The sequence below is a fragment of the Gymnogyps californianus genome, chromosome 9 (genome assembly GCF_018139145.2).
Source record: "Gymnogyps californianus isolate 813 chromosome 9, ASM1813914v2, whole genome shotgun sequence".
Classification (NCBI taxonomy): domain Eukaryota; kingdom Metazoa; phylum Chordata; class Aves; order Accipitriformes; family Cathartidae; genus Gymnogyps; species Gymnogyps californianus.
This window is the reverse complement of record NC_059479.1, coordinates 24,093,298-24,163,161: the sequence shown is the minus strand read 5'-3', so window position 1 is coordinate 24,163,161 and position 69,864 is coordinate 24,093,298. Positions and strand designations below refer to the sequence as shown.

The window sequence follows — 69,864 nt, the reverse complement described above, 5'->3', positions numbered from 1 at the left end:
GTCCGACTTCTTCGCCGACCTCAGGTACAAAACGCTGAGGCTGTCGGAGAGCTGGAAGCCTCTGTCCAGGGGAAGGGGCTGCCCATCCTTCTTCCAGGCGATGGTGTCCACCCTGCCCTCTGCCACGTCACAGAGCACCTTGCCGGTGGCCTGGGCCACAAGAGCACTGCTGTGGAGCCGAGGGCGAGACACGGGCTCTGGAAGGGGGACAGAAACACCAGCATTTCTCTCAGACATGCCCTGGAGCATCCGTGACGGGGATCTGGGCTGCTATTGTCACCGCAGCGTCCTTGAGTCTGCAACAGTGCAGTCGCAGGTCCCTTTCCCTTGGAAAGTCCTGTGCTGCACAGGCCTGCTGTGCTTTCTGGGTTTGGGCTTTATTTTTTTTTCCTAGCTGAGTCATTCCTTAATTGCATTTGGGTAGATACAGGGCGTTTTACAATATGTCAGGAAATGAGGAAAAAGAGGAAAAGGATGCAGATCCCATTCAGATTTATGTGTGGTAGAAATGAGAAATGGGTGGTGAAGGGCTGTGGTAGCATTACGGCAGTGACATTATTATAGCAGAGGAAGGATAACGCCAGAGCAAATTAAGGGAATTGCCAAGAGCGATATCGAGCAGGAACTTCTGTGTTATGTCAAGCGTGCTCTTATCTCTGTGACAGCAGCTGGCGCCTGCAAATTGCAAATAGACTATCAGTCAGTATGGTCTGAGGGGGAGATTTTTTTCGTGATGTCTCCATAAAGCACACCCTGCCAGGCTTAGCTCCATCGGCTCTGCCTGATCTCCCTTGTAAGAGTGCCCAACATAGTCTCCGCAGATGGCAGCGGATACACAGCATCCCACCAGTCCCTCCATCCCTGCACTGGGAGTAGAAAACAAGGGAGGAAATTGCCTTTCCAAGATGGAGCCCATCCCTCCGTCACAGCCGGGCACCCTAGAAGGTCTCCTTGGGCAGCACCACCAGATCTTCTCCCCTAGGACAGGTTGGGAACCTCTCCCCAAAGTCTCCCTGGTGATGTCTCCATGCATGGCAGGTTCAAACAGAGTCACGACTGGCCCATTAGACTTAGCTCAAATCCCTTCTCCAAACCCCTTTGTCTGGCCGATGGTCCGTACACAGTCAAACAGCAGCACTGTTCTGCTTGCATCCATCACCCCGCTCCGCCCTCCCATGCCCACCACCACTTACTGAGGACTTCCAGCAGGATTTGCAGGCTCTCCCTGTCTCCCACGTTGACAGTCACTTTGTAGATGCCACTGTCGCTTTCCTGGACGTCCTCCAGCAAGAGAGATCCATTGGATGGATGGAAGATGGCTCGTCCTGCGTAGGGCACGTGGATGGCTGGGTTGTCAGAGCCCCTGTAGTACTGCAGGATGGTGCGGGAGCTGGTGCCATTGAGGTACTCCCACTGCGCAGAGTAGATGTGCGTGGCATTATCCAGCCCAGGAAGCAGCACTGAGGATCCCACAGCGGCGGCTTTTCTCTCCAGGGGTCCCGCCGCTTCTGCAGCCTGTTGCAAAGGCACTAGCAGCCCTGGATAGCAGGGGTAGGGAAGATAAGTCGTGGAGACGGAGCAAGTCGGCATGGCTTGGGAGAGGCTTTTGTACCTGCTGCGCCAAGGACACGTCTGTGGTACCTAGACCGCTTGGTCACAGCCTCTCACAAAGCCATCGCCAGCCATGCTGCCAGGCCAGGAGACATCCCAGCCGGAGCTGATACAGGTGCCTAAACACAGCACAGGGTGCTCGGAGATATCTGGCTGCAGGGCTGTGAGCTTTTTGTACTTGAGTTTTGCGTGTATTTGGGTGGCATTTCCTCCCAGTCTGTGCCCAGAAGGGACTTTCTAATCCTGACTTAATCTCCATGGCTCATTCCCGATTCCTGGTCTTGTCTGGGGCTGAAAGTGTCCACACACTCCCAGCAGAGTGGGACGCAGCTTTCTCCCCAAAACACATGGCAATTTCTGGGCTTGTCGTGACTTTTGGGCTCTAACAGGCGCTTGAGGACTTCAAGAGGAGCCGCTGTGGGTAGGTCACAGCTCCCAGACCCGAAAACATAAAGAACTTTCTAGGAAAGCCAGGCAGAAATCACTACTACAGTCCTATCTTGTAAAGTGGATTCTTTTTAAAAAAGAAAAAAAAAAAAAAAAAAAAAAGACGAGGTTAAAGGTTTTAAAGGAAGGAGCCAGCCCTAGGCAGAGGAGACGAAAGAAAGGGTATTCCTCTACCCAGGCAGAGGTCCAGTTCATTGCCAGTGGCAATCCTAGTACTCCGAAGAGGCTGCTCTGAAGGAGGCGCCAGGATTTCTGCCAAAGGTCCTCTTCTCCTCGCCAAAGCCGTCAGCCTGGCCCTTGCACGGGAGCGTCAGGTCTGAGACTCGCCGAGACTGAGACCAGCGGCAGCGATCCCCAGCCTGTCCCCAGACACCCGCCACCGAGCAACCGCAGCCACGCTTCCCGACAAAAGAGACGTCAGGAAAACACGTTTCCAGCACCGGCGGCCCCAAACCCCCGTCTGCCTGCAGCGAGGCGGAGGGATGCTCGGCAGGCAGGATGCACGTGCCTTGGGCGGCCGGCTGCTCCCGGCGCAGACCCACCAGCCGCGCAGGCTGTGTTTGCTCTTCTCTCTCCACCGTGCCTCGGTTCCTGCCGCGATAAGCAGATGTTGGCGTGCATTTACACTGCCGCCTGCCGTCTCCGCAAACAGTCCTGAAAACTCTCCCTTATGCTCTGACCGGTGATTTCTCTTAGCAATTTTGCAGCGCAGGTGGGAGAGAAAATAGGTGTAACAATCCAAGGAAATCAAGCTCATCTGATGATTTCCATTTCTCACTCTCATAACCTTGAGAAACAGCTACCAGTTTTTATTTTTGTGCCCCAAACTGTAAAATGTGCAGGGAGGAGAAACAATATCTTATGACTAAAAACTCCCTTACTCTAGGAAAACACTATTTATACAGAACATGCGGTACCACTAGCAGAAGGTAGGAGAAAATACTTCATTGCAGGCATCTTTTTACAACTGCATTATCCAAAGCTCATTCTATAGACACTCAAACAGAGCTTACTAACACCACGGCATCTGAAAATCTAGGTATATTGTAACGGGTTTCTTTTCTGTTTTAGATGCTCGCCTTGAAAATCTTTGTACATTCGTGCTTCGAGGCAGCCAGTGCATATATAAGGACCACAGTGAGATTACTCACATGAGTATAACTGCAATAAATTTTGTGTTATTACATATATCAGCCCCAGTATAAATCTATCTGCAGTAGACTTTTACCCTTGGCACCGTGCCTAGCTCTGGAGCTGCTTCTACCTCCTCTGTCTTTGGACAGCAAAGCAGAGACACCCTTCCCTTTCAGGTTAAGCATTTTGCCCCATCTAAAAAGTCTAACCTGTAGGGACCAGAGATCCCCGTGCACCATTGCAAAGCTCCGCTGAAGCCTCAGGCTCTCCACGGGTTTGCAACAGGCGAGGATCTGGCCTGGAGCGTGCTGGATGGCGTCGGCACCTCGCCCAGCCTGGGGGCAACTTACCTGCAAGGAGCACCCAGCGGGTCCCCAGCAGCTCCGCGGGACGGCACATCAGCATCTGTCAAGGAAAAATGGCTCAAGAATTGCCGTGCTTTTAAAATAGCCCCTTAAAAGTCCACGCTGTAAGGAGAATAACAGGTCAGGCTGTACCGTGTGAGGGGTTTTCGCAGCCTTAAGGATTGGATTTCCGATGCTGGTGAGGGCAGTGCCGTGGGATACTTCCAGCCTGGGCTGGCTCCAGCCTCGCTGTTTTCCTGCCGATCGCTCCTCTCCTTCCTTGCTGCCTCCTCTCCTGCCCCTCTGCCGGGGGACCCTTCCCGGGAGGCTTCCCAGCGGCGGGCGGCAGCTGCCCGCTCTTGCCCCCACGCTCTCTGCTGCCAGATGCTCCCCGGCACGGCGAGCGGGCAGCACCGGAAGGCAGAGCTGCCTGATCGCTCCCTGCACCGCGGCTGGGAGCAGCGGCGGCTGCCGGCGCTCGGACCCCGGCTGGAATTTCTGCCGGGATCGGGGCAGAGGGGGATCCCGAGAAGGGGCCGTACTGCAGCCCCACAGGGGCAGATGGGCAGAGCTGCCGTGCACCCCAGAAGCGGCCCCAAGAAACGTTGAGCTGGATTGCCAGGCCAGAGCAGGGAGAATAACCCGCCCGACTCTGCTTCTAGGAGAGGTTTCCTATTTCAGCTCTTGCGGCAATATAAATTGCAGGACTTTTTACAAGGGCACGTGGGGATAGGACAAGGGGTAATGGCTTTAAACTGCAAGAGGGTAGATTTAGATTAGAAATAAGGAAGAAATTTTGCACTGTGAGGGCGATGAGGCACTGGCACAGGTTGCCCAGAGAGGCTGTGGATGCCCCATCCCTGGCAGTGTTCAAGGCCAGGTTGGACGGGGCTTTGAGCAACCTGGTCTAGTGGAAGATGTCCCTGCCCATGGCAGGGGGGTTGGAACTAGATGGCCTTTGAAGGTCCCTTCCAACCCAAACCATTCTATGATGCAGGGGATGTCCCAGATCACTTCTGTGCCCTGAGGCCAGAAGATCCATCCCCGTCCCTTTCTTACAGCTCAGTCACCTTCCATCCTGTCCCTGGGAGAGGAGCTCAGCTCCCTGAGCAGAACAGAGGTTGAATTCATCCTCCAGCCTGTTTCTAGCAGTGGCCAGGGGCTCAGGCAGGCTCTGAAACACTTGTCCCACTGCGAGTAGCTTTTTCTTCCACCAAGGCAGATGTGGACTGGGATCATCCATGTCCCACAAGCTTTCTGCAAAGGGAATTTCAGTTTAAGGGAGGGACACTCCTGGGATCAGAGGAGCGCCTGGGGACCAAGTTTCATGCTCTAGACTGAAGAGCAGAGGGATGAGAGACTTGGGAAGGTTTGAGCTCTGCCCCAGAGCGCTGGGGAAAGCTTTCCTGCCCTGCTGAGTGCGGCTGGCCCCGTCTGACTCCCATGGACCACAAAAACCAGAGCGAGATGGATGCTGGGACAGGACAGCTGTGTGTAAAGCATTAGGAAAAGGTGAGTGGATGCAGATGTCATCGGGTCCAGAGCACCAACACGGTGATACCCGTCGGGTCCATCAGCCCTATCTGTGTGCTCCCTGCCAGCCAGGGAAAGCACCCAGCCCGCACCTCCCGCCTGCCAAAGCACGTCCGACCCGTGTGCCGTGGTCAGCCCGATGCTGACCTTGCCATCCCTTTTCCCATTTCTTGACCCTTTCTTTCTCCACCTGTCTCCTTCCAAATAAATATGCTTGTAATCACTGTTCCCCATTTTGCTACATCCATCCCCAAATTTAGTATTCCTGACACCGTTAGCTAGACAATCTCAGCTTTAGCTGGTATTGCCAGTTCGATTTTACCTAGGCAATATTGGCCTTGCAAGTCTGCTCCCCAAGAGGTCCTCAGTGCTCCCCACGGTTATCTGAGAAGTTCAGTTGTTTCTCATTTCCCCCACCTCGGCGACCGTGAAACCCCGCGGCGCCTCGCACACCAGCTCTGCGTTTTGATGCTCCTCGCGCCGTAATCTGTCACATCCGCTGCTGTCAGTAGTTTCCTATACCCTGGCCAGGCTGCTTCGCCTTAGGCTGGAGCCTAGGCAGCGACTGCGTCGTTCACCTGCAGCCCCAGCGGGCAGGACAGACAGTTTTGGACAGGAAGGACAATGACCTTTAAGACAAGTGGAGCTTACAACTAGCTCAGTACAAACTGTACGCCAAGCAAAACTTTTTGTTTGGGGTTTTTTTTTTGGTTTGGTTTTTTTTTTTGGTGTTAAAGGGGAGGCTGCTCCCCCTCAGATTCTGCCTTTCACGTCGTTTTGTGGTCAGCTGTGCATTTTCATTTTTAATTTAACTTCTCTTTCTCCCGTGCCCAGCAGAGTGCAGATTCTCTGTTCCCAACCACTTGGTTCCTCAATGCAGGGCCGGGTATTTGCGGGGTCATTATCACATGTCCGTTGTCATCGCAGCGAAGGGCTGCTGCATTCTGCACGCAGTTTACGTGAGCTTGGGATGTCTGAGAAGCTAAAAGCAACTGAAAGCAGTGCAAAGGCATGGGCGCAAGACACGAGCAGGAAAATGCAATCTGTGAAAAGGAGCAACAGCTCCGTCCTTTCCCCAGGGACGTTCCCTCCCTGGAGCAGCACGTTGCTTGGGTAGCCCTCGGCAGCTGCAATGGATTCAGCAACGTGCAACAGCAACGTTTGAGGTGACCATTCACCCGAGGGTGTCTTCGGAAAGACACTGAAGGATGAAGCATTTGTTCTGCAGGCAGATATTTCAGGCGCTTGCAGGAAGGATGAGCTGCCGTAGGTGAGTGTTGCCCACCCGCCGCTCCCACCACGTCCCCATCATCCATATCCACCTCTTCATTTAGCTGCTCCAAAGAGTAATTTTCATCAGTCAGGCCACTCTGGCCACATTAATCCTTCCAGGTTGCTGGAAGGAAACTTCGAAAACGTATTCTCCACTTAATCTTAGATAAACTAAATGAAAAACCAAGGCAGGTTTCTGCTAGCGTTTAGCACCTTTCACAAGTATTTTGAAAGCTTTTCCGGCACTCGCGGTGCACCCTGCACCTTTTGAGGGGCTGGGAGAGATCAAACAGCAAATACAGTGGTGCAAACCTGTAAATATTGGCTGCGAGGAAGAGTTTGCACACCCACCGCTTTGGTCCAGCGCTGCTTATTGTGGTTGAAGAGATAAGAAGAGCAGGCAACAATCAGCAGAAATTAAACTCATGCCATAGACTGCCTGAAAGCACAACCCCAGGTCCTTCTCTCTTCCCACTCCTATGCTGCTGCAACCCCAAAGTCATGAAGAGAGAGATCATTGGTCTCTGCTAGAAATCAGCAGCATGTGGATGAAGAAGTAAATTGCCTTTTCTGGTCATTCTCAGCATCCCCGTTGCAGACAGCGGTCAGAGACCCCTCCAGCCCCAGCAGAACCAAGCCCAGGATGCAGCAAGCACATGCACCGAGCAGCTGATGGCTGCTCAGCCCCTTCTGCGGTCCCCAGGCTGGAGGAGACAAACTGCCACCCCACTACAGTCAAGGGCGACGAGGAAAGACTCATGAGTCCTGCCCAAAAACCTACTGAGCTGGACAGTAGCATGCTGGAGCAGTCCAGGCAAGGAGAGGGCTTTGCTGTGGCCACTGTGCTCCTGGCCATCACCAATATTCACGTGGGTGCTCAGCAGAGGTGTCTGCGCAGAGCTTTGCGTATCGGGGGGGGTGGGGTGGGGGGGTGGTGTTCCTGAAATTCTCCGCCTAGGATTAAACGAGAGAAAAAAAGCAATCAGTAAAAAGGAGTCCGATTCACCTCATCAGTCCCAGTGAAGAAGGTGTTTTCTGGAGACCCAGCTCTGGGAGACCAGGGGACAGTAAGCCAGTCACCTCGTTGCAGAAGGCTATCAGGTTGGCTAAGCAGGATTTCTCATTCATAAATCCATGCTGACTCCTCCTGGTCACCTCCTTGTCCTTCATATGCTGGGCAATGGTTCCCAGGACTAGCTGCTCCATCACCTGCCCAGGGACTGAGATGCGGCTGACTGCCCTGTGGTTCCCTGGGTCCTCCTCCTCGCCCCTTTCTGAGGACAGGAGCTCTCCTCCAGTCTTCAGAAACCTCTCCCAGTTGCCACAACCTTTCAAAGGTTATCAGGAGTGGTCTCACAATGCTGTCAGCCAGCTCCCTCAGGACTTGTGGGTGCATCCTCTCAGGGCCCACTGGCAGGTCCAGTTTGCTTAAGCGCTGCCTAACCTGATCCTCTCCCACCGAGGGAGTCCTCCTTGCTGGGGACTTTCTCCAGGCCCTTGGATTGCTGAAGGCCAGTCTTACCGGTAAAAACCGAGGTGAAGGTGGCATTGGGTGCCTTGGCCATGTCCTTTGTCACCAGGTCCCCCATCCATTCAGCAGCAGTCTCAGAGGATGATATTCAGCCCCATCAACCTGGGGTGGATTGAAACGCAGAAGAATAAATTATGATGAGCAGCAAGGCCGTTGAGAGGACCAGTGTGCCACGTGAAGTCTTTAAAATACAAGGCTACACGTATCCAGTGGGAGGAAGCTTGCTCTGAGATGCAGCCAGCGAGCACCTAAGGTCTGCAAGCACCAAGCCATTTGCAGCCACAAGGAAAGCCACACTGACCTTTAGCAGCTTCTAAGAGCAAACAAAGAAGGGCCTAGGGGGCAAAGCCCTGCGAAGAAGCTGCTCAGAGAAGGAAATGACGAGGCAGAGGCAGCTGGTAAGGCTGCGGAGCGGGTTAGAGACAGGGACAGGAGACACAGTGTAGGCGAAGACCAAATGTCTTCTGCGGTGGGAGCTCAGGGTGAGCAGAGAAGTGGAGAAGAGAAGGCAGAAACAGGGAAGCATGAAGAGCATCATGGAGCAAATGTAGCCAGCTTGTCTCCTTTTACTTTTAATGTTTTTCCCCATTAATTTCTGCAGTTTCCTCTCTGTTTTGCAGACAGCGTGCTCTACCTCCCACAGAGGTGAGACCCTGGCTGCAACCCTGCAGGCGCTCGGTCTCCGGGGCTGCAAGAAGAGCTGTGGGCTTGCGGCGAGGACTTTGCAGCCGCTCAGCCATGCGAGACAAGCGTAGGGTCTGCTTTCTCCTCCCCCAGCCTGACCTTGCAGCCTACCGAAGAAGCAAGGAGTTTCAACAGCACGACGCCACAAAATGCAGTTATCCTGTTAGCGTATCGGCCGGCATCGAGGGCAGGCCTAGGCAAGCCTCGTCAGCGCAAAACTGCGTGTAATTAGTGCTAATGCAGCATCTTGCCAGCCACCAGCAGACGCTTGCCTCTCTCCAGAGGTGCGTGCATGTACTGGTTCCCCAGCTCAGCTGGCTGCTGGGAAGAGCAGCCGCTGGTGGCAGGGATGCATGGGCTAAAACGAATATACCAAAGCCTGGGAGCCCCAGAGCAGGCAGGTAACAGAAGAGCCTGTTTTTTCTGGTTGACACATTTGGCAAATGACATGCACATTACACAGCTGACAAAAAAAACCCGAGTGCAAGCGGCACCTCACTTCCAGAATCAGGCGCTGAGGTTCCTGTTAAACCCATCACCCCAAATCCTGGACCTCCAGTCCAGCCAAAAGACAGCCTTCCCCCTAATCGTGCCTGAGGCAGGCTGAGCACGGCAGAAATCGAGTTTTAGCTCGAAACAAGAGGGAAAAAAGCAAGTGACTTTCCAGAATAGAAACTGGAGCTTAGTCTTCCTATGGGCATGTTAAAGCAAAAGTGAAAACTGCAGCTCTCCTGGGAAATGCCCAGGAAGCTGCTGCAATTGCCCTTTGGCTCTGGATGAGCTCACCGAGACCTCTCCGCTCCCTTCCTCTCCATGTCACCACCAGCTCAGCCGGCCGGAGAGGGGCAGCCCCGCTGCACGGCTCCCTCCTGCCAGGCCAGCGCTCCTCACCCTCCACACCAGTGACTCCAGCCCCAGAGAGGTGTCTTTCAAAAGCTGATGCTCGTTTGTTGATGGGGAATACACCTAAAGCGACAGCAGACTTCACCCCTGGGAAAAGGGTCATTCACAGAGGCGCCTCTTAATGAGGCTGAGCGGGATCAGTAAACCACGAGAATCACATTATGCCTTCATGCTACGACTGCTCAAACCCCACAGCAGCATCCTGCTCAGGGTTAAGCCTTGTACCACGAGCACTTCATACACACAAACAGGCCAGCCCGTCAAGTGAGTTTTGCTGGATAGCTCTGTTTCCCAAGTCCAAAATAAAATCCGTACTAAACTGACCTGCCGATCTGGCACAACAGGTCAGCGGCAGGGCAACCTCCCAGGCTGTGCTCCTTCATCTAGCCCATCACGTGCCTATATATTTTTGCACAGAGCCGCAGCAGCTGCTCTGTGTCAAACTCATACTCAGTTCCGCTTTCTCTCCACCTCCCAACCTTACCAAAAAGCAGAAGGATAAAGCAAAACTCTGGAAACTTGCAAAGCTTCACTTTCTGCTGTTTTCAGCCTATCATCTCAGGCATCATTAGGGAAAGACCTGTCTTTCTGCTGATCGCCGAAGTATAATTTCATTCCAAGAGGGAAGTTGCTATCACCTAGCTAGTTGCTTAACCCAAATCCCATTTTTGTACTCCCAGCAGCCTGTCAGCAGCACACGAAGCGTCAAAAGTTTCCCTTAGCCGAACTCAGACTCTTAGGGAAGACAGTCAGTCAAAGCTTACCTCGTTTCTGTAGCTCAAGGGAACACTTGAACTGAGATCGGCCCCCTTCGTAGGGGTACCACAGCTCCTGGTGTAACGCCAAGACCCGAGTCCCACAGGGAGGACTGAATCCCCCCACGAAGTGCAGGTCCACACTACAGATGTGCAAAACAAACCAGCAGCTCACGGCGTGTGCAGCTTCAAGGCAATGAGTTTTCCTCTCCCTCCGCAGGCGTTCGGCACCACACGGTACGGGGCAGCCGGAGGTACCGCTGTGCGAAGCAGAAGAGGACAAGGCAAGGGTAGAGGAGATACGGGAGGGTCTGTGCGTGCCCTGCAACAGCTAAAAAGCTTTACTGCAGACTCACAGATCTGCAGAGGGTCAGGGCTTGCTCCTGCCCCTTGGTATTATCTTCTGGGAAGCAGCAGCTCAGCCTGGGGTGGTTCTGTGGCACAGGCTGGGCTCCCCAGAGGTGTTTTCTCAAGGAGGGAGAGGCTGATCTGGGAGACGTGGGTGCTGGTAACAGGGCAGTCGTGTTGCTGGGTGATGAGTGGATACATGAATTCAGCTCTAGGTCTTCGTTTCGCTCCAATCCTGAGATTATTTTGTGGCTTACCAGGCACGGGGGGAGACCACGAGGTTATTCTGCTGACCCTTTCAACGGGCTCTGTGGCTGCTGGCAGGTGTTGAGGACCAGATCTGTGTCCCGAGCGGTCCTCCCCTGCCCTTCCATGCTCCCCAGGGATGGCGTTTCCAAAGTCCTTCGGTATTGGGGCACAGACTGACCCCCAGCTCTCCAAGAGGACTGTCTGTAAGGCAGTGACCATATGTGCTTTAGCCTGAAGAGTGAAAGCCATATTTCTTGTGTATTTATTTGCTGCTGCTTCACTTTTTCAGTACTTTCATCTCTCCTGCTACTTATGGCCTCACATTAACCACAGCAGTAGATCTGTCTTTACCTAATGCAAGTGTTCAGCTTTTGTGGCTTCACTGAACCACAAAACGCTTCTGTTTTCTGGAGCGAAGCTCTGCCATCACGAACACCAGCAGGGCTTTCTGAGCGCAGAGCAGCCAGCCCACGAGGCAGGTCTTCCACCCGGTGCCAGGAGAGGGGCTGGAGGGCACTCTCAGCTGGGGATGCAGGTGAGAAGAAAGCAAAAGCTGCGTGTGCCGCTGCATGTCTCTCTCCAGAAAAAGGTTTCTTCCCTTGCTAACAGCAGGCAGGAGCGTTGGAGGCAGCCTCCAGTGCTGCTGGAGGTGTTGGGTGCTCTTTCCTCCCTGCCTGGAGGGAAGAGGGCAGGAGGGAAGGCGCAGCACCGGTGGGAGCAGACTCCTTGTGCTTGGCGCTTTGAACATCATCTTCAGCATCGTCCCTCTTGAACATCATCCCAGCCGACAGAGGAGCACCCAAAAAGGGCGAGAGGCAGCAGCGGCGGTTTCCATGCTCTGTCCGAGGGAGTCCTGCCCCGCAGCCTGGCATCACTGCATGTGCCGACAGCGGCTGCGGTTGGGAGATGCCAAGGGCTCTCATCCTTTCCTAGCATCCATTTATTATGAGTGACGGGGCCCCATGTTTTGGTATGTACTACCTGGCTTTCTGTGAAAGCCAGAGGGAAACAAAATTGATTTATGCCCTCACTGCATTTTAAAGATGCCTGAAAATGCTAGTGCTGCTGGGGGAGACGCGGCCTTTTAATTTTAAACGAGAATCGCACAGCTCAGCTTTCTTCCACCCAGGCATACAATTTTGAGGGAATGGCATTACGCGCCAGGAAATCCATTATACAGAAAGCCCCGTCTCCTTGTGCTTCAAAGGGACGTTTCAAAACAACAGAGGGACCTGGTGCCCTGGGATCCCGAGGTCAAGCAGATTTCATTCTAGGAAGAGTCTGCTCAGCAAATACTTGGCATACTTATAAAAATAAGGACAACTTTTCAGGTCAAAGCACCTTCATATATTCTTTTAATATGACAAGACTATTTGTAGTGAACCTGGGACACACGATTAAAATCCATTTAATGCTCTTAAGGTGAGTCCACGGAAGCAAGCTTCGCACAGATGAACTGTTGATTTGCCTTAGGCATCTTTCTCTTACGCCGGGTGTCTTCGTACTCTCAAGAAGTCTCAAGAAGAAACTAAAACCAGCTCATCCCTCAAATTCAAGAGAGATTGCAGTTCGAGGCAAACTAATGCATTTCTGTACTCCATTGCTCCAAATCCTTTACAGCCCAGGCTCAGTGCGCGGAGCTGCTGGCGGGGGAGCACCGAGGGCGCAGCATCAGCAGAGACAGCATCAGTGACAAAAACATCCTCTTTGCTGTGCGGCATGGCTACCTTCTGCAAAGCTCCCGCTTGAGGCAGCTCCCACAGTCAAACCAGGAGATGGTAGGGTCCAGTCTCCGGTCCTCGTAGACCAGGAGAACTTACGGATGCGTACACGACCTCTGGTGTCGGTCTCGGCTGCGGCTGTTCAAAGCTGTCTCCGATTCTGGCATAAATGGTTGCTATGTCCCTCACCACAGTGCTTTCCATGTGGGACTCCTCCACACTTGAGACCTAGAGAAGTTAAAAAAACCAACCAAACAAACAAACAAACCCACCAAAGATGAGAGCCTTCTCCAGAGGCCGTGTTGGGATCAGGAGGGGTCCAGAGCTACCGACCGCCTGCACGCAACGAGGAGTTGGCAGAGGCAGGAGCTGCGTAAAGCCCAGACGGCTTTACCCACGATAGCGGTGGGGGAACGTTGGTCCCTGCTCCCCCACCCCATGGATAAAAAAACTGGCTCAGCCCATCGGGTGCACCGGAGGGTGACACCTACTCTGCCCCAGGACCTCTCAGACAAAACAGACGCAGCCTGGAGAGCAGATGGGAGAGTTCGATGGACACTGGAAACAGGGATGAAAACCTTTGCTGAAGTTTTGTCGTGGTTTCCAGACCAGAGAGCACAGGGTGGGGAGCCTACCCTCGACCTCGGCTATTTTCACTGGAAAAAAAAAATAATCACAAACCCCTCTTTGCCCTCTTTGTGTGGAAACAACTGTAGGCTGGCAGGATCTGCAAGACGTGCTCTCTGGAGTACTCCAGTGCTGCTGGGACACCCGCGACCCCCCCAGAGTCACCTTCCCCAGCACCACGTGGTGGGCAGAGAAATGACTTGAGCCATCCTGCACTCACGTCTCCTTCTTTGGTTTCTTTGCCTCTTTCTCTCTGCTTTGTTTATTTTTCATAGGTAAGACTCTGTGTGAGGTGAGCCCCTAGATCATCCGCACCGATCCCTGAAGCAGCGCTTTAGCATCAATTCGTCGGACTAGGAAGCAGGGAGGGATGATTATCTGCCCAGTGCTCTGCATTTAACTGTTCTGCATTTTCCTTGCTGCTGCTGGCCAAAGCTGCCCCAAGGCTTCTCAGCCGGGAAGGTAAGGTTCATGTTGGTTTGGGGTCTGACTGGGAGGGAGGTGGAGAAGGGTGCAGCTGCAGTGCACTTTGCAGCCTTCCCTTACAATAATGAATTAACTTCCTAATTTTATATCCACTACCCGATTCTTGCAGCTCAGTACATCTTATTCAAGCCAGCGGTCAGCAGTTACCCTGCTGCCTGTGCCCAAGAGCTTTCAGATTTTCCCCTGTACCTGCTGTTGTTGAATGATTCTCTTCTGCTGCTGCCGCCGAGCTGCACCTAGGAAAAAGAGAGTTTTATTATCTGGCAGACACACTGACGGTCTGCACCTTCCTCTCTCCCAGTGCTGGAGAACCAGGATTCCTCTATTGGCACCTTCACCGGGGCGGGGGGATGTGGATTTTGCCTTTAAGATGGAGAATTCTCTCACTACTGTCTCGAAGTGCAAGCGAAACCCCCCCTTGGGAAGAAATGAATTTGTTTCCTGACAAAGGCACCCTCAGGGATGAAGGTTTTGAAGACGTCGCTGATGGAAGCTGTGGAGATATGCACCTTGTTGGCTGATTTTAAAGTGGAAACACTCCAAGGTATTCCCCCCAGCTGGAGTTTTAAAGTAACTACAACAGAATAGTCATGGCCACACTTAGAGGATGCATTTCAGAGTCCATGAAATCCTACCTCTTCTACAGACTAGATATGTTGCAGTATCTTGATTCTGGTCTTAGCACAAAAAGGTATGAGTTCTCCAGAAAAGCATTGCAACAAACCCGTGCTGTGCTTCTGCTTCGTTAGGCTGCAATACGAACTTGAAATGCATTCAGCAACTCTTATGACTGGAAGGAGGTGGCACATTTGAGAGGTGCTCTTACAGAAGGAATAATTCTGGTGTGAAGGGCAGAAGCCAGGCAACTCCTGAGCCCTCCGCTACCTTTAACACCCAAGAATATGCCTGGGTGAGCTGGAGGATGCAGCCTGGAAGGGTAAAAAGCAGGAGCAGATCCACTCACCCCGGTGCCATATGCAGCAGAAGAGAAGGAATAGCAGGAGGGAGACTGAAGAACAAATTCCAATTACGTAGTAACGGATGTGGTCTTGCTCCCCCGTGTCTGCTGTTGGAAAGAAAACAAGTAGTGTGTTTTCTAAATAAGTAATTGCAGTAGTTTCACCACATTTTCTAGAGCATTCCTGCTGATTACAGCACTCTCCTTGGGGTCAGAGAGCAGCACCACGGACACACAGGTCAAAGGAAATACCGCGTTGCAAAAATCCCACCCACACCTACAGCTCAAGTGTTAACGAGTTTCCTTTCCTGCGCTGCCTGCCTGCACGCCTGCCTGCGCTGCGTGTGCCCCGTGGGCTGCACGCGCTGTGCCGTGGGGGTTGCTGCGACTCTGACACCGCAACCCTTGGATGTGCCGGACCTGGGAGCCAGCACGGAGCCGGGCAAGGCTCAGAACCGGTCCCTGGGATTTGTGGTAGGCACCTTCCCCCAGCGCCCAAAGCTACGTGGAAGAGCCGAGGCTGGGCAGGAGGGTTCCCTGTCCGCGCTGCCAGGAGGGCAGCTGACGGCTTCAACCCATGCCAGCCAGAGGCTGGAATTTGTATGTCAGCCCAGAAAATATTCTCAGAGAGATTTCTGTCCCGGAGAGAGTACGAGTCATGTGCATGTCTCACAGCACTGCCGGAGGGGATGGGGAAGGAGCTCGCCAGTCCTAGCACGGAAGGCACACACGTTCAGGTGCTACATACAAGGATTTGTACTGAACCGTGCCAGATACTGCCACGGAAATTATTTCATGTACTTTGTATGTAGGGTGGCAGCAGAGCTGCGGAAGAGTCTTTGGTATGAAGGAAGCGTGCTCTGTTTCGTGCCTTCAGAGACGGCAGAGATCCAGCAGAGGAGGCAAAGCCCAGGGAGGGAATAGGGGAATTTACTGAATGCAAAGTTAGGTCTTCAAAACCCCCTGTGTTCACTGTGGAGAGTGATAAGCCAGGCCAGGGAACAGCAAGAGACAAACACAGAAAGAGAGATGGGTGTGAGGCACATCATCAGGACTGCGTGGCAGCGTGAATAAACACGCCAGAGGCAGGCAGGTTAAAGGAGCCCATCCTGCCAAAGGGACCGAGGCTGCCAGCTTAACTGACTGCCCAGATATATGCAGCTTGCACAGGCATAAATAGCAATCATTTGGTACATTTTTCTTAGCCCACGTGGCCAGAGATTTATCCCCGAGTGCCCTATTCTCCCCAGTGAATACTGGATTTATTCCAGTACCGGACCCAAACCCAGTGCTTAGGTTTCTCAGCCCATCTCTCTCATCTGTAGCCATTCACGCTGGGTAAACGCAAGGCTGGCAAAAGAGCATTTCTCACGCAGAGACAGCCAGCTGCACAGGAAGCCCTTATACTGTGATTAGCCTGGCAGTGCGGGACAGGATGGGTTTCCTGTCAGAAGAAGAAAAGATCTATAGCACCATATAAGACATCCCTGGAAATCCTCTCTTTGCTGCAGAAGCTCATCCCTTCGAGAGGAGGGACAAATACTCTGCCAGCGCCCGCTCCTTCCCACACGCGTGGCCGGGGCAGCGCAGAAGATGCCTGTGCTGAGCACGCTCACGCTTGCACTCACCTGGATGGTGAGGGCTGACACGCTGCTCGTGCACGGTCAGGGTGACGCGCCGGGGTTGGTATGGCGGTTTGAAGGTGACATGGTAAACTCCGCTGTTGCTGAGCTGCAGGTCCCGCAGCAGCAGGGACCCATTCTCAGGGAAGAGCTCAGCCCGGCTGTTGTACGTGGAGTGGGGGAAATGTTTTGCAAAGCAGTGGCTGGGAGCCCCCCGGCACCCAGGGAGCAGTTCATCACCGTGCAGGTGATGAGTGCGTCCTGGTTGTTACTGAACGTCCAGGTAATCGACACTGGGAAGTCAGGGACACCATCAAATCTGTAGGAGACGGGCAGGAGCACGGACTGGCCCACGGTGCTGTTGATCGAATCCTGATGGATTTTGATGAGGACACCCAGGCTTCCCCCTGCAGAGAAGGGGAAGGGGCAGATCAGCGACACTCTGCGCCCCACGGCACGAGAGCCCGGGCTGGACCCGCTGCCCCTTCCCCTCCCCAAGCACAGCCCCGTGCGGGCGACTGCAGCACACCTCGCCCCACCACCCCGTTTGCTGCAGCTCCACGCACAGAAGCCGGTTCTCAGCAACGTGCAGCTGCTGCATCCATATTTTTTGGGGGTGGGGATGATTTTATGGGGGACCCGAGCTCTGGCAGTGAAGGGCTCTGCCTCTCCAGGGCTTGCAGGGAGCTGCGTGGGCTGAGCCTGCCCGTGAGCCAAGGCAGCAGCCCTGGAGAGGGCTGAGAGATGGGCTCCAAACATCCAACACCCTCAGCATTATTTGTACCTTGGCAGTTCAGCACACTGCGCCGTTTCACGGCCGGATTTGCCTTTCTGGCCATCTACACGTGAAGCAGCTCTCAGTCCTTGTGTCCCCATAGGAAAGGGGGAGGCAAAGGCACAGCCCCCTCCAGCTCTTCATCTACCGGTGGATGGAGCAGCCCCTGCCACCATGACCCTGCCTGGGACCGATGCCAGCACAGGTCCCTGATGGCACGTGTTGTGGGGACGACGGTCCTGGGGGCCACTGGCAAGCTGTCACCGCCACCCACCCAAGAAACCACACCGGCATCACCTTCCATGGCACCTCATCCCCCAGGACCCCCGTCCCAGCCTGGACTCACCGAGGAGCAGCAGGAGGGAGCTGAGGCTCCAGCAGCACCGGCCAGAGGACATCTTCTCTGGGTACTGGGGGCCAGCCCTGACCGCAGCAGAACTGAAGTGGGAGCTCTGGCCGGCCGGTCACCACGCCTCTGGCACGGGGTTGGACCCGCCGGGCTCTGCGTCGAGGCTGCCAGCGAGCATATCCGAGCCGTCGCCTCGGCGGAGGAGGAAGTCGGTGACTCTTCCTCAGTCCCCTGCACGCTGCAGGGTTTATTTGTGAGCGTGTCAGCCCAGGCTTTCTTCCTGTGCTTGGCAATCGCAGCTCGCAGGCTGCTACGACCGCTGGCAGTGGCACCCAGGGAAGAGGGGGGGGTCCCGGCCGGAGACCAGCCCAGCTTGGCCCATGGGGTCCCAGGGAACAGCCGGCTCCGTTCCCTTGCCCTGCTCGCTGCTGGTCCTCAGCCAGGCGAAAGGGTTTGCAAAGCTCCCAGCCAGAGGTGCAAATCCACAGGCGGGCAGGTTCAGCGCAGGACAGCAGAGCTGCCTAAGCCCTCCCTGGGCAGGCAGGCAGGCAGGCAGGCAGGGCTGCAGGCAGGTCCCAGCAGGCAGAGATGAGAGGAGGCTCCAAGGCTGCACAGAGGGAAGTGCTTCTCCCTGAGCGGGGCCTGGGGAAGCCCAGACATGGCAGCGCTTGTGCCGGGGAGCTGCTGCTGTGGTCACGGGGGACCCGAGCCTGGGAAGGACGAGCGTGAGCTGCAAAGGTGGGAGCAAGGGGACAGACAGCTCTGAGCCAGGGAACCACCAGTCCCCTCTGCCCCTGTGCCAGCTCCGCGGGGCTGCACTTCTCCGCAACTCCTGTTCCCCCACTGCGCTCCCCAAGTTAACGACTGCCTGCGCCCCGTTAGCGAGGGTGGGAGGACGGCAGTGGGTCTGGACCCCTCTCGCACGCAGCCGCCCCCTCCAAGAGGCAGCCGGAGCCGAAGCGGAGCCCCGTCTGCCTATTTTAACTTTATCTTGGTTGCTGCTGTTCGGAGCCGACCACGGCTTTGTGGCCGCAACAGTGGGACGTGGGTTGGCGCTGGGGGAGCACGGCTGCAGCGGGGACGGGGCTACGAACCTCCGTAGCCCTCTCAGCTGCGACAACACTGCAAGACGTGTGTGGGGTCACCTCCTCTCACCTGCACACACTCAGTGGAAACCCGAGCGTGGTTTGCAGCACACCGACAGCGCCGAAGGGTCCCCACGTGCCCGCTCTTTCACCTTCAGAGAACGATCAGCGAACACCCTGCAAAAGCAGCCTCTGGTTCCTGGCAGCCCCACGCTGAGGTGTCTCGACCACCTTGGGCTTGCCAGAAGCTTTGGCAAATTATCTCCCCTCTTGCTTGGCTGCTGGAACAGCCCAAAGTGATGCTGCAGACGCAGCCCCGGCTTTTGTGGGGAACAGGCTGTTGGAGGAAGGGGTGTTTATTTGACTGGAGAGGGGGTACTGAATAGGGAGAGGGGTGTTTGAGTGTAGGGAGTGGTACTGCACTGGAGGAAGGAGTATTTGGTTCACAAAAACCAGGGCACCTTCCCCTCACTGGGATGGAGAGCTGAGCCAAGGGAAGAGGAGGGACACAAAGTGCTGCTGCGGAGGTGTCCGCACCATTGCCGGCACACGGGGAACGTGCCAGGGTGGGAAGCACTTGCTTGAGACCCCAACCCTGGTCCTGCTGCCCTGCAGAGACAGAGGGTGGGGGGCCAGACACCCCCCGCCCTGCGCCCGTGGGCAGGGCAGGGTGCCTGCTGCTGCCTGGGGCTGTGCGGGGCCCCGCTTCGAGCAGGGCAGCCCCTGGGGCTGGGCACGGGGCAAAGCACATGCCACCTCCCAGGGAGGAAAGGTGTGCCAGGCACGTAGGGCCACTGGAAGACCATTTTAAACTGGGGAAACCACGGGCCTTTGCCTCATCAGCAGGCATGTCCTGGGCACGTTTGCTCGTGCAAAGCGAGCGGGAGGTGCAGCAGTGCAAGGCACGTTCACTTGCAGTGCAAGGCACGTTCACTTTGCAGTAGGACCGGCTGCCGCGTTCACTGGCCCCCGGGGCTACTCCACCGGGAAAGGAAAAACCGGAGCAGGTGACAGAAGGAAAACAAGGCTCAGGAAAGAGTCCAGCACATTTAACCTGCGCAGGCGTTGCTGTAAGGGCGCTGCCCCGAGCTGCAGCAATTCCTCAGGGTACCACCTCCGGCTGCTCTCGCACATTCACCTTCTTCTCTTGAGCGGCGCCCGAAAGCTTCAAGAAGCTTGGCATCGTTGGGGCTGCAGAGCCGCTCCGTGCCGCAGCTGACTCTGCCTGCTCTCGGGCCCTGGGACCGAGCGGGACACCGTGTTTGATGCCTCCCGGGAGTTTGGCTGTGGGCACAAAGCAGAAGTTACCCAAAACTGTCAGGCTGCAGCTGTGTGTGTCCTGGTTTCGGCTAGGAGAGAGTTCATTTTCTTCCTAGTAGCTAGTATAGTGCAGTGTTTTGGATTTAGTAGGAAAATAATGTCAATAACACGCTGATGTTTTAGTTGTTGCTAAGTAGTGTTTATACTAAGGCAAGGACTTTTCAGCTTCTCATGCCCAGCCAGCAAGAAGGCTGGAGGGGCACGAGAAGCTGGGAGGGGACACAGCCAGGACAGCTGACCCAGACTGGCCAAAGGGGTATTCCATACCATGGAATGTCATGCCCAGTACATAAACTGGGGGAGCTGGCTGGGAGGGGTGGATCGCTGCTCGGGAACTGACTGGGCATCGGTCGGCGAGTGGTGAGCGATTGCATTGTGCATCGCTTGTTTCGTATATTCTAATTCTTTTAGTATTATCATTTTTCCTTCCTTTCTGTCCTATTAAACTGTCTTTATCTCAACCCACAAGGGTTTGTTTGTTTTTTCCCAATTCTCTCCCCCATCCCACTGGGTGGGGGGAGCGAGCGAGCGGCTGCGTGGTGCTTAGCTGCCGGCTGGGGTTAAACCCTGACACTGTGAAAGAAGAGACCGGGGCCAACCACGTCCCTTGTCCTACAGATCCGTTGCATCTCTCCAGCACCGCTCGCCGGTGGGTCACGGCTGCGTGATGGGTCTGCTCCTGGGAGCAGCATCACCAAAGGGAAATCACCTCCGTGGTGGGGAGCTCGGCTGCCCTCAGCCCCTGCGGAGGAGCCAGCTCCATCCCTGGCATTTCTGGCTTTCCCATGGGACCCGAGAGCCTAAGGCATCTCACCCGGAGAGGCGTGCATTCACCCTGTGCCATAAGAGGTGGAAGAGCAGCTGCAGGAACAGCAGGATGAAGCAGTAGTAGCCTCCAAAGACATAGCAAGGGATGCGAGTGGCAGTCTCTCCTCCTCCATCTAGCTCGGTGCCTGTGGTAGGAGAGATGGCAAGCTGTTGGGCATGGTTTGCGCTGAGCTTTCTTCCTGTCCGATGCCTGAGGCTGACGCGGTCAGCCTGACGTTGGCAGCTGCCTGCACTGCTGCCGGAGGAGGAGGTGAATCCTGCTCCGAGACCCAAACGCACACCCCATGTTCCTTTCTGCTGTGTATCTCCTTGGGTTCTTACCTTCCCCAGGTGCCCACAGGACATCTCTGGGGGGGTACGATGCCATGCCCAAGCTTCCTCCTGTCCCATGCAGAGCAGAGTAGCTGAGGGCTCTCAGTGCCTCCCGGACCTAGCGTGCAGTCCCGTGCCTCTTCCCTAGCACAGCGTGAAGCACACACAACCCTTCCCAGGAGGAGTCCTGCAGCTAATGATCCCTCTGCCTGCCTTTGCAGGGTCCTCCTCCTCCTCCTGTTGCTGGGAAGACCGAACTCTGCTGCTTGCCCTCCACATCTGGAAAGGCCGATGCTGTAAAATGCTTCCCACCACCTCTGGTTTTCAGGGGAACAGCAAAGAGGACCCTGACCTGGTCCTTCCCGCAAAACAAAGCTCCCCATTCTACTCTGGTAACTGCACTGATCGCAGCCCCGGGCATCAAAGATTATTCTTACGAGATGAGGTATGGGAATATGAACCCCCCCATTGCCCCAAACACATCACCCCTGACCAGGGCCCCCCCCGAAAGGTCCCCTCTTGATGGGGATGAGTGCCGAGATAGGGTTAGTGGACAGAAACGGAGGACAGGGTGGCGAGGCTGGTCCGTAACCCTGGGCTCCTCTCCTACGCCCAAAGCCTCTCTGTAGGATTCATTGGGCTCAGGCACAGGGCTTGACCTTACATTTACACTCACCTGGATGGTGAGGGCTGACACGCTGCTCGTGCACGGTCAGGGTGACGCACCGGGTTTGGTATGGCGGTTTGAAGGTGACATGGTAAACTCTGCTGTTGCTGAGCTGCAGGTCCCGCAGCAGCAGGGACCCGTTCTCGGGGAAGAGCTCAGCCCGGCTGTTGTACGTGGAGTGGGGGAAATGTTTTGCAAAGCAGTGGCTGGGAGCCCCCCCGGCACCCAAGGAGCAGTTCATCACCGTGCAGGTGATGGGTGCATCCTGGTTGTTGCTGAACGTCCAGGCAATCGACACTGGGAAGTCAGGGACACCGTCAAATCTGTAGGAGACGGGCAGGAGCACGGACTGGCCCACGGTGCTGTTGATCGAATCCTGATGGATTTTGATGAGGACACCCAGGCTTCCCCCTGCAGAGAAGGGGAAGGGGCAGATCAGCGACACTCTGCGCCCCACGGCACGAGAGCCCGGGCTGGACCCGCTGCCCCTTCCCCTCCCCAAGCACAGCCCCGTGCGGGCGACTGCAGCACACCTCGCCCCACCACCCCGTGTGCTGCAGCTCCACGCACAGAAGCCGGTTCTCAGCAACGTGCAGCTGCTGCATCCATATTTTTTGGGGGTGGGGATGATTTTATGGGGGACCCGAGCTCTGGCAGTGAAGGGCTCTGCCTCTCCAGGGCTTGCAGGGAGCCGCGTGGGCTGAGAAACACCAGTCAATCAGCCTGAGAGAGAATTTTTGTTCCCTTCCAGGAATGGGCACAGCCAGGGGTTGGGCCAGCTGTTGTGAATGCCCTTTCAGGGTTAAATCTGTGATTTCCAACCCACATCTAAGACCAGAGAAAGCATTTTCATGTGTATATTATCATCACATAGATGAAAGCAGAAGAGATCTTCTGAAGTTACAGCCATCCTGCCATTAGCACCGTTTATGGGCTGTCCAGAGGTTACCAGTGGTAAGTAATACAGCAGTGGCACAGCAGTAGCAGCAGTGAAGAGGAGCACAGTGAACGGCTGCGCTGGGTCCAGCAGGACCTCTGCCCTCGCAGGGGGTGGCTTTGGCAGATGCTTGCCAGCGATTATATGAACCATGTTGTGATGCTCCCCCCCCAAGTTTCCAGCCTTCTGTGGCTTGGGAGAGCACTTCATGGTCACCACCAGCTGCTTTCCCTTATCGTATCAGCTCAGCATTATCCCGGTCCCAGCTTTTACATCCCCCAAGTCTCCTCCTGCCTGCCCCATCCCAAGACTTACCGACGAGCATCAGGATGGAGCTGAGGGTGCAGCATCCCTGCAGAGACCTCATGTCTTGCTTGCCTTGGAGGTGCAGCGAAGGCACAATCGTGAGAAGCTGAGCATCCGACCTCAAAATTTGCATGAAACATGTCTCAGGTAGAGCTGCTGGCCACTGACCTCCTGGGCCGTTGACTTTTAACCACTTGAGACAGCCCTGGTGAAGTCCGGCTGCACGTCGGTGCCTCTGCAGTCTCTCTTCAGCTCAAAAGGATGATACCTGCTGTCACAACACACAAGGGCTAGGGTGGTGGGGTGCAGCCAGCCCCGGGGAGGGCTCAGGGAGGTGCTGGAGGGATGAGGGTATGTCAGAAGTCTCTGGCGGGGAGGTTAGAGGGTTGGTGTCAAAGCAGGTGGGTGAACAGGATGGGGGGCAGCGACATTTCAGGAGGTCGATGAAGGAGCTGCAGAGGATAGTGATGGTCAGGGAAACAGCAGCGGTTTCTGGAGGGCAGAAAAAGTCCAGAAGGATTTGGGAACAAAGGAAAAATTTCAGAGGATGGCATTTTACTCGATGTTTTTGCCTCTTTCCCCAAGGCTGCTCTCCTTCCCAGGACACCCTCTGGTCCGCCCCCCATGGCCCCAGGTACAGGACACCCATCCCGGTCCCCTCCATGTGCCACTGGTCCCCTCCAGCTGTGCTCTCTCCTTCCCCCTCTCCTCTGCCAGCTCTGCCTGAGCCCAGGCTTGGGCTCTGGCTTGGTGCTGCAGTATCTCCAAGCTGTCTTCTCTCCCACCCCCAAAATCTAAACCAGAGCCTGCCCCATCAATGCACAGCTGAGATGTACAAAAGGAAAAGCAACTTGAATGAAGCCTTCAGATGCTATTGCTCATTTTTTTTGAATGAGCTTGGAGCCGGGAAACACCATCTGAATATATACATTTATATAGGGCATCACTTTTTAAGTGACTATAAATCATACTGGTGTTCAATAATCAAGCTTTATGTTAAGGGGAGCTGAACCAGGTGGGTGTCACGAGCCCAGGCAGCGGTCCTGGTCCGCTAAAGCCAAAGTGGGTCCTGTTTGGGTCCCGTTCCCAAGCCCAGGCAGCAGCAATGAGACAGACCATGTATCCCAGCACACGCTTTTACCGGCACCCCTGTACCCACACGCAGCACTCACAAGGCCATGAAGGATGCGAAGGGCCTGATCCGGCTCTTGGTCTCCAGCTGATGGGGCTCACAGCTTTCTCGCAGGTCTCACGCTTGTTCACATCACACAAACATCCCTCCAGCAGCCGGCCCAGACCTGTGTCCTCCCCTGCACCCAGCCCCAGCCCTGCTGTCCCTCTCGTTCATGGTCCCAGACCCCTTGTCCTATTCACCGGCCAGTCTGGCTTCAGGTCTGCTATGGGATCAGGTGCAAGCACAGACTGGAGAGCACACTCATAGAGAAAATAGGTGGGAACTGCCCCTTTTATCCCCCCTCCTCTTTACTTTGCCATGCTTGTTCTCCCCCCAGACTCCTCCCAAATAAACACCCCACCCTTACTTGCTTTTCACCCCATTGCTCCCAGTTTTGCTACATCCACACCCAAATTCAGTGTTTCCAATACCATCACGCAGGCAATCTGCTATTCCCGATAAGGCAGCAAGCCATGCAGGACTCTGCAAGGTTCGTTGGCATCCCTCCTCAGTTATCCGAGAAGTTTCTTACGTTGCAGTAACATAATATCTTGGAGGCAAATGATTACATAGTTCAGAATTGCTTACTGCCATGATTTTAAAGAGGATTTGTTCTCTAAGGTCTAGCGAAGTGACTGTCACCTTCACAGATTTGCACCCAGCTAGGATCACTATTAAACACGGGATTTATTAGCTTGAACATTCACAGAGAATAAACCCAGGAGTGAGGCAGGCACAAAGCACCCAGGGTTTGTATATCCCCAGTTAGATCAGGGTTTGAGCTAGAACTCTTGCTGTGCATGTAACCACTCAAAAATGTATTCTCAGCAGCCAACTCAGCCGCATTCCAGCGGTCAGTAAGGTATTACGCAGCCGTCTCTGCGTCAGAGTGATTTCTTGTTATTACAGCGCATTCAGGGTCCTGATCCTCTTTCATGAGCTGTAGCTCTGAAAGTTGTGGGGTTTTGGTTTTGTTTACATTTAAAAAACCCCAAACTATCAGTATTTGATGGTTACAGGAAGTGCTCCAGGCAGCTGCTCCCCCTCTCTCAGCAGCGGAGGAGCAGGGTTAGGCAGCATTTCTGAAGCCTGTGAAAATTTCAGAACTTGCCTTTAATTGAGGTTGATTTTGTCTCGAAGTTTTCTTGGAGATCTCCTTAGCTGCAGAAGCATAAAAAGTGTTGTGACTATAAGGGCTTCAGTTTGCCAACAAATCCAGCCCAAGGAGCTCCGAAGGATGAAGTGAGGGACGGGTGAAAGCTTTGCAGGGGTGTCTCTCTCTCTCCCTCCCTCCATGAACTGAAGCGTCCCCTTGCTTTTCAAAGGCCCCCGACCTCATGAGGGGCATCACAAAATTCAGGTTTGCTTTGCAAAAGCCGCGCCAGATCCCAGTCCTGAGCACAGCCCTCAGCAGCGTCCGTTACCTCTAGCCTGTTTCGGACTGAGGGACATAGCAGTTTTGTTGCAGAAGTCCTCACACACTTCAAAAAGCCTTTCTCTGCTCGAGTGGCCCCGCTTTGCCGTGGGACGGCACCTCTGCGGGCCAGCTTTGGGGAGAACAGCTGGGATTTAGGGGCAGATCTCAGCCTCCTGCAGCTGGCCACAGCCACCGACATCCACCTAAGAAGTCTGTCGGAAATAGAGTTTGCAACTGCAGCAGATGAGCTCATCCTCACCTCCGTCACCTACGGCAGCCCCCCAAGAGGCAGAAGGTCCCTTCCTTGGTACTCTTCCAGTATTGACACAGAAACATCCTGCCTACCCTTCACAGCTTTGTAGTTATTTCTAAAAATAAAGTTATAATGGTATAGGTGTTTTCTTTAGAGGCTTCTTTTGCTTCCAGAGCTGCATGCACGCTCAGGAATTGATGTAGCCCAACACCACTAAGCACCCACTGCAGAAATACCGGAGCATCCATTTCCACATGACCTGCCTGCACATCCCGGCGGCTGCGGGACCTTTGCTTTGGTCTGGGGGCTCCTATGCCATGTGCACACTGTCATGCGAAGGCTATTTTAGAGCTGGGAGTGATGCCAGGGCAGGAGGTGAGAGTACCAGGGCTGCAAAATGAGCTGAGCATTGCAAAAGCAGCATTACCCGTCTGAAGTATGGGAAGCCTCCACCTCGCACGAAGATGGGGACCTTGCAGAGCACCGGCAGCAAAGGCAGGACGAGGCCCATCAGCAAGTGATAAATTAGGAATTTAAGAATTCCTCCATCTACAACAGAGCTTGAGAAGCCTATTGTGGTTTAACCCCAGCCGGCAGCTAAGCACCACGCAGCCGCTCACTCACTGCCCCCACCCAGTGGGATGGGGGGAGAGAATTGACAAAAAACCCTCGTGGGCTGAGATAAAGACAGTTTAATATGACAGGAAGGGATGAAAAATAATGATGGTAATAATAATATGACAATAATAATACTAAAAGAATTAGAATATACAAAACAAGCGATGCACAATGCAATTGCTCACCACTCGCCGACCGATGCCCAGCCAGTTCCCGAGCAGCGATCCGCCCCTCCCAGCCAGCTCCCCCCAGTTTATGTACTGGGCATGACATTCCATGGTATGGAATACCCCTTTGGCCAGTCTGGGTCAGCTGTCCTGGCTGTGTCCCCTCCCAGCTTCTTGTGCCCCTCCAGCCTTCTTGCTGGCTGGGCATGAGAAGCTGAAAAGTCCTTGCCTTAGTATAAACACTACTTAGCAACAACTGAAACCATCAGCGTGTTATCGACATTATTTTCCTACTAAATCCAAAACACTGCTCTATAGCAGCTACTAGGAAGAAAATTAACTCTGTCCCAGCCGAAACCAGGACAAAGCCACACCGTAAGAAGGATCTGCAAAGCACCAAGAGTAACAAACAGGGATTAAAAGTGCATAAATGGTAAAAATATGACCATTTACAGCAGCCCCTGTACCACCCCTGAACTGCCAGTCTTCACGGCAGAGCCCATCGCCCACGGGTGAGCAAGACGCGTCCCGGTTCCCACCCCCTCCTTCCTGCCCATCAGTGTGGCTGGGGCCGTCGTCAACCCAAGTACCGCTGCCTCCACCCGCATCGCCGGGGGAAAGACACCTGCATGCGGCTAGGTGACGTGCCCGGTTGGGGTTTGCCGTCTGAAGGTGACACCGTACCCCCCCCACATACACACACGCTGTCGGTGAGCGGCAGCAGGGCCCCGCTCTCAGGGAAGAGCTCAGCGCAGCCAAATGCAATACATCTTTTCTCCAGCTCAGGGAAACCACCCATTTCTCTGATATCTAAGGACAAGTGCCAGCTAGGTCCTTGGGTTCATGAACACGCAGCAGAAAAAGGTCTCCTCCTACCGCAGCCCCACTGGAGATGCCTCCTTTCACACCCCCAGCACTCAGAAATAAACCCCAAACCACAGGTCACAGATGCTGCAGAGAGTCATCTCCAAACTGAGCCAGCCTGGACACCATCCCCTTCTCTTGGCCCAGCTCGGGCGCCCTTTGGTCCCACAGCCCTGTGGCTCAGACCCTCCTGGACTTACTGGGGAAGAGCAGGATGGGGCAAGCAACCAGGACCATGGGGAAGTGCCTGTGCCTCCTGGCCCAGGGACACGGCCAAGCCATGACCATGAGGATGGAAGCTGCTGGTCATGGACCTCCGTGGGGCACGGGAAGGAGCTGGGAACCATCACTGGGCATTTTCCTCTCTCAGGATGGAGACTTGCAGCTCAGGGGACAGCAGGGCGAGGCGGGCAGAACAAGCCCTTGACACTTCCCGTGGGTCCATTGGATTTTTCCCTGCACAGAGGAAGCTGAAGGTCTCCAAAAGGCAACCGCAGCCCAGGGATGAGTTACCAGCCTGGTGCCCCGCTCCCTCAAGGTCAGAGGGCTGCAGTCCAAAACCAGGCAGGACTCAGGATCTTCTCCTTTTGCCCCAAAAATCAGAATTTGAGCAGATTAGCGCAATTTCTCCACAAAGGAGAACTGCGGTATTACACTGGCTGGGGAAGAACGTCTTCCTTTTTCAGCACTTCTTCCTTTTCTGGCCCTTTTACAGCTACAAATAAGAAATACATACAGTTTGTCTCTGCCAGTGCATAACAGGTAAAGTGCACGGGAGTTGTTTTCTTGCTCTGGTGTCCTGAAATTGCTCTTTTTTTGATGGTGGTGGGCAAGCAAGGACCCACTGCAAGGGCTTCACGGACGTCACCACCAGCCCATTGCTGTGGGGAACAGCACACCCGTCAGTCAAGAGACACCAGGAAAACAGTAACAGCATTTCAGCCCAAACAGTCCGTTTTCACAGCAGAAGTGCCGTGCGTTTGGCATCACATGCTCTCGGGTAATGCCTCTTGTTAAGAAATCCCACAGATGTGTCTTTCCCAGGTTATTTTTGGGATTGCCGTAAGACTCACTCCTCCTTCGGTCAGGAGGAGCCTCCAGCCCTGCGCACGCACCAGCCAGCACCTCCAGACTTGTGCTTTAGGGGGAAAGAGGAGGAAAAAAAAAAACCCCAAAAAACCACTGCTTTACTGAGGCTGATGGTTTTCCGACAGCAGCATTTTACGGACGAACCTGTCTTCTGTGGTTAGGTCCGAAAAAGAGCAGAGCAAAGCAGGACTTGCCTTCCCCCAGCTGGCAGCCAGCCCCGGGCAGTGCGTGCGTGGGGCTCGGCGCCCGCACTCCTGTTGCCACAGTTTCCTCTTCGAGAGGGTTAAAGCATCTAAATCAAAACCCTTAAAGAGTTACAAGCAGAAAGAAACTAAAGTCTGATCTAAGGACAGCTGAGAAATACTCAAGCTAAAGGAAAAAATTACTATTCCACCACGATCGCTTTATATTTCAATATGAAGAAATCAGTTTGTAATCAGTGAGATTGTGGCGGCAGCTGCCAGGTAACCTCCATCCACATCACCCCAGGCCGCAGCGTGGTCTCATCTCTTACTGCACAGCTTCTGAAAAGTTATACCCACAAAGAATTTATTTGTATTCGTTGACAGCCACGTTAGCCTGCGTGACAAACGCATCCCCCTTTCTGATCAGCAACACTTACGCGATTTCTTTAGCACTGATCCCCCGAGTACGTGCCGGGGCATCTCCAACTCAAGCCAGCGCCTCAGCCAGACAATGCGCTGCACAACACATTTGAACATCGCCATAAAAGCCCAGTTTTCGGGGAGGACAAGCCAGAAAGAGCAACATTCCTTCCCTTCACTTTTAGCCTGGAAACAGGCAGCATGTTTGAGATGTAATGGTACTTTTTCCTAGTGAGGATGACCTAATTTTGGGGCGCAGCAGTCTCCTCCTGGCTTCCTCCTCAAAAACACTCTGGGAATAGTGGAAAATCCCCTACCCTACTGCACATCAGAGAGCCCAGCTAGTTATTGCTGCTTGCAAAAAGACACACCTTTTTTTCCCCCTCCCCGCAGTACTTACTTTCCCTTCCTTTTGTGCACAGAAAAACACCACAACCGCCTTTACTTCTCTTCCCTAGGGAAGTGCTTTGAGGCTGATTTTATGGACCACAACTCAACACACTCGTGGGAAAAGACCGCCCTTTTATCACCTGAGAGCCTTCAAATCCTCTTCACCTGGAGCCACGTTAAAGGCAAAGTATTTGTTTACGATATCCAGAAAGATACACACAACGGCTGCGAATATGTGGAAAGGACATAGAAATAAAATGAAAACCTTGGGGACATCAAGATTAAACCTGAAAACGGGAGGAAAAAAGCTTATGTGCAGCCTTTATCCGGGTGATTTGCTGCAAACTTGCTGGTGCAGAGCCTTGTCGGGGGCTGTCCCTATGCCCGGAGTGGCTTCAGGCTGTGTTTAGAGAGCTCATCCCGGTGGAGCACGCCAGCTTTTCCAGATGAGCTCAAGTACAGGTCCTCAAGGGCTTGGATATATGTAATCTTGTCATTCAAAACATACTCATTTCTTCCTTCCCTAGGAAGGAAGGGAACAGTTTTGCCCCTTCTTGCACGTCGCTGAGCGCAAAGCGTCACCTTCTGCGACTCCCGCGTTTCACATTGATGCGCACATCGGCAAAATATCAAAGCTCTAAATGGAATAAACGCTTGCGGGAGGAGAGCAGGCGGTAACCAGCAAGGTGCCTGACACCCCTCTCCAGCTGCCTGCTGGAGGTACCAGCACAAACGCGCTGCTTGACAGATGCGTGCCCCTGAAAAATCAGTTTTCTGCATAACCAGTGTTTTAACAGAAGGATTTTGACGCAGGAGAAAGGGCTACTGCTCTTTTTCCTGCGTTCAGCCGGACCACTCGTGCTCTGTGTCTTTCACAAGTGTCTTTTTTTTTTTCCCCTCTTTTTTTGACACTGAAGTCTGACTCAGCAAATGTCGATAGTGAAACTTCTCCTTACCTTTCACCAGGGCTTACATATGCGCGTTTAAAAGCATCCTTAACTGGTGCTGGATGGGGATTGTTTCTTTAAACACGCAACGTTTTCTCAGAATGTAACTGACTTCTGGGAATCTTTATTCTCTCTCCGTTTCACATCTTCTCTTCTGCTTAGTGGCAGCCTTTCACCTCTCCCTGCCTCTTACAGCTTCTGCTTTCCTCCTTTCAAGTATTTTCAAGCCCAAATTCTTCATCGAAATCTTCTTAGCATTCCCTGCTGGTGTTTCCCCGGGGCGCGATGCTACGAGCTCTGCAGAGACAGGATTGATCTGCCCCAGGAGGGTCCAAACAGGAGTTTCTGAACCACAAAGCTGGTTTGGCCTTCAGGTTTTTTTCAGTAAAATAGTAAAATTCCCTGCCTGTAAAACATTGTGAGGTTTGCCGGTTCCGAGAAATCAAACTGCTTTTGAGCAACAGGTTTTATGGTGAGCCCTAGTGGCTGTTTTTACGTAAAACCCCCTTTTTTGTCCCTTTTTTGCCTAGATGGGTTGGTGTGAAATAACAGCAGAATAATTAATCACTTGGAAAATCTCGGTCTGGTGCTATCATCACCAGGCTCCTATGACTTTGTTAAGGTTTTCCCTTTATTTCATTAAATCTATTGAAGTTATTAAAGGGGGACTAGGTGATAACTTGCTTCCCTCCCTCACCTAATATATTTATCCCCTTTACATTCCTGAGGCTGGAAGTGCTACGACAATACAGTTAATGAACAGTAATGAACTGGAAACGGGTACTTCCCGCTAGCAGTGCGGCAACATCCGTCAACGAACGCGTCATTTCTCTGGCTAATGACTAAGGAGGTCTTGGAAGTTCAAACAGAAAAAGGTGAGGAGAAAAGAGATGCTGGGCAAAATTAGCAGATACCAATTGTTGGGCGCATGGGAGAGAGAGTCCTCACGTGTCCCTGCTCAAAACTGTCACCTCAAAACAGAGGTAGTCTGCGTTGCTGCGGATTATTTAAGAATTTAAGAAGAGCAGGAGGTGTAAGGAAGAGTTTCCAGGAGAATTTGTTACTGTGAGGTTTGCCGTGCGGTCTGCACGTTACCTTTAATATTTCACATACTCTACACAGCAGCCCACCCTTCCTGCTCGCCTCTGAGGTTAATCACAAGGAAATTCGCTTGCACCATCTGCCTTTCCTTGAAATTGCGATACTTGCCACATACTAATTTGCTTCCGCCTTGTTTTCCTGTAAATTCATATTGCCCCATTGCCATGGCAAAACTGTTAGTGTCTCTCCGATCCTGACAGTTCAGGCTTGAACTAAGGTTTTTTATCAAGTTAATTACTAACTTTAGTTAACTTAGCTGAAGGACCCTATTAAAATAGCTTCTACGTTTTCCAGCAGCCAAAAAGGAAAGAAATGAAGAGTAAAGCTAAAAATGTAAATATTTTTCAGCTTAGCTAAGAATAATTTCAGTACACCAAGTGCAGAATTAAAACATTTTTATTATATAAGAAAAGGCTTTTAATCACTACACGTAGATTATAATCGAGGGAAGCGCGGATCAAACGGTTGCAAGAACGAGACATGCATTCTTTTTCCTTTTTTGGTAGCCTCTCTTTCTATCGAACTATTCTTTGCTGGGTTGAAACCAGCTTATTACTGCTGCGTGCAAGTCCTGTGAGGAGGGAAAGGCTCCTGCCTGCGCCCGAGGGCTAACGGAGGGGACCAAAGGGCAAAGGGGGGATGCACCGAAAGGTGAAACAGAGCAATCCTGCGACCTGTGGGTGAGCGGGGGGCTCTGGAGCACACTGGGAGGAAAACAGAAAGCTCTGGGGCATACTGGAGGAAAAATGGGGGCTCCTGATGGGACCAGCAGGTAAATGGGAGGAGGCTCTGCTTTCACTGAAGGACTGAGGACTCCGGGGAGCACCAAAAGCTGAATGACGGGCTCTGCTGCACACCCAAGAGGAAGGGGAGAGGTCCCAAGGGGATGAGAGGGGGATCCTGGGGAGGCAAGACACCCCAGAGGGATGTGGGGGGGCACTGGAGGGCAAATGGGGCAGCGTGGAGCGGACCAGAGGGCAAGTGGAGGCAACTGAAGGTGCACATGGGGCGGGGGAATTTGTTCAGGGTGCACAAGGTTAGGGAGAGATGGCCCCCAGTAGCAACAGGGACCAAACTGTGGGCCCCGGGACGTACGCAGATGGGAACCAAGGGCCCCAGGGTACGCACTGCCCTCCAACAGCCCTCACGTAGCTCCTTTCCTCTCCGGCTGCCATCAGGTTAGCTCTGTTGGCCCTCAGATTGTGCTTAGCTCAGCTTCCTTCCTGCCTCACGCACCTTCAAACCACCTCCATTTTTCCCCATGCACCTCAGATCCCCCCGCTGCGCGCTCAGATCCCCTCCACATGTCCCCTCACCTCCCCTCCCCTCCCCTCTCCACCCTTCTGTGGGACATCACACCCTGCAGCTCTTCAAAAATGTTCATAGTCATATGGGCCTCTGAACAGCAATTCCTGGGGTTCTCAAAAGAAGTGGCTGTAGCACAGCAGAAGAACCAGAGCCAGCATCACCGCTAGCCCTAAAGCCGCGTAGGGATAGGACTCATCAGTGACTTTTTAATATGAATTTCTTGCATCTTCTGCCATCGTGTGGCCACTGAAAGAATGAACGATGAGAAGTCAACAGAGATGCATTGGTTTACTGCTCCTCGCGTTTATTCCACCTTCGATGGGCAATACAGTCTTATTTTCAAAGTTCATGATTGCCTGAAATACATATTTTGTTAAGCTGACTGCTTTATAACTCATTTATTTGGAGACTTGATTTCTCAGTTTTGGAAAATGTCTTAAAGACATACATTGGATCACCATTGCAGTGGGAAGGAGAAGGAAGCAGTTCATTTATTGGCTGAAAGAACTGAAAAAGCTTGATTACAAAAACTGATCCGGTATCATTACAGCAAACAGAACCTGTTCTGTAACACGGCACAACAAACACCCATATGAGACAGGCGGCAACTGCCAAGAAGTTCTGGTCCTTCAGATAAAGTTTTGATGCTCACAAGCTGCTTAGGAAGAATTCAGCCCTCTGGAGAAGCGGGGAGAGGTGAAGCACAAGATTTAAACAAAGCTCTCTCCACTCCACGTTTTATTGTTGGGGTGGCTAAATTAACTTGAATAATATCTATGAGGAAATGTGTTTCTTCTACATTCACCGTGAACAATTTTCCCCCAAACAGATTACACAATCACCTTGAGGAGCGTGTTGGCTTGGAGTTGGCTCCTAAGAGGAGGTTGGTGTCTGAAGACCACAGCCCTTGGTAGCAGCAGCCGCACGGGGAGGCAGAGCTACAGTCACCACGTTCCTCGTCAGAAAGGCACTTATGTCACGACAATCTGTCATCAGTACACTTTGGTCGGTTCGCCCTTGCCCTAGCCATAGTCCTGCACGCTCCAGCTCAGGGTAGCGGCAGATTTTCAGCTTGCAGCTGATAAAGATGGAGGTCCCCTGAGCAGGGGAAGGTAAAGCCGACCTCGTTGACTAAGGGAAGGTTTCCACATTACCCAAGCGCTTTCCCTCGTATCCTGGGGGCACAGGGAAGCAAAAAAGAGCTCAGGAACCCTTGATACCCTCAAATAATTTGAAAGAGGGCTCCACTGCTCAAGGGTTTCAAATACTGATCAGGGTCCTTTGTCCCCTCCTTCGTCAACTAACACAGAGATCGTTTTTTTTGTCACCACCTCTTGCCCCACGCTCCAGGCCACGGCTTCACCCAGAAAGACAGGGTGAAGCCAGCCCCGGAGCATCTGAGCTGGGCTGCGCGAGGGACAGCGTACGTAACCGCTGTGGTTTCCTACTTCAACATGATGAACGAAGATTTGTAAAACTTCGCATCTAAGTTGTGCTGGCACCTAAGGAGAACCTATAAACAAAATGCCTGATAAAGAAAGTAACAGAATATATGCTGCAGGCTGCTCAAGGAATTCACTGGCCCAGCCTAGAGGAAAATTCAAGTTCCTGCCTGTGTCTGAGGCTGCTGTTCACAGGCCCTGGGACACATACCTGACCAAATCCAGCTCACTTCAAGCTTGTATTACCTGCCACCATTGCTCATGTTTCACTTCCTCACATACCCTCTGATCAACAGCTTCCTGCCAAGCTTTCACTCAGAAACCCCTTTCAACTCCTGACGATTGCAGCAGTGGCTCACCGCAGACGGGAAATACTGCGAAAGACAGCATCATGTAGCTCAGTCCACGTGAAGAGAAGCTTTCAAGAGTGTCTCTTAACACTAGGATCCATATATTCAGTATTACGATTCAATGAGGGCAGCAAGTTTAGCACATATGCATCTGCACTGCACTCGTGCCTTGGACACAAGAGCGTCTTGCTTGCACTGGAAAGTCAGGAGTGAAAGGGACCAGCCCTGTTTTAAGGTCTAGTCAAGAGGAGAGTGAACGCTCCCAAAAATAAGGGGGAATGAAAAACAAACAAATCCTAAAGTCTCCTCTTGGTTCTAAAATTCCAATGCTTCTAATAACGATAGGATTTGCTTTTGTTCCTTACACTGTGGCCCTTCAATGTGCCAGACTCCAATTTATCCTCCCAGCTACCAGGAGCCGAAGGGCACGTCTGTGTTCGTTACCTTCACGTGCAGCAGAATCTGGTGGGGAAAAACCCCAAACGGTCAGCCTCATCCAGCAGCCAGCATAACGATAACCTAACACAAATTCCTTCTTCAGAAAAAGATGAAAGAGCAGGCACAGTGGGAAATTTGTCAGCAAATACTGTAGCTGCTGAGCCTTCACCCTTGATACAAGCACAGTGCAACAGGCAGAAAGAACACAAGCATTACATTACTGGAAGTCAAGGAAACATAGGAAATACATCCCTCATCTAACACAGTCATCTCTCCTTCCCAACATGCAGATCTTGCTACTTCCCCCTTTCCTTCTAACCTAAACCTTTTCAGAAATACCCTAACTATACCAGGTTCTCCTTCCAGGCCATCTCAGCAGCATGGCTTGTATCAGTGACTGTTATAGGGGTACCTCGTACATTTAAGAGGAAAGAAGTCACTGAAATATGCCAACAGCCCTCAGTTTGAGTAGTGGCGTTTTCATCAAATAGGGACCATAGATTTTCATTTTCTCTAGCAGGGGTAAAGTCCAGCCTGGGGTGAGACAAGACCCCAAAGATTTCCATTCTGCTCTGCTAAAAAAACCCCCTAGAACTGCCAGCTGACAAAAAGGCTGAACAAACAGGGGAAAATGCAAAGATTTCAGATCCTGAAGGCACTTGACTGGAGGAGCACTTCACATCAACAGGTGCTGGGAGCACTTCCCACACTGCGATTAACCCTCGCTCAGCAGAGCCGAGACTGACTGGCTGGAAAGACCAGGCTGCGTGCACAGACAGCAAGAGCCGACCGTGCTCAGAGGCAGAACAGGGTCCCATAAAGCTCCCATAACCTTTGGCTTCCACCTGCTCCCTCTCCTGAGCGGGCAACCAAGAACTGCTTGGAGAGGGTGGAGGTGTCTGAGGTATGTGCAACATCTTCGGCGTGGTGACGCGCCAGCGTGGTGGTGCTGGAGGTCTGACTGCCTCTCCGCGGAGGGTGGTCTGGGCTAAGCTTGGAGTCCCAGTAAGCGTGCGGTGTTTAGCACATCGTCTCTCGTCAGGTAGCAGCCACAGAGCTGGCGGTACCCTGTGAATGCTTCCCGCCCGTGCAGGACCCGCCAGTTATCTATGAACAGCGCCTGCAGGCGAAGAGAAAAGGCCGTGAGGAGAAGGGCAACCACTGCAGCCAGGGCCAGGACCCTCTGACAGGACAGGTCCTGGAGCTGGAGATCCCTAGAGACTGGAAGAGCAAGTAAGGGTATGCCACGGTGGGCATGACCCTTCCTGTTCAACACTGTCAGAGACAGCACGTGAGACTACAGCCAGATGTTTCATGTGGTCTAGCACAGCTGTTTTACCTGAAGCCAGCAGTGCTGCTCTGCTGCTAACCACAAGTTAAAACATGGCAGCTAGCAAAGCACAGAAATACATTCTGGGCCGTTTCTTTGCTTTTCTACTGGAGAGGGTGGGCAATAGTTCACCAGCAGCAGAAACTGGCCGTCTTCTGCCTCTACGGTGTCACTTCCCCCCCAGGTGTCCTCGGGAAGAGAGAGGCGTAGGGGCTCTGATATGCTCGTCTTCCCTGCTGGACCCTTTCATTTTTGGGGCCCTGGGCTCAGGCTGAATCTAGAACCTGTAGGAATAAAACCCCTTCAAGCAGGCACAGTTGAAGGAAGAAGCCATGCACCGTAATACCTTCAAGTCTACAACTGCGGCTCTAGCTCTTCAAGCTCCTCCAAAAGCTGCACCCAGCATCAGCCTTTCAAACGCAGGGCAGAGCTTTTTCCTTTCCGTACCAAGGTGTGCTAAGGCACCTTAGCCATTTCTGGGACAGTGAAGATTGCCAGCGAATCACAGGAGTCCTAGGCTATGTAAGGCTTCAAAAACAACCTCAGAACAGAGGTAAATTCAGCTTCCCACACCTTTATATTGCCAACAAAATAAAATTTCCTTCTGGAAGAAGTTAGAGGCTGAACATTAAGTGTTCCCAGCCTCTCTGCTTCTGAGGGTCCTCATTTCAGTGACTGGAAAGATCTTCCTCCTCTCCCCCAGTTGGGGCTAACTTCTCTCTGAGGCAGAGTTTGAATTAAACATTTCTGCCTTATCTGGAAGCTCATATTCTTTCAGGACAGTAGTAACACACACACACACACACAACAGATGCCAGTACTGTAACACAGGGCACCTTAAAACAGCTGTAAAGAGGAAAACTGCAGCATTTGGAGCTTGCCTGAAGCATTTACCTCAGCGGCAACAAGCCTGCACATCCAAAGGAGCGCCCTGCCACCCTCCCTGTACCAAACACACACAAACCTCCCAACTCCAAGTCCTACCTTGCCCGGCTTCAGTTTGACCCACAGTTCATTTTCTGGTCTCCTGAGCTCTGCGGTGAGTGTGCGGTGAGCAGCGTACCAGCGATGCACAACATCGTAAGGCACAGTGTTGATGACAGCACGATCATAGTTATTGTATCTAGAAGTAAAGAAGAGAGAAGAGACTGCCCACATGGCTCCACAAGCACAGCCAGGTATTTCTAAAAGGGAACCTCAGGAGCTTGTAGGATTAGTCAGTATTTAAGGGAGGCTATAGAGATGACTAGGGAGGTTATGCTGCAAGTGCAGGACTTTCAGGAGAATACACAACACTGGGAGCAAGGAGGAGTTTGCTGTCAAGTGTAAAACTGTTTTTGCTCGTTTTCCAGGGAAGGATGTGCCACAGCAATGGATAAGACTGAGGGCTGTTCAGAATAAAAGCGCAAAGCAGTGCTGGACAGCCTCTGGCACTAAGCCAAGCCGGAGTTTCAAAAAGCAGCCCAAATTTCCTTTGGAAGGGGACCAGTCTGTGCTCTCCCTGTTCCCTGTATGCCAGGCTAGTTTCTAGAGGCTTTTTCTGAGGAGGGCTAAATTCTACTGCCTCTCAAATGAGGTGAGATGAGGGCATGGAGCTGAAAGGAGGATGACAGGAGTGAAAAATCCAAGCTCAGCACTGACACCCATCTTTGTATCAGTGGTTCTGACACTTCCTCTAGAGCAGCAATGCGCAGCCCAGGAGGAAATGCAGTGCGTTTCTGTGGTTTCACCCCTGCCCCTCAAACATACATTGGTTTTTAGTTTACGGTATCTTCTGGAAAACCACTACTGTCTGCCACAATCCCCTCTCCTCCCCATCAGCAAGAGGCCTCACGTTGAAATTACCTGATCAGATAAAGCTCGTTGTTCCAGGGATAGACATTGAGAACCGGCCCAACTCCGATCATGTGGTTGTGACAGTCTCCCACATTCTCAACGTACTCGTGCTTCAACGGCACCTTGCTGAGCAGCTCGAATTGATCAGGGGCTTGCCGGAGAACCTGCTCTGCCGCGTAGAAACCATCCACCAGCAGCGTCCGCCCGCCCGTGCCCTCGTGCTTCAGGCAGTGAAACACTTGGATGCTGCATGGGGAAGAAAATCCAGAGCACAAGAGAAAAGACCTTGGCTGCCTGTCCCATGGACAAACGGCGCTCCCCGCAGACCCAGTCAGATGTAGATGGATATGCTACCCTTCTCGTTTCACCAAGACCTGCCAGGGAATGGAGACAGACCAGCAAGAAATGGCTGTACCTGCCATTTCTTCAGGCCCAATCTCACATGTTTTGCTTTCTGAGAAGGCAGCTAACTGCCTACGCTGCCTCCCCAAATCAAGTGACATGAGTCTGGGAGACTCAAGTGGTGTAGGATCAGGCCCGTGTCACCCAAAGTTCACCCAGACAGCAGGACACAGAGGTTCAAAAACATAAAACTAACTTCCCTAGAACATCTCGGAACAAGAGAACAGCTAAAGAAATGCTGGTTGCACTGCTGAGGTCTCCAGGAACTACAAGGGGAGTCCAGGGTGACTCTCACTCAAAGCCACATACATCAGGGTCTCCCACAAGCAGTCAGAAGTCCCTCAAGGCAACACATTAAAGACCCTTTGGAAAGCCTGGAGCAGAGGAGTCCCCAGTGAGAAGCTTACCTACAGGGACATCCCCTCCCTAGTGGGAAGCCATCCAACTCAGCTTTTGTCCTTCTGTTACTTCTCTGAAGCTTCTCCTTTCCTTCATCCAAGCAAGGCAGGCATTCTACTCTTAGGAACAAATACCCAGGAGCTGCCTCAAGCCACCTACTCCCAATTTTCACAGTGTGCCAGCTTCACTGGTTAGAAAATTAACTGCGACCTTCTGGGAAAGCCTTTATCTTCTGATCTCCCTTCGGGGCCTCTTAACCCAGTCCCACAGCAAGTGATGTGGCAGGGTCTCCCAGCTCCACCCTCACCGGCACTTTTTCACCCGGATGCTCCAACCACCCTTCTACCCACAACAGTTTCAGGATAATTTTACAAAGTCAGTCCAGGAGCACTGGAGCAAAGGACACTCTGTGCCTCAAAGGCAACCACCTCCTCCTACAGCTCAGGGCACTCGAAGAAGCCTCTTCTGAGGGCAGGCTCTTTGGTGCCTGACGAGTGAGATAATGTTGCAGTCTTTCCCATAGCTTGGGGAGTTTCTATCCTCTACCCTTGGCAATAATTTAACTTCAGAATTGTCAGATTTGGCTGATTTCAGCCAAAGCAGTGGGGGAAAGCAGACTTTCAAAGGAATGCATCTTTCTTGAAAAACACCTCATTTCATTCAGAAGCAGGTCAAAGACTGTTTCAAGTGTTTTGGAAGCAAGTCTGAAACAGCCTGGGAAGAAGGGATTTCTGGCAGAGATGGGGGCTCAGGAAAGCCAGAAATTCATGTTCTTCCTGCACAACTATGGTTTTGCAGAATTGCAAGCATTAATGGTTAGCCCTACTAATTTAGCCCATGCTGTCATTGCTTGATGTACTTCAGTTGGCTGCAGATGAGAATACACCTACCTGAAGGGAACCCTTCCAAGTGGAAAAGAAAGGTATAAAAATAGCTAATAAGCGCTATAGTTCTGGCACCAAGCAGTTTAATCAAAGCTCTTTTGTAGGCTCAAGTGCTGATTACTAATTACTTTTTTTATTTGATTTTGGGGAAGACTTTGTGAGCTTCTAAAACAAGTCAGTCAAGCAAGTAACACCGTGCAGTTCACGAAAGCACACAGGTTCCGCAGTCAGCTGTTCACTGAAAACAGGGAAGCCAACTAGATCTGGCTTGAAGCGTGTGGCAGGACCTATGCTTTATAAATATACTTCTAGCTCCACAGAGCGCAATAAAATCCGCTTATTTTGCTCCTGACACCGAGCTGCTTTAGAACGAACGCTACCACCCAAAAGCTTCCTGCCTGGCTGGGCACAGAGAACAGTGCTCAGGGTGCCACCCGCGTAACTCCACCTTTCCTGCTCTGAAGGGCTGCTCTCAAATCCACTTGCAGCCAACAGATCTCACCCCTTAGTCCTCCTCTGCTTTTACAGCTCTGCACCACGGACCTTTCCCATTAAGATGTTTAGCAAGTTAACAGCCTCACTTGGGAAGAGCTAATCCTGCCCTGGGGCAGGAGGCATGGACTGGATGACTTCTCTTTGTAGCCCTGGTTCCATAAGAGATCTCAGTACTTCCATCCGTTCTCCCCCAGGCCGTTTCCCGATGATTCCCCTCTCGATTGAGATGAAAGCAGACAAAAAAAAAATATTAAGCTAGAAATCAAGCCTAAGTCTCTTGCACTTCACTGTGAACCATGATCAGGGCTGCTGCCTTTCTTTCTCCAGCTGTGTATAAACCTCACAGCCCAGAGGCTGTATGAGAAAAGCAGTTTCCAAACTAGCATTTGGGAAACAATGCTGTAGCTACAAACTGCTTTTAAAAGCACAGACAGGTGTGAACTTCGAAGGGCTGGGGACGCCTGGTTTCTGACTACCTCCAGGGCTGCACCGCTGCCAAAACGCAACCCCCAACTTGTCTGAACTGAAGCAGAGCGACTGCACGGAGCATACGTGAGCACAGCACGTACGTCAGCTACCACTCGCACAGCTTGGGAGGGCAGAGACAGTTACTGCAGGCTGTGCCAAGGCGAGCTGTTCTCCCTCCTTTCCCGGAGGCTACCGCTAACAGAGCTCAGCCAGCAAAAGAGACAGTGCTGATGTGGGCGAGGAGGGCTTGCCCCAGGTCACCAGGATTAAGTCAAAGCAAACTTTTGTAGTAACTTTGTACAACAGCTGATAAGCGGCACTTGCTGCAGGAGGAGCTGAGCCTTGCCAGATGTACCCAAAAGACAAATCAAATCAACTGCTCGTTCCTGTGAGGCTGAATGCTGTGTGTCACCTCAGAGACTGAGGAGGGTGATTTCACAGAAGAGACTGTCAGATAAGCGTCAGGGCAGCACAGAAATGACTACAGCACCGAGTCTTCTTTGTGGCTACAAAGCCTACTTGAACCACAGCAATACCAAGCAGCAGCCAGCTAACTGCCAAGTCCATCATTGCCTGCATTCTGAAAGACCTAGAAGTTTCAAGCATAGGAAAAAGTGACCTACAGACTACCCCACTCCACAGGGATCAGACAGGACCCCGAATCGCTGTGTGACTAGTAGAAGTACGTCCCATCAGCAGCACTGGAGACAATGAAGTCCGCGCTGCTGAAAACGACATCGCTGTGAATTGCTCCTGCCTTCTGCACTGTGTGACTGCGAACCAGCAAAAGCACTTACCCGCAGGGCTCCTGGAAGTAGGTTGTGTCAGTGTGACGATCCAGAGCCAGCTTGGTGTAGGCGGTGTCTCCCCGAGAGAAGTCGGAGGTAAAGTACCACATTCTACCGTAAATGGTCTCCCTGCAAAAGAGGTGGGCAGTTATCACAAAGCACTGCGGGGATCAGTGTGGTGGTAAAGCAGAACCTCTCTTGCATTTGAGGTTACTCCCCTCCATCCTATGCACAGAGTAAACTGAAGCAGAACAACTTAACAAAATTCACATTGTCAAGAGATGGTGCTTCTAACGCCTCCTCTAGTATTCAATTTCTCTCTTTCCTCCCAAAAAGACCGATGGCAACGAGTCTGGCTTCCCCTCCACAAATACAGATCTTCTTTCCACAACAAACATCAGCCCCAGACAAATCAAGGAAGCCTCTGAGCGACATGAGGAGTTGCCAGAGTGCAGCTAGCCCTTGCTTGTACTCACTGCAGGGTTACCTAATAATCCCATTTCTTGTTCTTAGGATCCTGCGTTTTCACCCACCTGCCCCCTACAACGCGCACAGAAGGGAACAGACAGAAGGCAAGGACAAACAGCACTCAGGGGCTACGGGGTGAGGGTACCTGGAGAAAAAAGTTGGCTGGATATTCCTTGGAGCCCCTCATTTCTATTTGGAGTGACTATTCATTAAAAGAAAACCCTCCTCTTCCAATGGCCCAAGCCAAGTTAAACTGTTCCTGCAGTTTCCTGGATAAAACTTGAAACTCAAACCCCGAGTTGCCACGCTGTTGACGTGTTTTAAACAAAACACAGAAGAAACATTTCTCAATCTTTTTCTTTAGCGAGAGCTACAAATTGGTTTTGATCTCCCTGGCTCCCAGGGAGGAGGCTGCACTCCCCCAGGGAGGACCAGGGCTGCACTCCTAACCTTTCATGTCATAACAGGAAATGTCTCTCCTTGCAAAGCTCTAGTCTTCCCAGACAGGCTGCTTCCTTCAGTCACTCCCCTCTGTGCGCAGTCCCACTATCACAAAAGTCATCGTATGCTCCCGCAGCAGCTCCGTAACCTAGTGACTCCAGGCTCTCGCCTAAGAAGAGGTCCGATCCCACCGCACAATACTCCATCTCAGTTCAAGCGGAGTAGCCAGAGGCTGTAGAAGACCCAGACCTTTTGTTTGCAAACCAGGCCACACTGCACAATATGGAGGATAAGAAGGCAGCACCTTTCCAAACAAGAAGAAAATAACAGTATACCCTTCACGGCTCCTCTACAAAGCTGTCAGTGGCCTTCCCAGGGCAGCCCTAGTTACCTGATTAAGCTGATCCTTTCCGCTAAGATTTCTGTGTCCTCTTTGGTGGGAGTGACATTCTCTACAAAAGCAATCCCATATAACAAGAAGTTTTGCAGGAACTCCTTCAGCCCCTCATCTGTCTCCAGGAAACTCCGGCAGTCGACGGACGGGACCTGGGCTTGGCGGTAGATTTCTGCGTTCCAGAGAATCCGCGGGTGCATGACCTGCTGCTTCTGCCCCTCGTAGCTGTTCTTCACCAGCCACTCCAGCCCATACCGCGTCACGTGCCCGTCCGGCCCTTTGACAAGGAGAAGAGTCACGGTCACCACAATCGCACTGAACAGCCCGAGATCGCGGTCAGTGCAACCATCAGTCTAGGACAGTCCTCACCCTTTTAATTTTGTCTGGTGACAGACTCTTTGGACGGCATCAGGATGCAAAATATTATCTGGTTAAGGCCACAAGTCCTAAAAGCATTGTCGTTGCTGCAACAACTCCAAATTCAACTTCAGTGGTTTTGTTTTCTACCGACAGGACTCCAAGGAGAAGTAAAGCACTGAAGACAAGCCCATAAATAAAGGTAAGCTACAACAAAAGGAAGAAAGCGGCTGGGAAGCTGAGGAGAAAGGACAGAAAATGCGAATTCTCATCAGGTACACCAGCTCAAATAGGACAGGGTAAGGAAAAGAAAACCAACCATTTCTTGACCAATCTGTTCACCACCTGCATTGCTGCTGTGTTCAAACAAACCAATAAGATACCCAGACACTGAAGATACACACATCTCTACCCAAAAAGGGCTGAGGCGGAGGAGAACCAGACAGAAATTTAAGACTGAGGCGTGTTTACAGTAACAGCGTTGCTCAGAAGAGCAGTGTTTAAAATCTGCTTACAGCTAAATCTCTTCCCAAAACAGCTACTGATTTAGAGATAAGGCTGCCCTCCCCAGCAAACCTAAGGGTGGGATCCATCAACAAGGCTCCCTCCAAGCAGGGCTGGTGGTCCTTAAAACACGCAGGGCACGGTCACTTTGCTACTTACACGTGAGGAAGAGCGTGGTCTCATCCACTCGGACCGCCTTGGGTTTGATTCCCAGGTCCACGCTAGCCGTGTCCAAGCTGCGCTGGTTCGTCTTGGTGTTGTAGCAGGAAGCTGAGCGGCAGTGGTCCCGCAGCCAGACAAAATCGAAGCGCATCAGCGTGTTCGCATACCTGAGCTCTGCGAAGAAGGACAGGCTCAAAAGATGCATTGGTGCCAAGAACCCACAAGTTATGATCCCACTTAGAGAGGGTGCAGTGGCTGCTAGACTTAGCACCTTTTTACGTAAATTAAGCTAGCTTGTCACACAGTGAAGACCAGGCAGAATATCTTCATAGAAGGCCTGGCTGTCAGTGATCTCGCCATGGTCTCCCTTCTTACCAAGTCTGCAGGCAATCTCATCCTGCAACAGGAAGGGGCATGGCTAGCAAACATGCTGGTCACATACTTACATCTATCATCTCTCTTCAACAAGTAGTAAATTCAGAGCTGTACAGCAGCTGCTGTACATAACATAGTTGTAGACCCCAGCACAGGAATAGAGATAAGAGTCAACCAAATAACCACACCAACATCCAAACTCTACAAACGTTCCAGACATCATCAAGACCTTGATGCAAAGCTTTGATATCCGCTTAGCATTACAATAAAGCCTCTCCTCCTTGTTCCATCCTGGGACAGCTGAGGAATACTCAAAGCCCTTCAGAAGGGGGTCAGAGCCAGCAGAGGCAACAGGAGAGCCCTTCCTGCTCTAGCCCTACTCAGTTTTGAAATCCAAGCATCCGAGGTCACTTTGCAGTGAGAAAACAACCATATCCTTTCTTGGGGCCACTGTGTTGGATAAAGTACCAAGCAATTCCCTTTGCTTACAAGTGACTCAGAGTACCAACATCTAACTAGCCTCAGCAGACACCACGCAGGCAGACAGACACTGGACCAAACAGGCCACGGGGAAACACGTGCCTCAGTTACCAAGTCACCTCCAAAACCAAAAGGACAAAAATCAGCATTAGACAGCATTTATAACTGGCTTGCTGCGTTACTTCACATGAAGACACACTCTCCTTGCTTTTTCTTTAAGCAGTCTCACAGCAGTACGATTTGCATCAAAAAGGCTTTTCTGCCCCCCCTGCCTCCTGCTGCTCATGCCATCCAGCCACACAGACAGACAGGCTGCTTGCAAACCTGCTCTAACAACCACATTTCATGCATCAGTGTTTTAAGGAAAACCTGCACAAGTTGGGGCTAGAGGGCAGGGCACACAGCAAACCAGCCATCCTGCTTGGAAGTCAGAGCCCCAAGCATTACACAGAAAACAAATGACTGATAGGGCAAGGCTCAGATGCAGTTATTGTTCAGGAATCCCTTGATGTGATTTCCCATTTAGCATTGCCTCGTTTATCACAAGAGACTTACCGCCAGCAGACAAACCTGCTCCGTCCTGCCTTTGGGAATTCCCAAAGGGAACACGAAACAGACTCCAGCGTGCATCCCTCTAACGCAGGCCATTTCAGAAGAAAACAAACAAACAAAATCACTCCCAGGGAACGAGGTCAGAAAAATCTCACTCCTCTCCCCCAAAACAGACTCAAAAGCAGGTACACATGCACCCAACACACCTACCTAGATGGTCACCGTGTAACTGCCAGGCACACTTGAGGGACTCTGGGGCCGTGTGATGCCAGCGAGCCGCAGCAGTGGGGACAGTCCTTCTGTCACGGGGCAGCCACGGCGAGCCACGTCTAGTGCTTCCACTCAGCCGGCACGGCACCTCCAACAGACATGCCAGCCTCCTGCACCACATCCTGAGCAGCCAGGACAGAGAGAGAGGGGAAAGAACAAGGTGACTCAGCTGTGCTACTGCATCGCATCCCGCTCTCGATCTCCGCGCTCTTATGCCAAGCACCATAAGCACTTCTGGGAATCATCCTCCACAATTGTAATTTACTGACAAAAGAGGCGAGGGAGAATTAGTTCATTGAGGAGGAAGAAAAGAAGCGGGCACGATGACTGGCAGCCTGGCCAGAGGAGAGAGTCACCTACCTCCCAGGCACCATCCGGACATGAAAAATAACGAAACACAGAGTTTGGAGAGTCTCGTATTAAACGCCTTCACTGCCAAGTCCAAGTACCAGCGTCACTTTTGCATTCTCCCAGGCAATTCGGGACGCTGCCAAGCTTTTTCCAGTGCCTACAATCCACGCTCATTGTTAACACCACACAGACTACTCAGCAATCTCCATGAAATTGGGTGCTTTACCCTTGTTTAGACCAGCTGCAGTAGATACTTCTGCAGACATCACCAACACCCCGGAAGGAAGACCGTGAAGTTGCATGTGAAAACTGGCTGCCCTCAAAAACTGCATGTAATGGAAGCACCAGGGAACTAATCGTTAGGGGGGTCAATGAATTTTTTAAACAAGCAAGCTAATCCATTCTGCGCACATCAGCTGGAAACAGAAGGAGGAGAGACAAGGGTGTCTCGCTTATTTTGTGACCACCATAAACCACAGCAGAAAATAGTCCTGAGAAGAAACAAACGAGATCCTAGGATTTATCAGGCAAAGAAATTCCAGAAGAGACAGCTGTGTGTTCAACATTCTTGTGCAAAATACTGGCAAAGCCTCATCTGCTGCAGGTCTTGTCCCCTCTCTGGCCTTCCCGGTTTAAATTCACCATTCCTGGACAGAGCTACAGTGATCAGGGAAGTAGAGAAAAGCGACCTTGGTTAGAGACACAAGAACTAGAGGAATCCAGTAATTAGGTCAGTTCTAGAAAAAGTATGCAAAACAACGAGGAGGAGGAAGATCTCTACTTCTGCTGAAGGACACAGCTGGCATGGAAGAGAAACCAACTGTGGTTAATTTTAGGCTAGAGATGAGAAGGTGATTTCTCAGAGGGAGATTTGTAACAACTCTTCAATACAAAGAGCAAGGGCAAAAACCTTACAAGTTTTAAGATATGAAGCCACAGTCTAAACGCCCTGTCACGTTTATTAATTTCTGGAGGTCAGGTCTAAACCCAGCAGGAATTTAACAGCGCTTTGGTCTGAAGCACGTAGAAACACGGTATCACTCGATAAGACACAGACTCGGAAAGCATTTCTTATCCTAGACTTCTGATTTTCCTTCATTTTCTTATCTGAGGAGTACAGGCACTGGTGCTTTGGCTGTCCAGCCTGCTTCTCCACTTCATAGTTGACTCAGTGCAGAGATCTCAAAAGTTGGTAATAACAATAAAATCAGAGGTGCCATATTCCCAGACAACAACTTGCTAAGCAGGAAAAAAATAAAATACAGACTGCCAACTCTAGGAGAAAAAAAAGTGGAAACATTTTTATAGAGAGAACATGGTTTGAGATTAAGATGCACACTTTTCAGCCACCGAATTTTGCAAGGCTCTTAGCCACAGCCCATGCACAAGTCACTGACAGCTTTAGCACTGCAGAAAGATTTCAACTCGGAAGTTTCTGATTTCTGTGGCTGCTAAAATGCAATACTCACTCCTCAGCAGGCTGCAGGGAATCAGGCTGTCCTGCAAGTCATAGAATCGTGTATGTGGAAAAGACCTTTAAGATCATCCGAGTCCAACCGTTAACCTAGCGCTGCCAAGCCCACCACTAATCCATGTCCCTCAGCGCCACGTCTACACATCTTTTAAATACCTCCAGGGACGGTGACTCCACCACTTCCCTGGGCAGCCTGCTCCAGTGCCTGACAACCCTTTCGGTGAAGACATTTTTCCTAATATCCAATCTAAACCTCCCCGGCGCAACTTGAAGCCATTTCCTCTTGTCCTATCACTTGTTACTTGGGAGAAGAGCCCGAGCCCCACCTCGCTACAACCTCCTTTCAGGTAGTTGTAGAGAGCGAGAAGGTCTCCCCTCAGCCTCCTTTTCTCCAGGCTAAACAACCCCAGCTCCCTCAGCCGCTCCTCACAGGACTCGTGCTCTAGACCCTTCACCAGCTTCGTTGCTCCTCTTTGGACGCGCTCCAGCACCTCAGTGTCTCATAGTGAGGGGCCCAAAACTGAACACAGGATTTGCTTCGAACACAGGAGGGTGATCACCGCCCTAGTCCTGCTGGCCACGCTATTGCTGGTACAAGCCAGGATGCTGTTGCCCTTCTTGGCCACCCGGGCACACTGCCAGCTCATCTTCAGCCGGCTGTTGACCAACACCCCGAGGTCCTTTTCCGCCGGGCAGCTTTCCAGCTGCTCTTCCCCAGGCCTGTAGTGTTGCACGGGGCTGTTGTGACCAAGCAGAGGACCCGGCACTGAGCCTTGTTAAAGCTCATACAGTTGGCCTGGGCCCATCGCTCCAGCCTGTCCAGCTCCCTCAGCAGAGCCTTCCTACCCTCAACAGATCAACACTCCCGCCCGACTTGGTGTCCTCCGCAAAGGCAATGAGGGTGCGCTCAATCCCCTCGTCTAGATCATTGATAAAGATATTAAACAGAAACAGATCAGAAGCTGATGTTTCACTCCATGTAGCAGGAGGGGAGGCACTGGGAGCTCCTCGCTTGCTGCCTGACATCTGCAGTAACCAAGATCTCTGCTAACACAACTGACCTTCCACTTCAAACACTGCTGCGAAGCCCGTGAAACTTTATAGATGCTGACTGAGCTGCAACATCCTGAAAGACTCCAGCTTTCTCACTACAGAGAAACTGGGGCACCAGAGAACTTACGTAGCCTGAGCCAGAGTTACCAGGCATCTGAAGACACACAACAATACTTACTTTTCCCTTTGGTGGTCTCCAGCCAGCCAGCATATCAGTTTTTGTAGAAAGGCCAATGCTAAGTTCTGGGAGAATGCTTCTCCTCCCCCTCAGCTTTGAAAATTTAGTATAGGAAAAAGAATTAGTCAAATTTGATATGCAAACTTAATAACTAAGTGAAAAAAATCTGCAGCTATACAAAATGTTGACTGTGTTTATTTGCTTTACAAAGCTTAGAGAAACTATTTATCTCCCTGAACCAAGCATTACGACTCACAAAGCTTAAGACTATTCTTTGAGAAAGACACCGAGGAGGGAAGACTCTGTCCAGTGTGGCTTTTGGATATCAAGGATATCCACTAACCCAGCGGGGTGGGGGGAAAAAGAAGCAAGCTTGTTTGCACACGCCTGCTATCTCCTCACACAGGACCCAAAAATTGATAGGAAAAGCTCATCTACAAATCCATTTAGAAAGCGGCCTCTGCCTGGAGCAGCTCCAGCCATATTTATCTCTTTCTGCACACGTTCCTTTTATCTCATCCTCTTCCAATATCAAAACTTACCAGAGAATAAACACAGGTAATGGTAAGTGACCCAGATATTTAATCTAATCAATGAGACCTCTTGCTTCTCTGCTGTTCTTGCTGGAAGCAGACACCACAAACAACTCACAGAGAAGCCTTAAATTAAATCTTTCCAAGAGATACTAAAACTAAGAGGAGTTGAAAACAGAAAAATCTATATGATTACAAGAGATTTACATTTTGCCTTTTTGTTTGTTTAATCAGAGCTAACAGCTCTCCCCTGGCTGGAATTAGTTATGTGAACAGCTACCTCTTCCCCCAGTCCTCCTGTTTACCTCACCTTTATGCTTCTCATCTTTACATTGTCCAGACTACACGCAGCTCACCTGGGCAGCAGTGAAATGCAGCAGCTGAGAGATTTCAACACGAAATTTCCCCTGAAACTCAAAAACAAAGGGCAGGAGGAAGAAGGCATTGAACTACCCTGCGCGTAAACGCAAGTGGACTTTGAGAAGGGAGAGATGTTCAATTACCAAGTCCGCCCCTCTGCCGAAGCAAGACAAAATCCCATGCAGACATTTTATGTGAGTATCTTCTGTGCAGCTCGTCCTATCCAAAAGTCTACCACGTGGTGGATGAAAAACAGGAGCAGGCCCAGAACCCGCGCTAAAAGTGACAGGGTGAACAGGAGGGAGAGAGCTGCAGGTGCTGGAGGGAAATGCAGAAAACTCAAATACACTGTGATTTGAAGAATTACCATAAGTCTTTTGAGAGAAAAGACAGGAGACATGCTGTGAAAGGAGGAGGAAGGAAGAGTGGGCCTCAGGAGGGGCTCGTCTGTCCAGGAGACTTCCCGCCTGGCCCTTCGGCACTTTGTCTCACTGCTGACACAAGAAGCATTTGAAGTAACCAATACTGGGTTTTAAGCTCTTTGATAAAAAGCCACAACTCCCATTTTGAGCAAAGAAAAATACTGAGCTGGAAAAATCAGGAACCAAATAGTTTCAGCAATGAAAACATACATGGAAAGAGAAACCACACAGATCTGTGGTCTTTAGCCAGCTTTTAGCCAAAACCTTCCAGGAACACGGTGACACCGGCCTGCTGGCATTAGGGAAGCTGCTCTGATGCCCTAACTGCTGGTGCTGTGAACAGACCTGTTTCATCACTCCGAGACAGCGTGCCCAGCCTGTTTTTCAAGCTCATGTGGCATCTGAAAAAAAAACTACCTGTTTTTTGTTACGCATTTCCAAACATTCAGTTGCTTACACTCACGCATCCTTTTTCATTGCTAGAAGCATGTGGCTAAAGCAAAGGTTTCTGATCCGTACGAAATGGGAAAATTTCATTAGCACAACAGGCCTTACACTTCAAAAAGAGAGAGAAAGAGAAAACACACTGGTTTTCGAGGCAGCCTGAGAAATACTCTGTCTGCAAATCTCAGACAGGGCTCACATCCCGCTGGCCTCTTGGCTACACACGGCTCATTTAATCTGACATTTCTCTCAGCTTTGGAAGACGTACGCAAACACCACGCAGTGCCGCCGCTTGAGCGAAGGTAACCTTTACAAAGGGAACACGGGTAAAAAGAGGAGCGCTGCAAAGGCCGAGGCAGAGCCGCTGCCCTGAGAGGGCTGTGCCAGGTGAGCGAAGTACACTAACCCAGGTGACAAACCCCCCTGCCGCGGCAGGCCAGCTCCCCTGGGATGGCAGGCATCTCTCAGAGACAGACACTGGATTGCCAGCAGAGTTAAAGGTTTAACAGCCCGAGCTGACCTAGCTTACCTATTAATTACAAAAGAAACAAAAGGCAGATTGGCTGTCCCCTGCTGAGAAAGGCTCCTGCCCCCCCGCAGACTGCTCCGCTACAGCAGACAAGTATATTAGATCTCAGCTGTCAGGAATCAGATTCCCCTTCCAGCCCTTCCCCGCAAGGGATTTCAATTAAATTAAGGAGCTAATAGAGACATCCCAGACACTGCCAGCTTCACAGCTACTTCATTTTCCTAGAAGGAAAGGTAATTATCTGCTCACCCCATGTTTAACACCAACCACCTGACTCCAGACTCCCCTTCCCAGAACCTTACTGCTGTCTCCTGTTTGCAGTTTCTCCATCTATCTCAAGCAAAGCCTTTTCAGGCTGCACAGAAACAACCTCTAATTCTTTCTTCCAGCAAAGCAGCCAGCCCTCGTGGTATATCCCCCACAGGGATACTTATTGCAGTAAACTCCTATTATTAAATCACTTCATTCACCCGCTCTGGGTCCTGCCCTGGCAGAGAGGGGCCAGGCAGCTCTCCCGGGCAGGGAGGGGTTGCCTTTTATCAGGGAAGGAGAGAAAACAGCTCTGCCCACGAGCTGCCCTTGGCTGCAAGCTTTCGTTCACAGACTAATGGGATGTGATGTCTTAATCCCTGTCTGAACTCCAGGACAGCTAATGTTACCTGGGATCGTGCGAGCACGGGGCTGAGGTGGGGGAAAAGATGGAGGGAGGCTTTAGACGGGCTCGGGACGTCGAAGAAATTACAAAGGGTCTCTGCTGGTGGTCACGGCTCTTCCCTGCTTCCTCCTCCTGGTCCCGGCACCTACCAGGCCAAAAACGCTGCTTGAAAGCTTTTACACGTTTACTGCTGCAGGCACTTCAGGAAGCCGACGCAGCCCGAGGAACCAAAGGCTCTTAAATCAGGGCCTCGCTGCCCTTTCAAAGAAAAAAAAAAAAGAAGAAGAAAAAGCCACGTTACAAAATGCATTTTGAGCTCCTGGGTCGCTCAGCAGAGGCGGCCCAAGAGCAGCCCCCACACCGCCAGCTCCCTCCCCGGCAGCGGCACGGCGGGCTCCGGGAGAGGAAGACGAGACCCGGCGAACGCCAGGCCCGACCCCAGCAGCCAGGCCCGGTACGAGAGCCGGGAGCTCCAACCGCCCCGGGGAGCCGAGACCCCCCCGACCTCCCCCCCTGCCGCCGCCGCCTCAGGCCCCGACCCACCTCGGCAGCCACCTCGGCAGCTCCCCCGGAGCTCAGACCCGCCCCGGCTCAACCCCGGCTCCTCCCGAGCGGCGTTACCGGGCCCCAAGCCCGCGGGGCCGGGCCGGGGAGCGGCAGCGGGGCCGGTGCCGCCTCAGGCGGCGTCAAGCGGCGCCGCGGGGCCGCCCCGGGGCGGGGCCGCACCACCGAGAGCGGGCGGGCTCGGTTAGAGCGCCTCCCGCCATAGAGAGCGAGCCGCGGGGTAGAGCGCCCGCACCCATAGAGACGGTGGGGGATGAAGCTCGCGCAGGGGCGGCACGGGCCGGGCCAGCACCGCGCTCTGCGGGAGAGGGGCAAAGCAGGGCCCGCACCGGGCGGCGGCAGGAGACGCTACCGAGGGCGGCCCCGGTGGCTATAAAGAGCTGGGAGGCCGTCGTATAGAGCGCCGCACACACCATAGAGACCTGGGTGGGCGGATAGAGCGCCGCGCACACACACACCATAGAGACCTGGGTGTCCTGAGAGCGTGGAGACGGCGGGAGCGGGGAAAAGCCTCTGCGCACAGAGGCTGTCTGTGGGGAGGCTCCGGCCGTAGAGCAGGCGGGCGGCGTGCGATGAGCGCCGCTGCCGGGAGCGCGAAGAGGCGCTTTACTTCTTTAACCGTAGAGCGCCCCGGGAGGGGGGAGACCATAGAGAGGCACGCTGTAGCGTAGAACGTCGCGGGGGCGGGGGGGGGGGTGCGCGCGTAAGGGGGCGGCGCATGCGCACTGCGCTGGGGCACGGGCCGGCGGGCGGCCGCCATGTTGCCGGTAGCCGTAGGGTTGGGACCGGCAGTGGCTCCGGCTCCGGCTCCGGCTCCCGGCCCAGCTCAGGGGAGGCGGCCCTGTCCCCGGGCCCGGTGCTGGCCCACTGCTTCCCTCGGCTTAGCTGCGGCCTGCGCCCGGGGAGAGACGAGGCGTGCCAGGGAGCGGGACCGGGCCGAGCCCTCGGCAGCTGCCGGCACCGGCCGGGGGGGGGCAGACACCACCTTTTTGGGGTATAAAATGCTGATTTTCATCTAAACGCACCGGAACACCGACTCGTGTGTGGGGGGAGGCTGAGGGGAGGCGCGGACCCGGGCTGCGGAGCCAGGCAGGCAGCGGGTCCGCCCGCTGGAGGGCCGCCTCGGCCCGGCGGTGGCGGCTGCCGCCTCCCGTGTGTGTCCCCGGCCCCCCCCGGCCCCTTCGCCCTCCCGCCGCTTCGCTGAGGGCTTGTTCCCAGCCCTGAAAAGGTGCCTTGGGCCATCACCCAGCCAGACCTGCTGGTCGCCCTGCCCTGGGCGGCGGGGGACACACACACACACACACACACACCGCGGGGTTCCTTGGGGCAGCAGCTCTGGTCCCGGGTACTTCAGGTTTTTCTCTAGCACGAAGCATCGTCAGGGCAGGATGGTGGTACCGAGGGGGCCTTTGGGCACGGATCCGGAGGGAGCCGGCTCCGAAAACGGGATGAGAATACGCATGGCGGCACCGGAGCTCTGAGATTTGGTTACGCGTGGAGAGCTTTAACCCATCACTCATAACGCTTAAAAGTGATGTTTCCGTAAAGGAGTGGGTGGCCCCCCACTCGTCCCATCAGCACTTGTCTGTGCCCCATCTGTGGTGCTGAGAAGCCCCCCCCCAGCCCCTGTTCCTCTCTGCAAGTGGCCCCGAGGGTGTCCCAGGACATCCCCGTCAGCTGGGGACAAGCTGTGCTGGCAGGCAGCGGGGATGGCAGAACCTCCCAGCGCTGGCTAACCCCGCTGCCGCCCAGCACTTCGGACACATCCTGAGCGGTGCCGAGCCCCGGCGTCCTGGGCGGTGCTGCGTGTCTGGGTGGCTGTGGGATGGGGGCCGCATCCCTTGGCAGGCAGCTGCCCTGTCTCACGTGCTGGAGATGGGGCAGGAGGAGGTCTCGGTTGTGCCTCCCCGGTAACCTGCGTAGACACACGGCCCCAGCGAAGCACCCAGTGCTTCACCCCAGTGTGCTATCTCTGCTCTGCTGTCATTTCCACACCCGGTTTTCCAAAATTCAGGCTTTTTGAGTCCTTCCGGTATCCCTGCCGTCGCACTCCTGGGTACGCTGGTCTGGCAAGAGGCAGAACAGCCGCTTGCTGTGATTGCCTTCGCAGCGAGGGGACGTGGTGGTGTGTCACCGCACAGCTTTCTGTTTTCCGAGAGTGTTTGTCAAGAAAGGGGTGGGGGCGGCGCCTGGAACAGGCAGAGGAGCTGGCGGGGATCTGCTGCTTCCCAAAAACTCGGTGCAGCTCCCGGGGGAGATAAACAAGTTAGTCACTCGGTGAGCTCACGGCAGAGGCATCTCAGCCTCCATGAGAATTTGTCGCGGGCCTTTCCTGGGCTGCCGGGTTGCGAGCGTGCCCCGGTGCCGGCTCCCTGGAGGAGTCAGTGGCTGCGGGCGATGGCTGGCCCCGTGCTCCTCGTGCTCGGGCAGTGCCCGTCGCCTGTCCCTTGGTCCTTCTCCCGCATGCCGTGGTCCTGGCAGGAAGCCCCGGCCCCTCTCCCACCCTGCCCTGGCACTCTGACGCAGCCCCTGAGCCGAGCAGGGACTCGTCCGGGTGTCTGCGGGATCCAGGCGTGTTCCTGACCTGAGCCATGGATGCGAGAAAATACGAATAAATAGTGAATCAGCTGAAGGGCTGCCACCCGGGGGCTGGGGGAGACTGGGGGGGCTCTGGGGAGGGATGATCCCCCTCCCGTGCTGTCTCCGCTGGCTGCGTTCGGGACGGGCAGCGCGGCGGCATCAGGGCGTCCCGTGGTTCGTGGCTCGCGGGGTTGTTTCTGAGATGAGCCACCCTTTGGGGTGTGAGGCGTGATCTCTGGAGCTCACCGGGGTTTGCCGTCCCTCTTGTGCCCGGCAGAGCTGAGCCTCTGCTGCTGGCACCTACCCGCTGGGTCTTGGGGGGCAGGAGCAGGCAGTGCCGCAGCCCCGGCCCCCCTCGGAGGTGCGCTGGCCGGCTGCCGTCTCCCCCAAGTGCCCGGCGCTTCGGACATGCACCTGCCGCTTGGCCCCGGCACGTAGGATCTCATGTGCTGGGAAAGAAAGCGCCTGGGAGCTTTCTGGGGATTTCCCAGGGAGAGCTGGGATCTGGGAATTTTCTGTTCGCCCCCCCCCACTTCTCCCCTCCTTCCTCCAGCAGTGGCTCTCACTTGCATGCTAGTCCCGGGGTCACAAACGGTTTTAAAAAAAGCAACAGCCCACACAATGCTCTTCCCTTCTCTAACGGGTGCTGGTGACGAGATACCGCATCCGGCCCGGAGGATACAGAATTAGCCCTCTGCCTGGGAAAGGCCCTGCCAGTCCCTGCCGGCAGCTCCAGCGCCGCGGGGCTCTGAGGTCAGCGGCGCATCGCCACGCGCGGAGGAAAGTGACTCCGCATCCTACAGATGCATCCTCCGTTGGGCTCGCTCGTTCCCCTCTTGACGGGTCGTGCCAGAAATCAGTCTCTCTTCCCTGCTCGCGGGATTTCTGGGAGGTCGCGTTGCCGGTGCTGATGTCAAGCAGTGTTTTCTGTGACGTGCAGGGCACGTGCAGGTTTCTCGCTACGCACGGCTTCTGCGCTGGCAAAAATTGGGGGCTGTTTCCGCAGGTCAGGACAGGGAATTCACGTTTTACAGCAAACGTGGCAATTTCCACAAGAGCGGCAAGAGCAAGGGCGGCCGAGCAGATAGGGGATATTCCTGGAAATGGTTTGTAGGACAAAACTTCTGAAAAATGTCAGTGTGGGTGTAGGAACTGCTCCATTTTGATGCATATCCAGCCCAACCTGAATGTCACTGTCCAGCTCAACTCAAGCCAGTACAACCCAAACAGCACAACTCAATACAACCCAACCTGAATGCTGCAGCCCAGCCCACCTCAACCCAACCCAACATGAATGACCCAACCCAACCCAACACGAATGACCTGACCCAACACAACCCAGCCCAACGTGGATGACCCAACACAACCCGACCCAACACAACCCAACCCAACACAGGTGACCCAACACAACCCGACCCAACACGAATGACCTGACCCAACACAACCCAACCCAACACGAATGACCTGACTCAACACAACCCAACCCAACAAGAATGTTTTGACCCAACCCAACACAAATGACCTGACCCAACACAATCCAACCCAACACAAATGATCCAACATAACACAACCCAATGAGAATGACGCAACCCAACCCAACGTGAATGATGCAACCCGGCCCAACTCAACACAATCCAACAAAACCCATCATGGATGACAGCGCAGCAAGATCAGGGGAGAATCCAGAGGACCTTTTAGAAAGGTCAAGGAGAGGAGGGTCCATGGACTGGAGCTCCAGTTGCTTGCTGGTCCTAACCTGCCTCTGCTGCGAGGCTGTTGTAATGAAATAGAAAGAGCAAAACAACCTCTGCCCACCAGAACTTCCCCTCTAAATAGGTCATGAACTGGTGAAACGTGGCTGTGTGTCAGGGACCTGAGAGTCCAGGGGGATTTTCTGGTGTGTAATAAGGGATTGAAGCTCTCTGCCCCTCCTAACTCTCTCCTTTCATGACACTTATTAGGACTAAAGTCACCTCTAAACATCTGTCACTTACAGTGATATTAGTCAGTGAGTTCAAGAGGATTGAGGGAACACAGCCCAGCAGGAAAACCTGGAGCACACAACCGTTTTAAGAAAGTGAGCTAAAACCTGAAGCGAAGCCCCTGATGCGGCTGTGATCCTGACTGCGGTGTGCGGCCACCTGTGCAGCGCTTGATCCAAGGGCTATTGGAGCCGAGGGACATATGCCAGGTCGCTCCGGGCGCAGCCATGGGCTGCCCGTGGGGCCACTCGTGGTATAACTGGCTTCGCTGCTCCGGCGTTACTTCTCCCTGAGGCCAAGCTCCCACTCCCAAGAATGCATCACGTCCCCATGGAAACACAAATGCTTATTTATTTGACTTGTTTCAGTATTTATTTTTTTTTTTTAAATTAATTCCCTCTCTCTTTCTCTCTCTCTTTTTTTTTTTTTTTGGTTATTCGAAGGAAGGAAGGAAGCCCAAACTCGGATGTTTGTTTGTTCTGTCCTGGCCGATGTTCCCTTGGTCGTGCTCCAGCAGCTGATAAACTGGCAGGGAACCGGAGCGTGGAGCACGGCAGAGCCTGGGAAAGGCCGGGACCCCGCTTCCCCCGGCCTTACGTCACGGTTTCTCTCCGATTAGCTTGGCCTGGGGGCCGCGTGCTGCCAGCTGCCTTCGCTCCCTCCGCTCCCCCTCGGACACGCAGCGCCTTTGTCACCAGCTCACGGGACCGTTCTTGGTGGGACGTCTGCAAGGAGAGCATCTCCCCGCAATCCAGGGGAGATGGATTCCACCACCCTTGCCCTGGTGTCATCTTCTGAGCCCCTGACCCACGGTGCAGATGGGACCCACGGTTCACCCTTGGCTGTGGGACCATGGAGGGGGAGAACCCGCAAGGGAGCTGGGCTGGGGTGTGAGCTGTGCTCTTCTCACAGACCTTCACCGTCTTCATCCAGCCAGGTCCCACTCAACCACGGGCATCCAGTGATGTCCAAGGCCATTACAGACCCCAGACAGAGGAGGAGGAGGTGCTCGCAGGTCTGAGCAATCCATCAGGAGCTCATCCCATGGCTCCTGACATGAGCCATTAGGTTGGAAAGTCTCTCCTTCCTCCAAGCTGGAATATGCGCTTGACGTGGCCTGCAAGAGGCAAATATTTATGGGGTATTGAACATGTGCCACGGGTGAGTGACGGGTGGGGAAGCTGGAGGCTTTGCGGTCCTCTCGCTCCCTGCTCCCTGTCGAGGGCAGGGATGCAGTTCAAGGGAAAGGGGAACGTGCAACGGGAGCTCGATCAGCTCAGGAAACTTCCGAAGCTCTCCTGGGAAGAGCATCTGCCCAGGGATGTTGGGGTGGCTCTGGGGGAGGTGAGACCCTGCCTCATCCCCCAGGATCCCTGGGGTTGGAGACACATTTGGGTGGGCTCAGGAGACGAGTCCCTTGCAGGGTAAACGAAGATGCTGGAGGTACTGGAGGGAGAGGCGTGGTGGAAAATGCTGGAACAAGAAGGCGGCAGGGGGTTGTCTCTCTGCTAGAAACGGAGCGTTTGCTCTCAGTGGTCTTTTCTTTGCAGCGGTGGAGAGGCCCTGAAGACAGCTTTTGGGTGCTTTGGGTGTCCCCTCCTTAGGGGAGGACAGTAGGCAATACGGATGTCCCCCACTGCCACCCAGCTCCTGCTGATGTCCTCAGGCAGGAGACTTGAACTTCTCCCAGCCAAGGCAACGCAGGCGGTTCCCAAACCTCCTGCCTCGGGCCCCACATCTCAGCAGCTCTTCTGCCTCTTGCTCTTCTGCCATGGAGCAGTTTTCCCCTGGGCTCCCAGCAAATTTCCTCATCTGTTCCAGCATCGCGGTGCCTTGGGAAGGTTGGAGGGAGTCGCTCAAATGATGCAGAGCACCGCCGTGGGTGTCTGGGTCCCGCGGGGAGAGCACGAGGGGCTGAGGAGGAAGGTCTCTCTCTGCCCATCTTTCGCCACAAGGTCACCTGCCCCTGCCACGGTCCCAGCAGCCGCTTGGCAGGCTCCCCGGTTCTGGCTCCCTTCTCCCGACCCCATGCATTTGCCAAAGCGGCCACCCCGAGCCGTGCGGCCTCTTCCTGCGGAGGAGGGTGGTGGGCACTGGGGTCTTTCCTGGGGAGCAAGTGGGGATGCTCTGGGGGGGGGTCCTCGGGCTCCGTGCAAGGCCAGGTCACCCCTAGCACCATGCGGCGCAGCAGCCACCGTGCTGGCTCGCTGCCTGCTGGCCCGGGCACTCCTTCCAGAGGATAATATATAGCTTTGATGCTGCTAATTGGAGCTCTTTCCCTACACTTCCTCCTTTCAATCTTCCTCCGCCCTCGGCTCTGCAGGGTCAATAAGTGATTTGCATTAAAGCAGAGTCTCTGTCGGTTCCCGTGTGTCTACGGCAGCCGGGTCTCTGCCAGGGGGGCTGGGAGGAGGGGGCTGCATCAGCAGGGTGAATCCTCCAGACCCTCCGCGGATGGGAGACAAATCCTTGCAGGTCTCCTCCGTCCAAACCTTCTCCTGCCACGCGCGGCTCTGCTGCCTTTCCCCGAGCCCCTGGGGTCCCCCTGCTCTTTCTCTGTCTCCCCCCGCCTCGCCACAGCCCCTGCCTCTCCTCCGTCTGATCCCCCCGCCCCGGTCTGGCCATCAGCAGACAGCCACTATCGATTTTCCTGGTTCAGCAAAAACCCCAGCCGCGAGGGGAGCGGGAGCCAGGGCCAGGCAGTGGTGACACGTGCGATGGCAGTGCTGTCGCATCCGCAAGCCGGGTGCGAGGGTGATGGGGGAGCCGCCTGGGGAGAGCTGTCGTGGTCCCCAAGGGCCCTGCGAGCGCGGGGTCCGGTTTTCTGGGAGACCTGGGTGGCTCTTCCTCCCCTGTGCCCTGTTCATGAGATCCAGTGGTGGGGAAATGCAGCTCCTCCATGGGACTCTTCTGGAAACCCTTCAGTGGGGAAGCGGGAAACCCTCAGCCCTCCCTGCTTTGGGGATGAACAGTCCTTTGCTCGCTCCAGACAGACCCAGGTGGATCTGGACATGCTTTCCCCAGGGAATCCGTGATTTTCTCAAGCCCGTTCCCAGCTGAAATCCCACATGGCCCCCTGAGCTGCCTGGGGACCCCGGCAGTCGGGGAGAAGCTACGTCCAACATTGAGGCTGGATCATCGCCCTCCTTCCAGCCTGCTCTGTGATGACCCCCAGCGAAGATGCTTTGGATCATGGTGTCTTGGAGAGCAGCGGCCAACCTCCTCCTCTGGCCGTGCCCTGGGAGTCTTCCACATCTCCCATAGCATGGGAGCGGGAAGGATCTTTCCCAAATTACTGCAGACTGAGAATAAGCCATTGCACCTACCAGAAGTGGTAACTGAGTCAGGAACCGTCAACTGACTTCATTTCCTCGTTTCCATCGATGTGTGCTTGGTGATGTCCTCCAGAAAGAGAGGACTTGAGCAGCGTGGGCAAAGACAAGTCCTTCCTTTGAACTTTATTGCCTGTGTATTTGTTGTGGAGCAGCAGGTCCTCTCCCAGGCTGCTCTCACACCCTCCGCTCGTGGGAAATAATAAAACCTTCAGCCTCACGTTGCCCCTGTAAGAAAACCTTCAGCCTCACGTTGCCCCCCCCCGGGAAAATGGGGTGTCCCTGGAAGGACAGACACCCAGGGTGCTGGTGCAGGGATGGGGCAGCATCTGCACCTTCCCATGCCTCCCCACGGAGACAGGGGAAAGGTGAGCCTTTATACAGCCAAAATTGCCCCTCCTGTGCTGGGGGTGGATTCTCTTCCTGCCCCAGAGCAGATATTTGGGGAGGGAGGAGATCAGCCTCCCCTGGGGGTGAGCAGGAGAAGGTGGGATGGGTCGGGTGGAAGCCATGCGGAGACCGAGCCCGTTAAATCCAGGACCTCAGTGGCTCCGTGTGTCCGAGCTGAGGGTCGGAGCCCCACTAGGACCTGTGTCCCATGTCCCCAGGTCTGCCCCACAGCTCCTGCACGGGCTCCCCAGCATCATCCCTGTGCCAGATCCCTTGCGCCGAGGGCTCAGGCCATGTCTCCTCTTCCACCCCGCTGGGACCCGGGAGCAGCACGGCCATCGGGAGCGGACGCAGCCCTGCAGCGGGGCTCCCCAGCTCCAAACCGCCCAACAAAACACCGTGGTCTCTCCTTGCACGGTGACCAGCTCTGCTGGATGTGGTCCCCGAGCAAGGGACATCCCGATGCCACCCACCTCCGAGGCAGAGGACGAGAGGGGTGGTGCGTGCAGGTCCCCCTTTTTGCCAGGCGCCGTATTTTGGAGCAAGGGCAGCTCTGCCTGCATGGAAGGCAGGAGGGCTGCCTGCTAACTCCCCTCCCCCGGCTCTGTCCCCCTCGGGGCATCCCTGGGCTCACCCCCTCTGCTCACCCCCCCCCCCCAACCCCACCCCAGGGATACCCTTCACCCCAGGGTCACCGCTTTGGCTGCTGCACAGCCCCTTTCCCCATCCGCCCCAGCTTTCCCACTGCTTGCAGCCGAGCCTGGCCCTGCCCCAGCCTTTCCACGGCCCCTCGGGTCCGGCTCGGAGCTGAGGAATGTGACTCTCCAGCCCGGGGTCTCTTTATCCTAATAAGTGGCCCTGGGGGGGACCGTGGTGTCAGGGTGCTTGGCACAAAGGCAGACAGTGAGGTTATCCCTGTCCAGGCAAGCCCCTGTGCTCAGCCCACCCTGGCAGGGCAGCATGGACCAGCAGCATCCCTGGGGAGCATCCCTGGGGAGCATCCCTGGGGAGCATCCCTGGACTGCCAGGACATAGCTGGCCACTCTGGGAAGCCCTGGAAGTAGCTGGGGGGAGAGCCCAGCCCCACATAGGGAGCTTCAACCTCCTCCTCACCTTTCCCAGCCCATTGAGGGGCTTTAAGTGTCTCCGCTGCTCTCTGTCACCAGCTCTGTGGGCGCTGAGGGCTGGTGTTCACCCCGCATTGGCGCCGGTGTGCGAGAAGACCCCTCCTTGTTGCATGCTTAGCCTCCCAGTCCTCCCGCTTGTGGGTCCCACCACACTGAGTGCCGGCAGCCAGGATCTGCAGCCGGACAAGCTCCAGCTGCCACTGAAAGGTGGTTTTTGGGGGGGGGGTGCGGGCAGCTGGGGGGACACTGGCGTCACCCCCCCCTCTCTCCAATGGAGCCCTGAAGCCTGTCTTGGAAGATGCTTTTCCTGGGAACCACAGCGAGGGATGGATGAGCTGGGTTTGTGAGACCCTGGAGCAGAGCATCAGCTCACCATGGGTCTGACCACCACCTTCCCCCCTTCGCTGGCTCCAGCCGGGCTCAGTTTGGGGGCGGCGGGGGAAATCCTCTGGCCCCTGCCGTGCTGGAGGTGGGAGCAGACCACCCTTTTGGCCTGACCTGGAGACCCTCCACCTCCGAGGCACTGCCTGCACCTCGGGGGCTTGCTTACGGGCTTCGGGCATCTCCTGCTGTGCCATGTGCAATGGGTGGACATGCCCAGGGGATTTTTGGGGCTCACACCAGAGCAGGTGCCCACGGGGAGGTGGGAGATGGGCTGTGTCGGGGGGCAGCGAGGGATGGGCTGTCAGGGGGTCACGGCCGTGGGGCAGAGCCTCGATGTCTCGGCAGAGGAAGGCAAGGAGGTGAGAGAAGGTCAGAAAAGTTTTTGCCTGGCCCAAAAGCGCTTAGGCAGGAGGGTCCGAGCCTCCAGATAACCACTGTTATTTAATTTATTTTTTCTAAATAAAAAAAGGAAGGAAGTTAATAAATAATGTAAAGTGGAGAATGCATTAATGAAAGAGAGAGCGAGGGAGAGAGAGGGAAAGAGAGGAAGGGACAGGGCAGAGTGAGAGCGCGCGGGGGGAGAGAGATATTCCTGCCTGTATCGATTGGATATGATTACATTAGACCTATCAAATATTCATACTACATTCCACAAGAGGTCATTGTGTGTGTTTTTCCAATTTAGCTCTGCCTTGACGCAGGAAGCAGGCTCCGAGTGGGAAAAGGGCTGTGCAAACGGCTCCAGCTCCGCAGCCCCGCGGCTGCCGGCTCCCCATTGCCGCAGGGGTGGCACCCGCCGGATACCCTGGGGCAGTGACACGGTCCGGGTGGGATGTTGGGGCTGGGGCTGAGTGGGGAGGGGGATGCTGGAGAGGGCGTGGAGGGGATGCTGAGCTGGCTGCGGGTCCTTTGCAAAGCCCTTGAGGGCTGGGGATCGTGTGCGGACGCAGCAATCGCTGCCGAAATAGGGCCGTGAGGACATGTGTGTCCCAGCGCCAGCACCTTGCTCCTCCCTAGCACGCATCTCTGCTCCCTCCCTGGGCAAACTCAGCGGCCGGTGGTCACTATTTACTGGCTGCTATAGGCTGTTCCTTACCCAGGAGCACCTTAATGGGGGATTTTAACTGGGATGTCCCTTCACCAGCTGGGAAGGGGTCAGCCCAGGCCATGACGACAGGCAGGAGGTGGATGAGATGCCGTACGGAGGGCAGGCAGGGATGTGTGGCAAGTCTCCCACCGCGGTGCCCATCTGCCAGGGCACGCCGGCTCCTCTCACCCTGCCTCCATCCCCTCGGCGCTGCCGTTGCTGGCCGGGATCCTCACGGAGGATGGGTGCCCCTGGGAGAGGACCACAAGGGAGAAGGACCCGCAGCATCAGTGGTCCTGTCTCAGGTGGCTTTCAAGGACACAGCTGTCCAGTGGCTGGAGAGAGCGATCGGGGTGGGCTGAGCCCACCTTGCAGAACCCACCCACGGCAGTCCTTTGTCCCGGGGAGGCAGCCGGGGGACTGCCGCCCAATTTTACTTCCATGCGAGGCACTTCCCTTGCCTGTGCCTCAGTTTCCCCGTACTGCGATGCCGCCGGCGGGGGATGCAGCCCCGTGCCTCCACCTTCCCGCAGCATCACCGGGGCACCGCTGCCATCCCCGCAGCCCCCGGCCCCGGCTGCTCTGCCGAGGCCCCCGCTGCCCTCCGCCCCGCTGCGGCCCCGGGCGGCGCGAGCCAGCGCTGCGTTCTCTCCTTACATTAATAAAAATTTTACAGCACGGTGGCAGGAAATGCATTTTCAGTTCATCTGCTGCAGCTATTAGATTACCAGGAAATGGCTGGCTGGCCGGCGGCCAGGGCCTCCAAAGGGCCAGCGCACACCCGGCGCGGGGCGGAGGGAGAAGGCGAGCGGAGCCCATCGTGCTGGTGGGCGCTGGGCTGAGCTGATGAGACCGGTCCCGGTCACGCTGGCTGTCCCCATGGTGTGCCAGGCTGTCTCCCACCAGCTCTGCCCGTGCACCTCGGGTGCAGGGTGCAAGCCTGCCTGGGGATGCGGTGCAAGGGATGCTCCGAGCTGGCAGGGATGGATCCATTCCCCGCTGTTTTGGGCAGCTGGGGTGAGCCGAGAAGGCATCTATTGATGAACCTCTGCTCCATCCTAAGAGCAGCAGAGCCCAGACCGGCTGCAGCCTCTGCCGAGGCTCGGCTGGGCTGGGACCAGAGAGAGGTGGAAGATTTGGGACTGGGACAGAGAGGGCGCATGCACCGAGCGGGGAAGGTCTCTGCAGAAGTTGGTTATTCCAAGCCATGGGATTTTGGGCTGCTAGGCTGGGCTGGAGTCAAGAGGAGCATGGGAAGGAGTTAAATTTGTGTTGTCTTTAAAAAAGCCGGGAGGAGGGGGTAGGTGCTATAAATACCTCCGAGGTGGCAGTGCTAATGAAGGGAGGGAATTGTGAGCAGCCCCTCGGAGAGGAGGGCCAGCAGCAGCGGTGGCTCCGAGGACCCAGGGGAGGGACGTGGTTTTTAGGCTAGGCGGTGTTTTTAGGAGAGCCCTCTTAGAGGTGACTGCGGCCGAGTGCTGGAGCCGGCCTCTGCAGGTGGGCCAGCTTCGTGCTGTGACCCCTCTGAGCCTGGCCCGGCCCCGTGCCCTGGGTTCCCCACGGGTGAGCATCGGGTACCAAAGCAAAGCATCTTCCTTTGATGGAGATGATGCCCTGCGGCTGCAGCTGGGCTGGCTCTGCCCCCTCTCCAGCCCAGCTTTTGCACTTTTCCTGGGGTGCGGCGGGTAGTCCTTCGTTTCGGGGCATTCCGACCAGCACCCAGGAGTGGGGCTGGGCTCCGGAGGGATGCTTGAGGCTGCCTGCCTGTGCCTGGCAGCAGCTCGGGGGTCTCAAGCCCTCGCTGCCTGCTTGGCCTCCCGGAGCCCCTGGCTCCGTGTGCAGGATGCTGCTTTTGGGTAGGAGGTGACCCCAGCCCTCTGCTCCCCCAGCCCCGCCGCGGTGACATCTCCACTGTGGTCCCTGCAAGCCGGGACCAGATGGGAGAGGACACCTGGGCAGCGGGAAATGAGGGATGGCGAAGAGGGAAAGCAAGGGATGATGGAAGGGAGCGGAGCAAGCAAGGGAGCAAAGTGTGGGGAGAAAGCAAGGTCTGAGCCTTGCTGAGGTTTATTAAAGTTTAACAGAAAAGAAACCCTGGTTTGCGTGGAGGGGACCAGCTATTTTTAGCCGTGGGTAGGATGTCAGCTCTGAAAATAGCCTGCTACCAGATCCTAATGAAATCCTCTCTCTTTGGCTCTCACCCGGAGCGAGTTTGGAGGGGGAGGATCGCTGTCACACCCGCAGCCGAGGAGCTCCTGACATTCACAATGACTCGCCTTATTTTTTTCATTTCTTTTTTTTTTTTTTTTTTCCTCCTTCCCCCTCCAGTTTCTCCTATTCTTCGCCGGCTCTGCCTTACGCCGAGCAGAGGAGTCACCAGCCAAAAAAGTGAATGCGGGGGTGGTGCTGCTTAGCTACGGCCAAATCCCAGGCAACATGTGACCAGATTGGCAATTTAATACCAAGCCTTTCTCCCCTGCACACGCGCGCGCGCGCTCAAGTTAAAGTGACATTGAAACGGGAACTCGAAGTGCTGAAGGCAAAGAAATCGGGGGGAGCTGCCTCACCCCCCTCCCCGCCCGCCACCTCCATCCCTGGGGAATGAGTTTCGCTCGGTGGGGCATGAGAGGGCTTGGTGTGGAGTGGGAAGGGTGGTACCCAGGCGCGGGAGGATGCTCGGGTCAGGTACCTGGGCTTGGAGGGGAACAAGAGGTGGAAGATCTGCTGCTGGGCGCATGGAGCAGCTGGGCTGCAGAGAGCTGAGCACACCTCGGCGTCTGCAGGAGGGGTACCTGATAGACGTGGTGAAGCTCAGTCTGGGACCTCTGGAAAGGCTGAAGAAGACCTGAAACAGCGGGTGGTGACTGCTCCTAGAAAAGATCAGGGTGGCGGAGAAGCATCACAGGGAGCGTGGGGCACAGAAGCCAGGGAGAAGGATGGCCCTGAGGGCTTGGGTACAGCAGAGACAGTCGTGGGAGCATCACGTCCTCATCAAGCCAGGGGCTGAAGGTGCCACACAGACACAGGTTGGATGAAGAGCACGTGTCCTGCGGGTGCAGGGTCAGGCCTGGCAAGAGGGACCAGTGCTCCATCGGCTTTCTGGGGACATTCAGGGTCCGGAGGGTGCAAACCCTTTGGTACTTGATTCCCCGGTGGGTGTAGCAATGGGTTTTGGGTGGGGAAATACACATCACCCACCCATGGCACCCCACACAGACCTCCAGCTTTGGCTTACCAGAGACAGCCTGTTCCTAACGGAAACGAGAAGCCTTCAGCTCTGCGCCCTTCGTCTGCCGAAGGAAGGACCCCACGCAGCCGGCCGGCTGATACGGTGCGAGGGATCCAGCTCCAGAGCTGGCTGCCTGTACTGCAGGCAGAACGCATGCCCAGGCAGCTGCCAGTCCTTCCAGGGAGCTGGAAAATGGAGTTAATTTCCCAGCAAGGAGACACTTGTATTGACAGGCCCCCCAATATCTCTCTCACCAAAGGGTCCAGCTTTACCCACCCTGCTCAGGTTCCCGAGGAGCTCAGGGTTGGGGTCTCTGTGTCGCACGTTTGGAGCCACACTTGCTGCTCGAGTCATGTCTTTGCTCTGGTTTCTCTGCTGAGAGGGTGATGTGGATTTGGGGAGGGGACCTCGGGGGGACAAACATGTTTTCTGTAGAAGAAGACCTGCCCGGGAAGCACGGGGAGCCCCTCGAGGCACCGGGACGCCCTGAGCTTTGCCCAATGCTTGGCGCTTGCTATACGCAATGGGACGCGGAGAGGGAAAAAAAAACCCAAAAACAACCAAAAACCCATCTGCTTTTATGTTCACCCTCCGGCTGGGTTCACATGCCGGGGTAGGAGCTCAGCCCGGGCGCTGCCTCGCTCAGCCCCTGCGCTGGATGCTCTCCCCCGAGACAGCACCTCCTGCCTCGCCGCCGTCGGCGTGGGGACGGAGCCATCTGCATCAATGAGTCAGCAGGACCCACTTAACACTTCTCCAGCAGGATCTACTCCTCCTGACAGAATGGGCAGCTTCTGGCAAGCTCCGTCAGCGTGTTACAATCTCAGCTCATTAAAGGGACGCATCCTGAGCTCTTTATTGATGTTTTACGCTGCCTGGCTCCATCTTCAGAGAAAAACTGACATTGCAGTCAATGACTACACCTCCGCGGTGCTGCAGGCTGAGTAAGGAGCTCAGGATCTGGCTCGCATGGCAGGTCGGGCTCAGCTCTGATTGCTACGAAGCTGCATCTCTGCAAACGGTGGGGTTTTACACCGAAGCAGCCAAGAGACGGCCCGGGGCCAGCATCCCTGTAGGACGTTTTCTTTCCAGGGACTAGGGAAGGTTGAAAAGGAAAACGCAAGGAAAGGGTTGCTTTTTTTTTCCTTGCTTGCTTATCCCTCTTTGCTGGGCAAAGGAACTGTGTGATATGGAAGGGAAATGATGTTTTCTTTCCCCCAGCGCTGCCGTCTGTTCGGCTTGAGCCCGGTGGGGTGGATGTACCTGGCCTCCTCCTTACCAAAGCATGTGTTGGGAGCCACATGTCCCTCCACCTTAGGAGAATCGCAGTCTTTTAATAAGTTCTCCAGCGCTCGCTGTTGCTTCTAAAAAGCCACTGTCTGGCTTCAAGTGGCTTTTACATAATACAGACTGTCAGGCTAGATGAACATCACGGTCCCTTCTGGCCCTAAAATCTGTGAATCTAAAAATTAGAGGGCACCAGCACCTCATTGTTTCTGGCTGATTTAATCAGGGGAATTGCATGTTCTCTTTATCCTCTCCTTCCCCCCCCCCCCCCCGCCCGCATCACCTTTAAGTGAAGATGAATTTGCCCTCCCCCTGTGCCCAAGCTCGGCTAATAGCATCAGAAGAGATCAGAGATCTTCAGCCTTGCTCTGGGTTATTCTCCTCTCCGCTGCCCGCTTCCGGACTGATCCGCAGCGGTTAATTGTTCGGCTGTCTGCGCAGGCAGGACCAGAGGTGGTCAGGCTTGGAGGCGGCTGGACGACGTGCCTAGAAAACAGTGCCGAGCTCTCCTGGTTGTTTTAAAATCACAACTAAGTTCTCCAGGCTCCAGATTTAGCTCTTTTGGTTTTGTGAACGCGCGTGTGTATGTAGAGAAACAGTTTTTGAGGAGGGGAAAGCAGGCAAGTAACTCCCCACCTTTTTTTGCAGTGTTGGGGACGTGCAGGGGGAGTGGAAAGAGCAAAGCAGGGAGGAATTGCCGGTGACCTGTGGGGATTGCCAGGGATGAGGGTTCCCCCAAGGCAGAGATCCGCAGCAGGCGCTGAGGGCTTGCCGAGTGGGCTCGGCTGGAGTTGGGAACACGGGGGTGCGCTGCTGCCATCTCGATGCCCGTATCTCGGTGCTGTCAGCTGTCCCAGGCAGGAGATGTGCCGACAGCCTCTAAAATAAAGGCAGAGAATGGGACTCCTGGGAGCTGCTTCTCTCCCCGTCCCTTTGGACAGGACCCCAAGGGCGTTCGAGGGGTTAAAAGGTGGCGGATTCAAACTGGGAGGAGGAGTGAAACGGATTCAAAGGGCCAGTTAAGAGGAGCTGGGATCCGTTGCAGGTAGTGGCTGAGAAGGGGCAGAGGCAGGGGTGCGTGGGGCGCAGCCTGAGCTGTCAGAGCGCTGCGGGAGCGGTGTCAAACCCTCCGTTCAGGGGCAGCCGCTCGCTCCCGCAGACCCCGCGCGGGGAGAGGCGATCAGAAATGTGACAGCGTCTCAAACCTTCCTCTGACACAGCTCATAGCATGGCTGTGCACCGTCAGGGGACCACATCCCTCTTCCGACAGCCAAAAACCCTCCGAAAACCTGCCGGAGGCTCTGTCCCAGACCCTTCCTTTGGGAGCGGCTCTAAACTTGTCTGCTTTGCAAATGCACTCAGGTTCCCAGCCCTCCTCTTCAGAGATGCTGCGGTCAATAACTCACCAGGAGGCTGCTATTCTCCCTCCGCTTCCCACCCTCCCACTTGTCTCGGTATCTCCGCATTCATGCCTTTTTGGCCCTCCCTCGGCAGCGGGTGAGGAATAAAGCAGCGCTGGCTGAGCACGACGCAGGCTGCGCTAGGGATGCTGTGAGCCAGCGGAGGGAAGCCTGAATCACCGGCACCTCAAGGTGGGAGTGATAGATTTGGGGCTGGGAGAAAGGGAGGACATCACACGTGCTTTTAGGAGTCAGGTGCTCACAGCCAGCCGGCAGTCGCTGGGAACTGGGCAACTCGGTTCCTTTCTGCGCCTTTAAAGACGGAGCTGAGAGCGATGGGGAGAAGAGGAGGGGCTCGTGGGAGCGCAGAGAGATGCAGCTTTAAGGCTCTGAGCTGTAGCAGAGGCTGAGGGATGCTGTCCGGGACTCGTTCCTCTTGGAGAAACTCCTCCTGGAGGAGCATCTCTGGTGGGATCCTATGGAGATGGAGAAATGCTCAGCCTAGAAGTGCCTAGAAATGAGCCTGGAAAGGCTCAGCTGGGTGCCACGTGGGGAGAGTAGAGTCACTGGCCCCTGCTGGGGAGGACTCCAGTGCTTCTGCTGGCATCAGCTGGGAGGGAGCCACTGAGGTCAGTGGGATCAGCCTGGTTTATACCCATCTGTTAGAGCAACAAGCAGCAGAGCTGGTTTTGTCACCCTTATTCAGGCTCCTTCTCTTCCCGTTCCCCCCTCCCCAGCCCGCTCTCACGCACCCGGACCCTGCGCTGCCCATCGGCAGCGAACACCGACAGCGCGTGGCCGAGCCTCGGGCAGCTACCCGTCCCGGGGGAGCCGGTTCCCATGCTGCTAGGGACTCGGCGGGGATGGTTGAGGGCTTGATGGCTTCAGCTTCACTTCTTGGAAACAGGTTCTCAGCCCTCCCTGAGCTGGT

The 69,864-nt window shown here is 54.3% G+C and overlaps 1 protein-coding gene across 2 annotated transcripts; it reads right to left on the bottom strand.

Annotated features, from left to right (window-relative positions):
• Nucleotides 1-32,771: 32,771 nt before the first annotated feature.
• TMLHE (trimethyllysine hydroxylase, epsilon) lies at nt 32,772-52,615 on the bottom strand. Of its 2 annotated transcripts, XM_050901474.1 has the most exons (9): nt 52,594-52,615; nt 51,576-51,829; nt 45,513-45,694; nt 43,893-44,069; nt 42,870-43,149; nt 41,579-41,698; nt 38,143-38,379; nt 37,282-37,420; nt 32,772-36,087 (listed from the first exon to the last, which is right to left on the bottom strand). In XM_050901474.1, the coding sequence occupies exons 3-9, from the start codon at nt 45,691-45,693 to the stop codon at nt 35,956-35,958; spliced, it is 1,266 nt and encodes a 421-aa protein (XP_050757431.1). In that variant the 5' UTR covers nt 45,694; nt 51,576-51,829; nt 52,594-52,615; the 3' UTR covers nt 32,772-35,955. The 2 variants fall into 2 exon arrangements, with proteins under 2 accessions (XP_050757431.1, XP_050757432.1); XM_050901475.1 differs by lacking the exons at nt 45,513-45,694; nt 51,576-51,829; nt 52,594-52,615 and adding an exon at nt 44,167-44,364.
• Nucleotides 52,616-69,864: the final 17,249 nt, after the last annotated feature.

Bases quoted from the DNA above. Each gene is read 5' to 3' on its own strand.
- TMLHE (XM_050901474.1), bottom strand. From the start codon at position 45,693: ATGTGGTGCAGGAGGCTGGCATGTCTGTTGGAGGTGCCGTGCCGGCTG. The intron at 43,150-43,892 runs GTAAGTAGCAAA...TCCTTGTCAAAG, and splicing joins GACCACGCTCTTCCTCACGT to GGCCGGACGGGCACGTGACG. The intron at 41,699-42,869 runs GTAACTAGGGCT...CCTCTTTTGCAG, and splicing joins GAAAGGATCAGCTTAATCAG to GGAGACCATTTACGGTAGAA.